At 36.6% G+C, this 72089-nt stretch overlaps 1 protein-coding gene across 1 annotated transcript; it reads left to right on the forward strand.

Annotated features, from left to right (window-relative positions):
* The first annotated feature begins 12457 nt into the window (after positions 1–12457).
* Positions 12458–49677, forward strand: LOC149933581 (pancreatic triacylglycerol lipase-like). Its single transcript, XM_090156369.1, has 9 exons — positions 12458–12511; positions 32806–32949; positions 34888–34996; positions 35965–36081; positions 37082–37186; positions 37563–37841; positions 39927–40044; positions 41041–41223; positions 49525–49677. Exons 1-9 carry the CDS (start codon positions 12506–12508, stop codon positions 49640–49642), a joined length of 1179 nt encoding a protein of 392 aa, XP_090012495.1. The 5' UTR covers positions 12458–12505; the 3' UTR covers positions 49643–49677.
* The last annotated feature ends 22412 nt before the right edge of the window (positions 49678–72089 follow it).

Genomic DNA, 72089 nt, shown 5'->3' on the forward strand with positions numbered 1-72089 from the left:
GAAATGTTTTTTCTAGCACCTACCGGGGAAAATTGTTATTTTAAAAAAATCCGGAATTATATCAGATTTTTTCTGAAATTAAGGATTGAAAGCGATCAATCACTAATAATAATACCCTAAAAATTTCGCAACTCTCTCTCTTGCAGTTTCTGGAAAAAAATGCTCAGTCAGAGCAGTTCCAAACGACTTGTATAATATTATGAAATATAAAAGATAATAAAATCATATCGATCCATGGTCGGCCAGTATAACGGGAGCGTAGATGATCTTGTCGAAAGCGGGGAGCTTGACAAAGAGCATGGATGGGCAAAGCGGCGACAGATGCACGAGGCTGAGTGATACAGTCGGCATGAGTAGTTGAAATTTCGTCAGCTTGACAAAGTGAGATACAGTAGCTAGGGCCAGGGTCAGATTCTGTTGAGAAAATAAAAGTTTACGTAGAGCAGGGTTGTAGACACCAGCGAAAATTTATACTGGAGTACGGAGTCGGTGAGATCACCAAAACCGCAGTTGCGAGATTGAGAACGAAGACCAGTTAGGAAATCGTCAAAAGGTTGGTTCTGATTCGTGTGAAAAAAACATAGCGAGAAGAGTCAGGATTATTATATGGCTCTTAGTAAGCGTCGAAGGCAGCATAAATCTGGGGGAGTGTGGGTAGTTGCTGACCATCAAGTAAAGGTATTGCCAAGTCCTCATAAATCTTGCGACCAGATGGGCCAAGAGTATGAAGAAAAGTAGCGACTTGCGTATCTTGAGGCTCAGCGGCCCATTTAGAAGCAGTAGCAAAAATCTGAAAGGTATCACGATATTAAGTCCATGAGGCAGCAGGATTCGCAGTGCCCGGCTCGAAATGATCAGGTCCGCGAAAGGGGGAAGTCATGGTGAAGATGGAGATGGTACGAGGTGGTTTCGGATCGGCAGTTAAAAACAGCATTGCGAAGAGAGCGTGAGATAAACTTCTGACACTATGTTGCGAGGGTTAAATAAAGAGAGTGGTTATGATGAAATCGTCGAGTTTATTCTATTCTACCGAGTTTATACATTCACTTATATATCATCCAAAGGGACCGTAACGTTAGATAATCATGAGATAAGATTAGATAAGATAATTTATCTACATATTTACATTTACTAAATTGACGCCATCTACTACAATCTATGCCGGTAGATTTCTTCGCTTTTAATTTCTTAAAACTTTAGCCGCATCGTAGCTGGTTCCCAATTTCGAATTGGTATAGTCTAGATTCGAATCTTCATTATGCGTTTTTCCATTGTGGTCATGTCCAATTAAACTCAAAAGCTGTCCAACTTTCAATGCAAATTTCTGGTTTGATGTAATGAACAGGCTATTTTCATCAGAAATAACGAGATTTGTCTTTTCTCTTGGATTGAGCCTGTTATTAACGTAACCTCAGAAATTTTCTGGTTTTTCTTTTAAGTCGGATACAATTGAAGTTCCCCAACATGACCTATACCTTTTAATTAATTTCGGCGCTTCTTTCGTATTAGACTTATAATTTTGTAGGTCAGTATAAATTTTTTGTGATAATAATATTTCCTCAATAGGCAAATTCTCGATTCTTTCGAAAACCAATAAGTTTAATTACCAGAAAAAGGGCTTTATTGATTAATATCATCTTATATGACAGATTGCAGAAATATTACCGCTTCGTTAACATCGGTACTTCCAAATAAAGGTGTCCAATCTTTTGTTCTCAGACAACGATAAAGTTGTTCGTAGTCTCCTTTACGGAAATTAAGCTATATAATATAATATATAATGTTTAATATAAAAAAAGAATCATGGAATTCAGTCCTAAATGAAAGTGATTGCAATATTGCTTCTAGGAATTTCTTAGAAATATTACAAAAAATATTCAACTATCTAGTCACGATAAATTAATAAATTTTTCACAAAAAGGAACGAAAGATAAAGCCGTGGATATCTACTGCTTTATTAGTATCACGGCTTGCAAAACAGATAAAAAATTAACGTTTTAATCTAAATTTAAAATCTTTTTATATTGAATATAGAAAGAAATTAACTAATTTGGTTAGAACTGTCAAGTATAAATTTTTAGAGAAAAAATTCAAAATGGTAACGCTGATGCTAAAAAAATATGGAATACAATTAATGAAGCTACAAATAATGTTAAAAAATATATACCAATAGAGAAGATAGAAAAAACGGAGAATACTTATTTGCAAAAGATAGTCCTAACGAAATTGCTAATGTCTTCAATGAATATTTTAATACTATTGGACCTAAATTAGCTAAAGATATTAGCGATAGATCTAATTAAAATGAAATTTGTATTACATATTTAAATTCACCCATTCAAATTAAGAATTTATTTTTAAACCAGAAAATATTATATTTAACCTAAAACATTTGAGTTCTAGTGGTTTTGATTAATATAAAAATGATAAAAATAATTAACCAAAATATCTCTACAACACTTTCCCACATTATTAACGGGCACGTTTCCTACAATCTTTAAAAAGACTGTAATAATACCAATTTATAAAGCTGACGATAGAACAAACATTGAAAATTATAGACCGATATCATTGTTGAGTAATATCTCAAAGATATTTGAAAAAAAAAACTTCTTTTCTAAAAATCAATCTGGTTTTTAGGGAAAAAGTTAGTGATTCCCGGTCACTAAAAAATTATACAATTCAATTGACAAAAATAAAAATGCTATTGGTGTTTTTTTAGCTTTAAAAAAAGCGTTTGTTACTGTTTCTCATCCCATTCTACTCAAGAAACTAGAACATGCCGGTATTAGGGGCATTGCTCTAAATTGGTTTAAAAGCTACTTACGTGACCGTGAAGTGGTAGTAAAAATTCCGATAATTATAGTGAACCATGTTTTTAAAAATACGGAATACCACAAGGAACGGTTATTGGACCAATTCTATTTCTATTTTTCATTAATGAACTGTGTAATATAGAAATTGACGAGAATCTAATATCTTTCGCTGATGAAACCACTATTATATTCGAAGGTTAAAGTACAACTGGCTTTAAATAAAATTAATGATCTCTTAAATTCACATTTTTTAACTCTAAATATTAAAAAAACAAAATATATCTGCTTTTCAAGTAGAACGCCTACTGATCTGTTAAATAAAATAATAATCAATAGAAATAGATGTACATAATGTACTAGTTATTGTTTGGAAGTTGTTTGTAATATAAAATATTTGGGTATCATCATCGATGATAAGATTAAATGGGAAAATCACACTAATTCTATAATTAAACGATTAAGGTGTTTTATGTATAAATTTTGCATACTCCGTGGATTTCTATCTTTTCGTTCGCTTAGAGTCGGTTATTTTTCTCTTATACAATCAATCTTAACGTATGGCATTTTGGGTTGGGGTGGAACGTTTGATACAATTTTACAACCTTTAGAAATTATGCAAAGAAAAATATTAAGAATTTGCTTAAGAGCAGACCGGTTAAAATATTTTATATAAACGATTTAAAGTCGTCTCTCATAAACAATTATACGCGAAAGAAACTCTGCTGTATACTTTTAAAATTAGAGAAACATTAGTTCCACCCAATATATATAAGACGCGTTATATTAGTAGTGGAAATGTAGAAATTGAAAAAATGTCTAAAGAAATTGGCCAAAAACACGCAACATACCTAGGCCCTAAATTATACAATAAGTTAAATCGAACTATAAAAGAATGTGAAACTTTATCTTTATTTAAAACTAAAATTATAGCTTGGTTAATTGGCACTGATATATATAAATTGTATGATATGCTATATACGTAAAAATTATATATGTTTTGTTTTGTAACCCTCGCCACGCTCAAGCAATCTTTGCTTCTGTGGCATCTTTGGGTGATGTATTAATTACTAAAAAATTTCTTGTATTTAAAATAAGGCATCAATTAATTAATTATATTAATAATAATATAATATATTATAGTTTAATATAATATAATATAATAATATAATAGAATATAAACACGAACTCCAGAGAGGTCCCTCGCGACTGCGCAAGATTAGAAAGAGGAAAAGAAACGTTTTCAAGAGAGGAGCAAAATTTGATCCCGAATGCGCCACCGTTGGGTCGGAATAGGTCAATTGGTGACTGAGATATTAGGTTATGAAAAATCACAATTTGGTAGTAAGTAGGCTGATCCTTTTCATAATTAATTTAAATAGAAACCTTTATAAATTGTAATGTTTGTATAGTTGCTAAAAACGAACGTTTCTTAAACTTTCATTATATTGGTAATTAATTTTGAGAGAAAACAAAATTTTCGAAAGTGTTACAAAATTTGGAAAGTAAATTCAACGAAGTCCACAAAAATGTCTAATTTATGGCAACTGAAATCCCCGAAGCTTTTTTTTGCATTTGCACTTCGTTTAAAGGACCCCGCACAGCGCCTATGGAAAAATGTCCTTCTGCCAATTTTGCTGAAATTTGGGTATATTGTACTTCTGACCATGGTGAACAAAAGTCTTGCTCGGCACAACTTCCAAAAATCAAAATCTTGGCCGCTAGGGCCCGGCAACGATCGGCGATTGGCAGTTGTAACATGTTTAAAATCATATTTCTTCTCTGACGTATTCCCACTATACCCAGCTTTTTATAAGTTTTTGACAGGTTAATAAACGTCACCGTTTACATCGGTTTCCCACTACATCCAACTTTTGTATTTTTTTAATCAGTCTGATATAGAACAGCACTAACATCGTAATCCCACTACACCCAATTTTAGTATTTTTTTAATCAGGCTGATATAGATCAGCACTGACATCGTATTACAACTATACCCAACATTTTGATCAGTTCAGCAATACAGGTTGCGGATCCTTTTAAGTGGCGATTCCCTTTCATTGGAAAATATGCATAAATAGTAAAATGCCATTGTTCGCGGCAGCCTCTATCATTTTTCTTTTTTAGAGTACTATTTAAACGAATTTGAAAGGAATCTGTTCCATTGCGCCGAATCCCATTCGACCGAAAAACCCGCACTTCTCCAGGTTTAGGATTCGGTTTTATCCGTTTCAGCATCTGTCAGAAGAGCATGCAGTGTTTGCTAAAATAACCTTACCTAACCTAACCTCACCTCACCTCACCTATCCTAACCTAACAGACTTAAAAATATATTAAAACGCTTCCATAAAAAAACAAAAGGAGTAGAAAGAAAAACAATTTTTTTTGCGGTCGCTCAATTGTGAATATTGCGTCGGTCGATTAGAAAAATACAAAACCCGCCTTTGGGCTAATTTCATCAAAAACATTGGCGGAATTCGGTCGAATGGGATTCGGCGCAATGGGAAGATACCTTTGAGAGTACCACAGAAAAAATTTCATTTAGAAACTAAGCCCTCTCACAGATTTCGCTGCTTAGAGTGTGAGACGCTCGCGTGTGACCCTTTATAAGGACCGGGATTGATGCGCGATGTTTCCGAATGATTTGTAATATTTGTGCTTCTGTCTGGTTTGTTTTCATGAAGACGATCTGACTTTTTCTGTTCGCAGTTATAGCATGGAAATAAAAGTAAAAGTGGGATTATAGAGTTACAAAAATACCACTACGTCGCATTAGATAATTTTTGGTTCGTATATAGCGATTAATTGAACTAGATTAAATCTTCAAAAACTAGAGGTGATACACGTAAACTACCAGTAGATTATATTTTGACCCCATTAAAGGGAATATTACGTACCAGGCTATCTTAACGGATAACCCTAAGAATTTCTTACAAAATCCAAGAGGTTTGTGTGCTTACAGCGCCATACAAATCTAACGTCAAAGCGCGGCGGTGACGAAAATTGGAACCCTAATGGAGCGACAAAAAAAGATATTCAATCACTACGATCAAGTTTCCGGGTGCCTTTAACCTAATTTGTTTACAAGAGAACTCGTAGTGTTTTATTACGAAGGATTTGAGCGTCGTTATTGCGCGAATCAGAGAAGTAAGGGCCTTGGACGTCTAAAATATATCCGTCAGGAGCAACGATTAACACTGGTTTTAATAAATGGCGAACCTTGTGAACGGAGTAGGACAGCCGTAAAACCCTGAAATTTCTGAATTTTTTATGTGGCTGTATGTTCCATCAATGTACGCAATGGCTCGTGGAATTTCCAGTTGTGCAATTCATTTGCAAATGGGGTTATATGCCTCTGTAAATCAGATTATCTGTTAAAAATCTTTGTAATAAGGATTTATGGACATTGGAAACGGCGAGATTCGCATTTTGTCGACTTCAATATTGGAAAACAAACTTCAAAAATTCGTCGGACAGTCCTTGTCGCATCTTGCAGAGAAATGACAGAAGATGTTTTCTTTTGTAACGTGTCGCTGCTTATCACCTTCTAGTACGGGATCGCACATTTCAAACTGATCTTTGGTTAAAGAAAAAATTGAAAGAAATTCCTCATCGGAAAAAGAATGTTCATCGTCGTAAGGCGACTCAGCACGACCAAGGGCGGCGCCACGTAATTTATTTTGAACACATAGGGTCGGTTAACAATGCGCAAACCATGACACAAATCTTGTAAAATATTTCCATTGTCATCGAGATGAATTTAATTGACAACATTTAGTGTTTTCGGGAATATATATATTTCTTGCAATATAAACTTGAATTCTGCTATCAACGGACAGTCTGTGTATATTATGTCGTGCATTACATATAAAACAGGTAACGAGTGAAGTTAGAGTTAAAACATTAAGTCTCAAACACGATGGATCTTCCTCAATTAATCTTATTTCATTTCGTATCGACATATTACAATTAAGGCAAAGACACGTTCGCTCGTTAACTTCAGCCACTGGTAAGCCTGCTATTTAACGCCTTGTAGTTGCGATTTCACGTTTGTAAGCGTTATCCTCCCCATCAGAGTGGTTAGCACTTTCGCCTCGCAGCAAGAGGAGCCGGGTTCGATCCCAGCTTGTGGCACTGGGTGAAAACTCGGAACAACTCCTTCTGCGTTGAGTTTGCAAGTTCTCTCCCCACTGGTTTAAGGGGTTTTCCCCCGAGTTCTTCGGTTTCCCCTTCCTTAAAAACTTGTTGAGGTTAACGGTAATAGTTAGTGTAGGGAGCTGTTGGCTCGATCGCGTGGCATGAAAGGCTTGCCACCACCCTCCTACGCATTGTAACCCGGCCACCTGAATTAAAGGCTTCAAAAGTCGCTTGACGACTTAGGCCTAAGGTGGTGCCTTGGGTATTGGCCTAGCTGATTGTTGATTGTTGATTGTCTGTAAGTTAATCACTCCTTGACAAATATTACAAGCACGTCGGTTTCTATTGGCATAGTTTCAGGTAAACAGATTCACCAACAAGTAATCAAGTCCGTAATCAAATCAAGAATCAAGTCCGTAATCACGTGCACAATCAAGTCTAGTCCGTATTGGTGGTCGAAAACCGAAAAATCAGTAAAGTAAGTCCGTAAAGAAGTTTGTAAGTTCCTAAATCAGAATATTAAGGTCGTAAATCAGGCAATTTTATTCGTTACAGATCAATGATGTTGTGAAAATGAATTTTTGAGTAAATTCAACGTGATTGGAAGAGCGTCGGAACGTGGCAATTATTACGTGTAAAACTGGTTAAAAAAACCAAATATTTTTTGGAAAGTTCACTATAGGCCTACTGGCTTTAGTCTAATAAAGCATTGAAAGTGTACAAATATATATTTTTTAAATATTTTTTATATTTATTTATAGAGCGTAATGCGTGTGCCGATTTACAATTATTAGTATTTAGTAATATCGTTCCCTAGGGTTTACAAACACACCTCGGCTCTATGTAAACGAACGCAAGCGAGACGGTTGGTAACTTAGGTTAGCAAGCCGCACAGTTTTATTTGCACTTTAAAAAAAACGATAAAAAGCAAGTTATATGGTAGACACTAATTTCACATCGTATTCCCACTACACCGAACTTTTATAACTTTTCTGCAATTTAAAATTCGGTTTTGCGGATTGTTGTAACGGGTTCCGCAGCCTGTATTGCAGTGATTTGTGATAATTTGGGTATAGTGGGAATACGAAGTAGGCACCAAAGGTACCCGGAGACGAGGAGGAAAAATAATCGCACAGATAAATTCAAAAAAAGTCAATCGTAGGTTTCGGATCCCATTAAAAGGGTCGACCTGTTTGTGGGTTACGAATAGCAGGCAGACTTGAACCAGATTTATTCTAGTCCCATGAGGCAAATGTGAACCATAACCACTCACCTCTAGTACCAAAACCGACAGAATGGTAAATTATCGTTAGGCTACTATAAGTTTCAGCGAGAAAAACAGATCGTATACAAAAAAACAGACGTGAGCGCCAATCTGAATAATTACTCGGAATACATCGCGCATAAATACCCGTCCTTATGAAACGTCATACGCTCGCGTCTCTCGGTTTGCCGTTCATTTCATATCCGAATTATTTGCCATATCTCGTTTTAGTTTCATATTTAAAAAGGCACGTAGATATACTTCGTGTACCCAAAGAAATACGACGTCATCATTTCCTCACCACCTAGTTGAATGCATTTATAACATCATGTATATGGCAGCTAGTGCTTTCGCGAAAATCACTATGCATTGCAGTGCGTGCTCCAGGCGAGGTTAAGGCGGACGTGAACAATGGTACTTTTATATGAATAAATATTTTAACCAATGGAAGGGAAACCACAACTTAAAAACAAAAAGAAACTTCCAAAGTTGAGTATAGAGGGAACAAGGACGATTAATGAAAGGATGTGAATTCCTGTATGCCGGCCTTAAATCTTTTTCATTCTAGGCGCGTAAAAAGCGCGAGAGAGAAGGAAGGAGAAAAAACAGGGGGTTTTGGCCGACCACGGTAAATCTCGTTTCACCGCGAAACGAGATGTCCCGTGGTACACCAAAAAACACCCTCGTGGTTTGTCCTTCCACCCATGGACTAATTAATTTATACACAGGGACGGCTCGCAAATATGCCTCTCCGTTAGAAACTCGCAGCCGAGTCATGTTAAATGTTGACCCTCTCCCCCCCCCTCGACCAAAGCAAGCCAAGTGAAAACGTCACAGAGCGGAAATAGATTGCTGCTGCTGCCTTCTATCTGCATCTCAATGTTTTTTAACGGCTTCGTTTATTTGTAACTTGTAATATTTTGAAAGACTAATAATTTCAGTTGCACGTTTTTTTTAAAAGTTAATTATGAGAAAAAGTTGTGCGTTTATCCTACTTGCAAAAGTGATTCGCGATATTAGTGTAAAGACCATATGAAAGACGTATTCTTTATACCTTTCCCTAAGCCTAAAAAAAGTTTCGTCAAGTGTGAAAAATGGATTACCTGGTTAAATAGGAATGATTATACTTTAAGTAGAGTAAATGACAACACTTTCTTATGTTCGAAAAATTTTGTGGGTGGTAAAGGGCCATCTGATCAATTTCCAGATCCAATACAATGCTAATTAAGGTTTCTGATAGTAAAACCACAGTCCATGGTAAAATAAGGCAATGAATCTAAGCCTTGATGAAAATAAATAATTTACCATTATCAGAATCACTTTCCTCATATTTACTCATTTTTTCTGTGGGGAAACCGAGAATACAGTTTCAGTCTTTTAGAAGTGCAGGCCGAAAAATTCAAGGCAAAAAATTAAATTAAACTTTTTTAAAATGCATTTATATCTCGAGTTTCACGACAAAGCTTACGCGTGAAACACACGTGTTATTTTTGAAGCAGACGACCGAGCTTCTCACTCACCGGAAATTCGTTCCCTTTTGACTCGGTTGCCGTTAGTTCGCACAAACGCCACTCGAGGGTACATTTAGCAATCGCTAGCCACTAAATTTCCTATGCGAACCGTCCCTGTGTTAACATTAATTAGTCCATGTTCCACCTCTTTGGTGGTTTTTACGCGCCTAGGCGACAAGCCTTTCGCCTCCTTTCACTAATCCTTTTTTATCAGAGCGACAAAATCTTACAACAGTTGGGTGTAATGAGAATACGATGTAAGGGTATTACAGGTGGAGTGGCTCCCCCTATCTCCCGCACCGGCCCTTTGCTTCCCTTATCTCCTCCTTTGAGTTCCTCGCGCCCGTCCCGACATTTAAACTTTTTTAACGGGTTAGTGTGAAATTCGTAGAAGGGGAGTTAGTGTGAAAGAAAGGGACTTCGTAGAAGGGGAGGTTTTGTTGGGATTTTTAAGTAGTTCAGGACTTTTTGCTACACGTGTTACATTTTTGCTACGCGTGTTGCGTTTTGCTACAGCTTTTACCTTTCTTAGGTACAAATCAGATCTAATTTATTAAAACTAAGACCCCGGGTGAAGCCGGGTATTAAAGCTAGTAACCAATGAAAAATAGTCCAAAAAACGTTCATTTTTAGCAGTTATACAAACATTTACAATTATATAAGTTTATCCCTAAATTAATTGGGAAAAGGGTTAGGTCACCTACTACCATTTTGCTTTTTTCATGACCTATTATCTCAATGACCAATTGAGCTATTCCGACCAAACTAATTTCATTTAGGGTTTTCGAGTATGCTCTACAACTTGTTCATTGAATGTTTTCATCTAGCGCCTAGCGTTAAAAAATGATTTACAAAATCGTGAAAAAAGTCCCGATCTTCCCCGATAGTGTACGCCATTAAAAATTTTCATTTCTTGGTATTATAGTTCTTGAGCCAAATGCCTGGGTTGGTCAAATTTAAACACCTTTGATAACCTGCCTTTTGGTTTCAAGTATCAATCGTTTTTCTCAATTACCCACATTTAAGTACGGTGTATTAACATTATTTATAATTTTTCAACGTTACAGGTAAGATCACTTAATGTTCTTCGTTATCATTAGTATTTTTAATTACTACCCTTATTCCTTCTACCATTATCCTGCATTGAAAATATTAATGAACTTTTGGTCCCGGTGGATATTTTAACTGTCAACTATGTTCATAGACATTTATTAAGGTTGACCATTGATTGATCAGCTAATTGATCGAGCCAATTTCTCTAAAATCAGTTATTGTTAATTTAATTTTCTGGACGGACGGGTTGAACTGAACGGCGCGAAGGGTCAGTAAACAGAGCGACTAGAATCCAATTGATACAATGCGACCCGCATAAACGTCTGGCAAAAAAGGGTTATAACAGCTGTTCCTTCTTACGCGGATTAATCCTACGCGGTTTGACGTAAACAATAAAACGCGAAACAATAGAATAGAAGTATTGAAAAAACGTTAATCGTTTAAAAATTTATTTCGATTTGCGAGGCGAAAAACCATACACGTGTTTCAACACGATCGACTACCTAACCCACATTTATCAGGAACACGGCCTTCGTGTTGCAAAAACAAATCAGGTGATCGAGTGAAATAGGCGCAATGCTACTAGCTAGTATAGTTGTACTCCTTTTAATAAAAATTGTTATGACCTCGGAAACGAATTCCGAAGAAATTAAGAAAATGGTTTTACGGTCTCCAGAAAATCAGGTAAGTTCTTTGACTGCATACTTAGTGTTAATTAAGGACCTCATAAAGTCAGAATATTTGATGCGTAGATTTAAAGGTTTCGTTTATCTGGGACATACGCGTAGTGCAAGGGTATATCGACCGCAGAGCTGAACCTTAATGATCTGACGTTCTGATTGTGTGATTTTCTTGTCAATTTTATAAATTAGACATCGTTTTTAAACAGCCGTCTTTAGAATGTTGTTGAATAAGCCCCGGTATAGACGCGAAACTTGTCGTCGTCAGTTAAAAGCTGGTTTTTAGCAAATTTTATTGCGTAAAAGTTGTTTTGATTATTTTCATTGTTTTGATATGCAAGCAGTCGGAAAATATTAACTGAACAGTAAAAGTGTCAATTTAAAATTTAAAAATTAGTGTAAAACAACCCTTCACCGCAATAGGCGAAAGAATTTAGCACGTGTTTTCATTTTCACCATCTTATAATTCTTTTTTTTTTATAAATTATGAAAGCTCAATATGTCTCTACTTCAATTCTTCAAAAAGAATAATAGCAATTTTATTTAAAAAAAAATCCGATTCCATGTAAAAAAAATATGAAATATATCAAATTTAATTATATTAAAAATTGGGCAGATCCAAAGACTACGAAGCGTATTATTTGATCCAATATCCATGTAAAAAATTCAACTGTATTCTGATTTGATAACATTTATTTTATCCAAACTGGAACGGCCTTGACTTCCGGGAGACCCAAAGTTGAACCTTGGACCGAGTAAACTTTAACTTAGGTAAATCTTAAATATTTTCGTCAGTGTTACGATGGTCTCGGATGCTTCGATCACGAAGAGGAATTTTACGACATTGTTCATCGACCAGTCAGTCTGTTGCCGGTTGACCGGGAGATCATCAACACGACGTTCCTGCTCTTCACCCGCTCCAACCGTGAGCAACCGAAATACTTAAAAGCCGACGACCCAGACACCATAGCGAACTCTTTCTTCGACCCGAGACTAAACACTAAATGGATTATCCACGGTTTTCTAACAGATACACTTGACGAATGGATGACGGTATTTGTTTTCTTTTCTATTTATAGGCAGCACGAATCCTAAATAATAGAAATCTTTGGTTGTTTGAGCTCAAAAACTTAATATAATATTCTTGTTTTTAATATTCAACTTTTAATTGAAAACTTACTGAAACTTAAATATTTTAATGAAAATTATTAGATAGAATTTAGCATATTTAGAAAATGGAGGAGCAACGCAAACCATGGCCGAAAACGAGTGGCTTCAACGGTGCTCAATAAATTTCTAATAAGAGTCTAAAAAATGAAATTGAAGAGCTGTTTTCGTTGGCCTACTTAATTCAAAACTCTATCGTAGTTTCTCGCAAACAAAACGGGCAAATTTAAGCTTTTTGAAATGTTTAAATGTATTTAGTTGATAATTAACACAAAATAGTTAATTTTATAAATATATTATTTTTTCAAACCAAAAAAAGTCGTGCATATCATAAAATTACGGAAGTACTTGCGTTTTCTCTTTAGGCCGAAGCTATTCCGGCCGAAAATTCCGGCCGCATTAGCCCCAGACTATTCAACTAAAATGCGGCTAAAACGGCCGAAACTTTCGGCCGGAATAGCTGACGGATTGTTGGAGGCTATTCCGGCCGAAATTTTCCCAACCGAAAGTTTCGGCCGGAATAGTCGTCCATCAGCAACCAGCAAATTCGGCCGACATTTTCCCGTAGTAAAAGTTTCGGCCGATTTATCCAGCCCAGTGAGGGCCGTCTAATCTGGCCGAAACTTTCCTTTTATAAAAAAAATACTAAACCTTAACTTTAATGGTAAATCGTGTGTTATTGAGAAAAAGAAGCAAACTTATCGAACCATTAATACTAACCATTTAACTGACTTTTTGCAAATTATTATTTTTCGTTTTCACCTTGGAGAATGGAGACACGAGGCGATAAATTCCCAACGAACTTAATCTCGAATAATATTACTCTTCCGGTAATCCGGGACTGACGAATAAAAGTTTTCGTTTGGATTACACTACACTCGTTTTGGAATCGTTATGTTTCTGATAATGAGTTTGCAAGTTCTCTCCCCACTGGTTTAAGGGGTTTCCCTCGAGTTCTTCGGTTTCCCCTTCCTTAAAAACTTGTCTAGGTTAACGGTAATAGTTAGTGTAGGGAGCTGTTGGCTCGATCTCGTGGCATGCAGAGCTTACCACCACCCTCCTACGCATTGTAACCCGGCCACCTGAATTAAGGGCTTCAAAAGTTGCATGATGACTTAGGCCGAAGGTGGTGCCTTGGGTATTAGCCTAGCTGATTATTATTATTATTCTTACTGAATATGAAATAAATTAATTGTTTTCTAGTTGAATAAACATAAATATAGTGAGGGCTAAAAGTCGCACTGAACATTGTTTTTAAAGGGAGTACGTAGTTCCATGTTTATGGTGGAACAACGAATTTTGCATGTCTACCACCAGGTTTAACAATGCTAGGAGTGCTTGGCGCTAGTTACCCAAAAACGAGTTTAAGCAGACGATTTTTGTATTTACTAGGTACTCCCTTTAATGATAGTCTGTCGTAGAGCGATTGCGTAATCGGAAGTTTTGGATCAGGTACGTTTTTGCGTACTATCCGTTAGCAAAATAGCTGCCGGTTTCAGATCGTTATCAATACGAGCAAAAACACGTTTATTAGTACAGGAAAGTTAGCTCAAAATTTAGGTGAACCCGCAACAAATTAAAACAAATCTGAAAGTTTCCTACTTTATAGATTTTGGGGCGCTCTTTCACGTGGTGTTGTCTCCGGTGTTCTCCCATTGGTGGAATTTCCGCCATCTTGGAAAATGGTGGCCAAAATGCAGTGAAAATTTAATATCTTCCGTATGGCTTATCCAATTTACATGAATATGTCGCATCTTTTATGTTCTTAGGTATTTAGTCATATTATGCACCGGAAGTGCGTAATTTGAGCCGGAAGCTAACACCAATTTCACAAATTTGGTAATTATCGACGTTATAAGCATAATATAACGTTATAAGCATGTTTTGGTAGAATTTTTATTCTTGAAACACTGACATAGTTTCCTCCATTTTATATAATGGCGGGAAAAATAAATGTTACATCAACTTTGGTTTTATTAATTTAAGAAATAATTTTGGAACAATTTACTTTCATATTGTCTAGTAAAAATTCTGGAAAACGTTATAAAATAAAACCTACATATCAAGCACAAACTATTTTTTAATAGATATTATGAAAAATATCTATTCATCGGCATCCTCGTCTAAAAGTTCCGTATCGAAATCTCTACGTTCATTGGTACAAGATATTCCCTTGCATCGCCTACAAATTGAGGAACAGATTAGACCAATCTTTCGGCATTCACATTTCAAATAGCAGACGTCTTTGCATTTACAAGATATCATCTGAAGAATCTTGGCCGGTGCTGGTTCAAGAGTGTTTATGATGGGACGAAGTTCACTACCCACCTGTTTCCAACCCCAATCTGTTGCGTTGAGGCCGTTACCTAGCCAAGTTTGAACTTATTGAAATACACGCACGGTATGAGTGTTGTTTCGCAGCTGCGCTATTTGGTGGTAGTGATGCTAGCTCAAAATTTGAAATAATAGAAGACCCAGCGGTTGCTTTTGTAAAGGCGTGGAACCGTTGTCCGTCCAATGTATCCGTTTCATTTGCTCCATAAAGTCTCAACAAAAACATTTCACCGACTCTATAGATACTTCGTCATGGGTTGAGCTAGGCAAGCAAAATATTTTTACGGCTTGTCGAAGTTCTTCGTTCTTCTTTAAAATATTAAACGCCTTTTTCTTTCCTTGTCGATAAAGTGCTGATGTTGTGTCGCAGCCAGTCATAGCGTGAAGGAACGGTAAAATCTTAGTCATATCAACTAATGTCTCTCGAACGTCTTTTATTTTAATAATTTTATCGGATTTATTTTCGTGTTTAAATATTACTTTTAAACCTGGGACGCGAAAGCGCAATTAGCAAAACCAGTAAGTCAGTGTCTTCTCCGACCAGCGCTATATTTTAGTGAATTTCTTCAAGCGCTAATTCAACTGTAGTGTTAACAATAAGGGTATCGGCATCTATTTCGCTTGCTTTATTGTGAATCCGTGTTCCTGGAACTTGATTAACCCGTTCTCAATAAAAGACTGCTTGTTTCGAGGATTTTTCACGGATGTTTCTTGAGATGTCGACACTTGAATATATATATATATATTTTCATGTCAGTAGCCATAATTTTAGAATATCTCCTACGTTGCTCCTCACCTTTTGTCGTTAGTGTTTCGTTGTATCCACCAAAAACTATTGTGGCATTAGCACCATAATGTGTTTTAACAAATTCTAAATACAGGGAAAGAACTTCACCGTAAGTGAATGGATGAGGCCACAATACTCGTTGAAGTAGAAACCCACCATCTACGACTAAATGATTGAAATCTAAGTTCGATTGGTTTGATGAACTATTTTCTTCTAGTATGTTGGCTAGAGTAGCTTTGTTGGTTTTCCTAAACGAAATTTCGTCAAAGAGTGCCGGGGCGATTGGTGACAGCTCAAATTGAAGATATGTCTCTAAATTTGCTCCACGTTGTAAGGCACTGGCAATTCTACCAACAAGTTGCTGTGGGTTTACAATTACCTCGTCTTCTTCAAATCGAACGGAATTTTTCATCGCTGCTAATGGTTTTACTTGGTCTTTTTTCTTAGCTTCACTTCAAAAAACGTCCTTCCTACCATGCGCTTTATGGATTCACTATCTACTTCTAAGGCTGAATCACTATTTATTGTAGTATCTGCGATTAAACCACGAAGCAAGAGACACCAGGGAAGACTCTATCTTAAATGGCGAGTGGTCTCTTAACCATCCATAAAGTTTTGAAGAGTCTTTGACGTCACGTGCTTGTCTAGAGTCTCTAACTTCGACGTGTTGTTCAGATGTAGCTGCAGTGACGTCACAATAATCTTCTAGGGCCTTACTTATAAGGGCACATACTGGAGTTGTTAACACCAATCTAGCAATTGTACTTTCAGTTAAACCCCGTCCTTATGTTAGCCCACCCAGCACCTTCATAGATCGCGTCAGAACTTGTTCGATAGTCATGTCAGACCAGATTCCGGACCAATATTTATTTGAGCGTCTAACGGTAAAATACCCATTTTTAGTGAAATTGTTAAACTCTTCCAACGACATTGAGTTTTCGAGCTCAGAAATTTGCTGTAGGTATAGGTGAGCTGATTTGGCGTAAGCTAAATGTTCCGAAGCGTGTAAATTAGGCAACATTTTTTGAACACAGTATAAGTGTCCAATGTCCACTCCGCTCGGCTCTAACAAACAATACCCATAATTTAGCTGTTCAACTTGTCTTGCTTATGTTTTCTTTCAGAGTCTCAAAAATTGAAGATATTTTTCGTACTTCATAACACTCCTGCATCTCCTCAGTAGTTATTACATTAAACATTTACTCCGTGTGTTTACGCTTGATATTTTCCTTTAGACTTTCATCTATTGTGGGCATAGTATCGAGTATAAGCTTTCCAATCTATGGTGCTATCCAATCGTAATTTCACTGCTCTTAACCATTCATCACTTCGAATTGCTGTACAATTTTCTAGAGTTGCATTTATTTGAAAGGTTTCAACCAAATGTACTTTTCCTTTATTTCCCAATGGTTTTCGAACTGATCTAGATACATCTTCACCACATAACAAGCAATATTGTTTAAAGTCAAAAGTTGACGTCTTCGATCTTAAATGGGTTTCCTCATTTTCAGTAGACGTACTGGCCTCTTCTAATTTTTTTATTTTATCGTCACGAGTATATTCCCTTCTGCAGTTGTCATGTAACCGAACCTCGGACAGATTTTGGAGTTTTTCATGCAGCCCAGTGGCGCCGATCCCATGGGGGTGGCGGGGCCGAAGCCCCCATTGGGAAAAATCAATGGGGGCTTTGCCCCCATGGGTAAAACTGCCGATGTTAAAGGCCGTTTACTTTAAAATATCCGTAGCAAGAAAGTGTTGCCAGCAGCCTCATTCCAAGTTTATTAGTGAGCTTTGGCCCCCATTGGGAAAAAAAGCGATTGGCGCCACTGATGCAGCCCGTCTTTCCTTCTTAAACTTGCACTAACGAGGGTTGGTAATCCGCTCGTAACTAAAGTAGTTTTTCTACTATTTAATAACTCGTCACAGATTATACATTTATTATCAATTTTTAATGAAGAAAAATACGAAATAATTTAGAGTTTTAACATCTTTCTTCTGCTAAAACTCAATCGCGACTGACCCCATGCTTAGGTAAAAATAAATTCAAATACTTTTGTTTTCTTTATGGTACGAGGTCCAATTTCAGTGTTTCGATGCCCTCTCACCTCCAAGGTCGTTTCGGCGAGCACCCGTACGAAGATCGAAAAAAAGCCGTAGGTCGTAACAGCTCGGAGATAGGTCATCGTGTCCATATTTGTCAAAAGGGTTTTTTTTTAACAGCTGCGAAATTCAAGTATTTATCCCTTGTGTAGGGTCACACGAAGTAATTAAACAACCGGAAATTAAATTATGCCAAACTATTAAAAAGATAGTGTTCAATCAAATACCAAAATAATTAAAGCAATTAACAGCGGTCCTAATCGAAAATAGGATCTGATTAGAAAGTACGATCAGTTGAAGCGTAATCGCGAGTAAAGCGCGTCGGACTACACGTGACGTGTGACCAATGCACAAAATTATACCCTAGCATTATATGTAAATAATTCCATACTGCCGGGATTGTGCCTAAAAAGAATAAGTGCAATTTGATAGTTTACGTAACTTCTAAAAAGTAATAAATCACAATTCTTTCCAAGCGGCCTAACATATCAAGAATAATTACGCACTTCCGGTGCATAATATGACTAAATACCTTTAACATTTTAAGTATTTTTTCATGTAAATCGGATAAGCCATACGAGAGATATTGAATGTTTACTGAATTTTGGCCGCCATTTTCTAAGATGGCGGAAATAACACCAATGGGAGAACACCGGAGACCACACCACGTGAAAGAGCGCCCCAAAATCTATAAAGTAGGAAACTTTCAGCTTTGTGTTAATTTGTTGCGGGTCAAAACCTATTTTTCCTGTCCTAAATGTTTCAAATTCGAAAATAACTACCTTCTGAAATTAAACGAATGTTTAGTTATTTTTTATATTACGATTCAATTCGCGACCGAAAACTACGGGTACGACCTCTTTAACGGCAGAAGAAAACAGTAAGAGGTACTTGCTTTATTATTACAATTCAAAACAGAACAGCATTGAGTGCCACCTTTACACATTTTTGATTCTAGCAGACGCTACACACTCAAGAAGTGGCGTGAAAACTTCAGCGAATAATGCCTCATTACAGTTTTAAAAGTGTTTAAATTTTCATTGAGCCTTGGCTGCATTAATTTCGTTACTTGGCAGTTTCCAAACACCAGGAGCAATTCGCAGAAGCTTGTTAGTCCTTACAATGTTTGTCACATAATGATTTACCTTGCATTGGCGAAACCGACTATCATTTAATAATTTTGCACTGAATGAATGGGAAGTGTCATACTTATTTTACTATGTTACTTATGCTATATCTCGCTCGCACTCACTAGCTTGAGATCTGGTGATGCTTGGAGATTTTTTAGCGCCTAAATCGTTGATCCTAACATTTCACTCTTTTTGGATCGCTTAAGTTGGCGCTCCCTCATTTTCGATTTGTGATATTTTAAATGCTTAAAAACGCGAAAACTTAAAGGAGCGCCCATAAAATTCATCAATGTACGTGTTCCATAAAAGCAATACGAATAGTCCGGGCCATGCAGACGAGTCGCCAGGGGAGGGGGGAGGTTGAAAATTGAAAATTTATGAAAAAAAAAAACACACTTAAAAGGCTAGAAGTAGGGGTGCTAATCAACCACATTTCTAATCCGCTCCAAGGGATAGAGATATTTTAGTGACCACGTGACTAACGTCACTAATGCTTTTTAGCAAATAGAAACCCCCACAACATGGCGACCGTTTCCACTGGTAAAGCTAGGGAGAGCAGACGACCTGATACATCTCTATAGAAAGGGGGGTGGGAATCAACAACATTTCTAATCCACTTCTAGGGATCGAAGGGGGAGGGGGTGGCAAATAGGAAAATCTATAACAATGAATTAAGAGTTTCGAGGGAGTCGTGTAATTGAAAAGAACCAGCGACTATTGCTGCAAAAATGCTTATCGCCGCCCCTGTTTAAACCAGACAGTCTCGGAAACCATGTTTAAAGCCAGTGAGGTTCTAAACTTAATGTACTAAATATAGACCTCAGTATCTTTCCTGAATTTTTTAGAAATGTAAAACGTCTTTCTGTAAGACCGACGATAAATATCCAAAACCCTAGCACGTAGGCATTGCATGACGGTGTAGTTTTTCCTACACTCTAATTTACTAAAAAACACACACTGAAGGGTTGAAATGTCAGCATAGGCATCAGTGGCGTAGCTAAGACCCGCGAGGCCCCCCGCAAAACAATATTCGGATTTTATCCGGTATCTAATATATACTTTGATATGAAATTAGGGGGCCCCTAAAGCTCCGGGCCCCCCCCGCACTGCGGGGGCCTTATCTACGCCACTGATAGGCATACTGTGCATTCTCTAGTACTAGGCCTTTATGTGGGTAAATTATGACCACTCGAAAAACCAAAACATGACCCTAAGTTGTAACTTTTTCCGTGTGGAATTTGTATATTTCATTTCAGTAAGTAAATTATAAAATAAGACTAATAATATCATTCAATTTAATGAAATATAAATTATATAAAACATTATGCATTGCTATAATACATTCTAAATAAATTAGACCAAACAATTAAACCTTTCCGTTAATATTCGAAATAATACATTAATTATCTTCCGTCGCGTACCCTACTTCGTCGTAAAATGTATTTTTAAACCCTACAGAATGTTGACAGATTAAAACTTGAAACTGGTAAACCTAGGCTTAGTAGTAGTTCTACTACAAAGTAGTCTACAAAAGAATCTGTGCAAAGCCGCAAGCGGGAAATGTTGCTCCTGGGCCAAAACAACAAAATTGTGCCTTCGACGGAATCTATTCACTAATCACTACTCACTAGGTATTTTCGAAATTCTATGAAAAGTGTGATGTTAGATACAGTAGAACGGACGACGGGCAGCATTTAGTTATATGCAAAAAAAAACAAAATATAATTGTTATCAAGAATAAACAATCAAGCAATATATTTATAATATTAATATAAATATTGAAATATAAATTGAAAACCTTAATTTTTTTATTTTATTTTCACTCAATATATACACGATGACGAAGTATTAAATATGTACTGAAATCTTAAGGGCTTTTTTCCAATGATATACATGGTGACACGTCACGCTTGTAAATTAATTTCCAAGGGGTAATTCTATAGAAAGTAGTTATGAAAAATGCCCTATGAAAATACAACCCACCGGGTAAGGTTCCATAGATAGGAAGTCAGAAAAACTTCATCTACAATTGAATCTTTCCGTATAGAGGCGAAACTTCTTAACTCCAAACATATAGCAGACATTCGCTCTCCGTGGGGCTTTTCTTTTGCTTTGTCTTGTTCAAGCGGTTACAGAGGCCACTAGAAAACATTTAATTTATTTCATATTCAGTAAGAATTTATCTCATTAATTGAAACATAACGATTCCAAAACGAGTGTAGTTTAATCCAAACAAAAACCTTTATTCGTCTGTCCCGGATTACCGGAAGAGTAATATTATTTGAGATAAATTCGTTGGGAATTTATCGCCTCGTGTCTCTACTCTCCAAGGTGAAAACGAAAAATAATAATTTGCAAAAAGTCAGTTAAATGGTTAGTATTAATGGTTCGATAAGTTTACTTCTTTTTCTCAATAATACACGATTTACCATTAAAATTAAGGTTTAGTAATTTTTTTATAAGAGGAAAGTTTCGGCCGGATTAGACTTTTACTACGGGAAAATGTCAGCCGAATTAGCTGGTTGCTGACGGACGACTATTCCGGCCAAACCTTTCGGTTTGGAAAATTAAGGACGGAATAGCCTCCAACAATTCGTCAGCTATTCCGGCCGAAAGTTTCGGCCGTTTTAGCCACATTTTAGTTGAAAGCTAGTCCGGCCGAAAGTTTCGGCCGGAATAGCCACTCCGTTCTCTTTATGGGTAAATTTTGGCTTTATTAAGCCTGTATAGGTTCAACTCGCCAATTTTAAATGTTGAGCCAACCAAAGGTTTCTAGGTGGTAAAATCCTCAGTGACTTCTCTCGGTACAATATTTGGGAGAGGCATTGCCCCCCCCCCCCCATTTCCTACGGCTAAAATATTTCGAAATTAGCGAATTAGTAAATTAGTCCATATTAAAGAGATTAACTCCGTTATTTCAAACAATAAGGGGAAGGTGTTCTAGTTTGTAGATAAAATAGCTACGTCTACTCTCCTGTGCGCTATCAATACTCGTTTTCTAGCACGGGCTGAACCACTCTAGTAACTAAAATAAAAAAGCAGGATATCTGTTTACCCAAAATGATTTGATCGAATACCAAATCGAATATTCGAATCATCGTAATGAATAGTCATTGAAAATGTTAACGATTATTTCTTTTTTCTGATCAAAATAGTCCAATATTTGAAAGAGTGCCAGAAAATATTTGACATTTTGACAAAAAACCCTTATGATTTTTCTTGATTGTTCTTCAAAAGAGAGCGCGATGGATACCGAAACGTGGTAAGCTGCTGTTCAGTCAGCAATTAGTTCTCTCATTGGCTAGATTTCTAAGCATTGGCGTTAGTTGCAAAGTAAAACTGTAAAGTCAATAACGTCGCATTATTTTGATATTCCAAATACTATTTGGTATTTGACAAAACTACATTTAGTCTTTTCGACATTTTAAATATTCAATTTGGTATTTGCCGTGGTAGAAAACACTTATTTGATATGGTATTCAATGTTCAAAAATGGTATTTATGAACACCAATTATTGAAAAATGTTTAAAATTGTTTCATTGTAATATTAAATCAAACATTGTTTCTGCTCTCTAATTTATCATTTTTAATCGCAATCTGAAATGGGGATTTGTGAGTCCTTTTCTAACATGGTAGCTACCACCATCTGTAAATAGTAAATAATATATTTATTTCGCAGTGTCTACTTACTCCCAACTTTCGTTGGGAAATAACAACGACCGCGTGGGCCAGACTATTCACCCCCGAAAGTCAGAGCTACGCAATTTCGATGGTAAATAGTTTGTGTTTTCTATTTACCCCCAACTTTTAATGCTAAGGGGTAAATATCTTAAGCCACCCGGACAATGCTATTTTATCACAACCAGAACGAAGCCCCGAAAGTCGGGGGTAACATCGAACGTTTCCGGCTATCCCCCCCCAATTAATGATATCTCGATTTCGGTGGTAAAAAAGCGTTCACCGCGCGTATCATGCTATTTACCCCCGAATGTTGGGGCTTCCATTTTCAGTGTTAATTTGGGCCAATAATCAGGGGAATTCTATAAAGGTCGAATGTTTTCATTAGGCCCATAATTGTTATTAGAATTGAAAATAATTATGGTTATTACATTCAAGAGAAGAAACTTCATAATCTGTAATTATATGATTGTCTTTCTGGGGTTTCACCCATAGAAATCTCATAGGTAACTAGAATGCTGCCGCCTACGGCCGAGCTTGACGCCAGTTCGCCTTGAACCTTCAGCCAATGAGAGGCCGTAGAGTGGTTCCGCCAAGGAGGATAATAATCATCCTTGGATCCGCTACTATAGCGGGAGATAGGTGACGTCATTCTCTCTGGTGACATTAAATTCTTGGCAGAACCACTCTTTGAGCTCTGATTGGCTGAGATCTGGCTATCGTCTGCCACGGCGTTTGGCCCATTTGACAGTTACACGGCAGCATTCTAGTTACCTATGAGATTTCTATGGTTTCACCTTTTTTAAAGAGATAAATAGGGGTAGTCAATAAATTCCAAAACTAACTTTTTTTATTATTTCGCTAAATAGTAGTAATCTCAACTTCCTTGATTATTCTGTCTTGTTTTGTCTGTCTGTTGAATACAATTTTTAAAGAGACAATTACGGTTTGTCTATAAAGGCCGAAATGTTTAGGCTATATTTTTTCTAGGGATGTTTGTGCGTTTCTATTTTGAGTGGGTGCTTTGGCGATACTATTTAAACGTGTGATTATAGGAGTAAATAAAAACAATTTTGGAAATTTACTCAAATAAAAATCCAATTGCTTTACGTAGTTGTTGATAAAAAAAAATGAATGGAAGATATGTTAATTTGTCCAAATAGTCGTCCGGTTCCTCTGTGTAGGGGTTATCAGAATTAAATAAACCGAAGTTATGGAAATCTACGCGAAAACCCTTTTATCATTCTACGTAAAGCTGATCTAAAGCTAATAAACCGAAGTTATGGAAGATCTGACGAAAAGGGAGGAATATAAAGGGTGTTTCAAAAGGTGCAAAGATTTGAAGGATTTTTAGGGGGTGAGTTGAGAAAAATGCCTGTTTGTTCCCATTTTTCTACGATTAGTTAAAAGTGCGCCCGAGCAGAGCTGGGCAAAACCGACATTTAGTTCACTTCTCTCGAACTTTTTTTAGTTCGTTCGCCCAAAATTCACTGCATGAATTATTCGAACCCAAACGTACTCCTTATCTCTCTCAGCATTAATTCGGCGACACTAAAGTTTGAAAAAATCTCTCTCGCAAAGAAGTTTTTTTCAATCGAGCCTTGGTACAAAGGTTCTTAGGAGAGAGCGAAATTGGGGTGAACGTTTTATTTGTAGTTTCTCTGCGAAAAGTTCGACTAATGAACGAATCTTTCGTGAATTTTGAAATAGAGTGACAATTGGGGAAACGTATTATTTTCGCAAGCTCTCCGAGAAGTTCGATAAATGAATGAAACTTCTGTGATTTTTAAAATAGAGCAACAATTGGCGGAACGTGTTATTTTCGCTCGATCCTCGAGAAGCTAGATAAATAAATGAATCTTACACGAATTTGGGAAAAAGCTTCATTTGTGGCCAGTTTCACCAATGGAGTTTAGTAAAGGAATCTGGTCATAATAATTTTATTGACAAGTATATAAAAATTGATAAGGCGAAAGGATTCTTTAGCGAAGACGTATCGCTAGGTTTTTGGTATGGGAAATTTAATTTTTACAATGGTTTTCCCTAAAATCCGGAATTTGCTCATCGGGTATGATTTTCGTCAACCCTTGTCAATACCTTTCACTCTTCGAAACTTTAATCTGACCTCGCAACAATCAAAATTTAAGGTAAAGTACTGTATATGTTGGTTCGTTTGTTTGTATGTTTATATTTTGGTTTGCTACTCTTTATGCACGCCCAAGATAATTGTCCGATTCGCCCGAAATTCGGTCTGCGGCGTGGTGGCGCCTGCCGTCAGGTTTTAAAGGTGCCTTGAGTTTGCTTAGCTTCGTAGTTTTTGCCCGCGGGCCCAATAACCCGTGACCTTAAGACCGGGTAGCCTTTGAACGCCTTATAGGTTGTAGTCGCATAGTCCTACGTGTGTTTTTATGTCATTTAGCGCTCAGAAGTAAAATATAAGTGTGACATGATCTTCGGACTTTGCCTGTAGTCTAATGAACACAAATATACTCATCTAGCTGAAAGCACGGCCGGACGCCGGGCGTTTCGGCTAGTTTAAAATAAAATGATGAAAAATTGGCCCCTGACGGAAACATTAATCCCACTGTGAAATGAATTTACATATTTAAATATTTTGAAAACCTAGAGGGAGTCTGCCTATAAAGCTAATAACCTTAGGATTATCGGGATACGCACACTTCTCAGGTATACGTATATTATACACTTCCACTGTAGCTTTATTATTATTGGGTTTCAAATTTTTTATCAAATGTAAATATACACTCAATTCATACGCCTTTAAACATAATATTAATTAAGTGATAGTTCTTCGCATTCCAAACATGTAATTATATTTTTGGTATAGAAACCGCATTGTAACTATTGTCAATATTGTCAGCAACTACAATGCCCATGAGAAGTAGGAATTTATAGGTGACCGTCGCTATCACTAGGGTGTAGAAAATCGGGATTTGGGTTTGATGATTTTCTATTTGGGTTTGCTGGTTCTCTGGGGAGTAATTTTTACTTCGCCGACTGAATAAAACGATATAAGAGCCAGTGCCGTGTCCAATTGGGCCTACCATTGACTGTACTTTTACCACCGTCTCCACCGACTCTTAACATTCACATACTTCGCCACCCCCTCCCCCTCGACGAATTTCTGGCTTCGTTATTGGTAATAGGTTGGTTTTAGGTTTTTAGATAAAATGGGGGTTGCGTAACATTAGGGGACTTAACAGCCTTTGTTTTAATTTAAAAACCGGGATAGTGCTCTCAAAAAAATACCTTGTTATTGAAGTTTATAAACGCGCATATAGTTTTTTACTAATTTAAAACATATCTAAGCGGACATCAGGATTTGATTTTAAATGATTTCTTTATTTTTTACTGTTTTGACGGCTTCGATTTTAGTTAGTTTTTATTATACAAAAATACAATACAAATAAAATTAGGTGGTGACATCAATGAAACTCGACGCGAGTGTCTTGAACACCTGAGAAAGTGGGGAGTAGGGGTACATTTTAGAAATTTTGGAATTGAATTAATACACATTATTTCTAAAATGAATTAGTAAATCGTAATTAATTTCAAATTGAATTAGTAAATCGTAATTAATTTCAAATTGAATTAGTAAATCGTAATTAACTTCAAATTGAATTAATTAGTAAATCGAAATTAATTTCAAATTGAATTAGGAAATCGTAATTTTGGAATTCAATTAGCAATGCCATTTTGCCAATAAGAGGTCTTGAGTTTTTTAGTTCCACATCGAGATATATATATCGAAGTGGGACACCGAATGTCGTTAAGTGTTGTTGTAGTTTGTTTGTTTGTTGTGGAAAGTGACGACACGGTAGATGGAGCTGCGAAAAATAATTTATATAAATTATATTTTTGGCGGCACCGGGACTCGAACTCAGATAGCTGCTGGCCGCGTAATCTCTAAAACGGACGCCTTTACCAACCGCGATACGCCGTTCTCTGCGATTTTTCGCTTGGACTTTTAGTCGTTTTTAGCGACGCGGGGGGATTTGGCAATTTTAGTTGTCGCAATTGTCGTTCCTTTTTCCGCGTTATTTTACGTATATTTCCGGCGTTTTAAGGTCCAGTGAACCTCAAACTTCACATCCCCCCCAACCCAGTGGATTTTCACGAACGCTGACACGGGCGTGGCGGGAAGTTTGAATTACAGTGTGGGGCTACACAACTTTTACCAATGGCCAGTTTCAGGTCTGTCAGGTAAACAGCGGGCACAATTTCGACCCCCCTTTCATAACAATACGTTAAAGTCAACTCTTTAACTTAGGATGGTACTTTTTATATCAAACGATAGAACGTGCAGTGCCGGCAATTTCCGCCCCGTTCGACCAACCCCCTTAAAGGGAGAGTGATCGAAAAAAACAAGTTAATAAATTAATGGGTATTTTTTTATGAATTTGCGAATTTACATGACTTTTGGTGCCTAAACTACCGAAATGTTTGATATAAATTTCCTAAAATAAACCCATTTGAATCCCAGTTAAAGAATTTCTTTAAATCATATTTCCACTAATTTCAATAATTTAAAAGAATTATGTTCGTCGTGTTTTGCTTACCTATTTCTCCTTTGATACTTTCCGTCTATCTAACGATAGGAAATCACATGACCTCAACAGCTTTTGTATTGGTTAATTTGGTTTGCCCACCCGGGTATCCTGAGGGTGGGCGGTGGCCACTCTTTAACATAGGATGGTAAATTATATATCAAACAATAGGAAATCACACGGCCTCAACAGCTTTTGTATTGGTTTGCCCACCCACGTATCCTGAGGGTGGGTGACGCCCAAGCTTTAATCCTTCAACTTAGGATGGAATTTTATATATCTAACTATAGGAAATCACATGGCCTCAACAGCTTTTGTATTGGTTTGCCCACCCACGTATCCAGAGGGTGGGCGGTGCGCACTCTTTAACATAAGATTGGTAAATTATATATCAAACAATAGGAAATCACATGGGCTCAACAGCTTTTATATTAGTTTTCCCACCAGGGTCTCCTGATGGTGGGCGGCATCCACTCTTTAGCTTAGGATGGCAATTTATATATCAAACGATAAGAAATCACGTAGCCTCAACACCCTTTGTATTAGTTTGCCTACCTGTGTCTACTAAGGGTGTATGGGTTTGCTCACTCGAATACACTGATGTGGAACTAATATTACGGCCTGGGCCGACTTGTTAAAAGGTTCTACCAAGATAAATAGCCTAAATCACGTAGCACTTTGCAATAGGCCTTCTTATAATATAACACGAACAAATACATGTATAAAAGCGTTTTATCTTAGAGCGCGCGCGCTGGCACCGTTCTAGTTACGGCACTGAACAGTACGATGAATCTAACGTAATCACGCGACCTCTCTTTTTTATATGAAGATTTTTTCTACCTCTGATATAAATTATATTTTAGCGACCATTACCTTAGTTCATTACGCGATAATAATTTTATTTAACAAATTGAAACTAGCTCAAATTTTGGTTGTCTGACGAGAAATGAGAGCTAACGATTATGCGGAAAAGCGGATTGCGAACAACTCGTGAACGAGCGGCTCTCGAAAATTCTAGGTGACCAGTGCAGTCGCTCTCTTCGTACGAAAATTCTAGATACATTTATTTCCCGAAGTATTATTCCAAAACTCCTTCTAGAGATGCTCGATTAACGAACTAAAATTCCAAAGCTCGTTCAATAGTGTCGCACCCAACGACGGACACCAAGTCAACCTTCAGCGGGCAGCAATCGCGTACGTCACCGCCCGAAGGGATAAAGGGTTATTCCCGCAAGAAGAGCGCGTCCCCTCGACCGGGTATACACTCTTTTGAGAAACGTTTACTGGGCGCCGCCATTATCCTACAGGCAACCAACGAGCAAGCGCTCTACCGCAGAAATTTCATACCCCCAAAACAGGTTTTTTCATCACCCTCCCCGTAGACTGTAGTGTAATGGCGGTCGATTTCGGAGGCGCGCAATAGAGTGTTTAAAAGGTCCACACAGTGGCCGAAGAGGAGAGTCTTCTTTCGAACGGGATTTATTAAGGCTGAAAAGCCAAGCCTGTCGAGAGCGCTTGAGATAGGAAGCAATAGGCTGTGAAAGCTTGCCTTATTTATAGTGCCTCCCAAAAGAAGAAACTTCCTTAAAAATTTTCTGGATTGTATATTATAAGTTTGTTTCTTAATTTAATCAATTTAAATCTCTTACAGTCGACTCGCGTTTTCTCCGACTGACAATAGAGACGTTCGCTGTTGTTTTGAAATCCCCGTTGTAGTTGCGCTCTCACTCGCGAACGGCTGCCGTAAAGGTTGTTCAAAACAAACAATTTCGGAAAATGCCCACCACTGTAAGTCTAAAGAATAGCATTTTATTTAAAGAAATTTAAACTAGCTCAAAATTTCGTTGTCTGGCGAGAAATGAGAGCTAACGATTCTGCAGACAAGCGGATTCCGAACAACTCCTGAAAATGTGGCTCTCGAAATTTTTAGAGGGTAGTCGCTCTATTCTTACGAAAAATCTAGGTTAAAACCGAATGAGATCCCACGGCCAAAAGATTGGTTCGCTTATCGAACTATTTTTTCCAAAATTCGTTCTAGAGACGTTCGCTTACCGAAATATTACTCAAAACTCATTTTAGAGACAAGTTCACTTATCGAATTACTCTTACAAAATTCGTTCTAGTCCACGTTCGCTTAACGAACTATTACTCAAAACTCATTTTAGAGACAAGTTCACTTATCGAATTACTCTTACAAAATTCGTTCTAGCCCACGTTCGCTTAACGAACTATTACTCAAAACTCATTTTAGAGACAAGTTCACTTATCGAATTACTCTTACAAAATTCGTTCTAGCCCACGTTCGCTTAACGAACTATTACTCAAAACTCATTCTAGAGACAAGTTCACTTATCGAATTACTCTTACAAAATTCGTTCTAGCCCACGTTCGCTTAACGAACTATTACTCAAAACTCATTCTAGAGACAAGTTCACTTATCGAATTACTCTTACAAAATTCGTTCTAGCCCACGTTCGCTTAACGAACTATTACTCAAAACTCATTTTAGAGACAAGTTCACTTATCGAATTACTCTTACAAAATTCGTTCTAGCCCACGTTCGCTTAACGAACTATTACCCAAAACTCATTTTAGAGACAAGTTCACTTATCGAATTACTCTTACAAAATTCGTTCTGGCCCACGTTCGCTTAACGAACTATTACTCAAAACTCATTTTAGAGACAAGTTCACTTATCGAATTACTCTTACAAAATTCGTTCTAGCCCACGTTCGCTTAACCAACTATTACTCAAAACTCATTCTAGAGACAAGTTTGCTTCCCGAACTATAATTCCGAAACTCCTTATAGAGAGGTTCGCTTAACGAACTTTTATTCCAAAGCTCGTTCTATAGAAACGTTCGCTCTTGTTCGGAAATCCCCTTCGTAAATCAGTTCTCGCTCGCGAACGACTGCCGTGAAACGTTATAATGCGCTTCAGATTCGGTGAGCGAAATATTTTCAAAACGAACCATTTTGGAAAATGCCCACCTCTGCGCCCGAGAGGTCCAAGAACCACCATGCGTAGTCCACTCGAAATGGGCAATACCCTGGATTAAACGCTTTCACTCTCTGCCTGTGAAAAGGGTACTGAAGATTTCGGTGCATGACCCACCAAACGGACGAATGACGGGCTCCCATTTCGTGTCCTACAGCACGTGTGCTTGTTTACGGGCTGTCGTTGAAAGCCTCTAGCACCTCTTCTTCGAACTGAACATTGCGGGCAGCCCGTGGTTGACCTACTTCGTCCCTGTTCTGTAAAACGAACAATACGTTTGTAACGAATCAGTCGCGGATAAGTTCAAGTAAAAAATTAAGTAACGCACCCAGATTTTTCGAATTTCCCTGCTGCTTGGTTTTGTGCTTGTTGCAGTCTACTTCCAGGGGTTAGTAGGCCACACTTTGAAGCTCTCTGGCGCTCTTTTAACTCAACGTACGAAAATGAGAAAAACAGGCATACTTCTCAATCCACCCCTTACAACTCCTTAAAGGTTTTGCATAAACTTTGAAACAACCTGTATGTCTTTTTCGATCGAGTTGCATCATGCCTTTTTGATTTTGAATCTATGTTAACAACAGATAAGGTAAGGAAGGTGAATGATGCGACAGCGATAGAGAATTACATGACCACGATATTCCATTTTGGCGATGTCATTTTCATTTTTTCGCTGTATTGTACACAACTGTTCAACCTTGAAGGGTGAATGATACGCCAATCCGAAGAAAAAGTCATTACAAGTTGCCTAGACTTTTTGCGATTAAGGGCGCAAATTCTGAGCAGCTAAGGCAACTCCAGTTTCATGATTTACCAATGGTAATGTCATTTCACTATTATTGGCGTTTAATTCGTATTTGAACTGTTAACGAAATCTTTTTTTGTGCTTTTTAAATGAATTTTTTATTGACTGTGAAAAAGCGTTGTAATGTATATTTTTATTAGGTGAAAATAGTTCTTTTTGAGGCATTAATTTTGCTGAAATAGATTACACAATGAATGACACGGTAAATGCTGGGTTCTTGTTAAAGCGCTCCTATTGGTAAATACTCCGTTGTTTTAGTCTACTTATCGAGTTTATGCGCATCATGATGAAAATATTATACGCGTTGTAATGTATTTTTCTTCCTGGTAAAATTACTAATAGGTTGTTAAAGCTTCATGTCTTAATTAGGTTAAACGACCGGGTGATTGAGATATTGTTGTTAATATCTCAATGATGGAAAAAAAGAAATTTTATTTAAGTTTATGTATAATGTGTTTATGTACAATCCCGATCAAAGGTTTCTGGCCGTTTCCTCTTGGCAGCCATTTTGTTTCTATTTTAGGTAGAGAGCCGAATTATGGCTTCTATGAAAGAATACCCTCACCAAAATAGCATGTATTAAAAATAAATACACTGCGCGAGCAAAGCCGGAAATAGAAAAACCCATTCAAAATGACTTAATAAACTTGGATATAAGAAATTTTACACAAATCCTTGACCTCATTTACTTTCTTTAATTAGATCTAGTTTTCCCTTAAATATGCGAATTCACAAAATTTTAGTCTAATTTACCACTCAGTATTAAATAGTTTATTTTTTTAAATTTTATTCAGATATTTTGTTTTCCCATGTAAGAAAAGTTATTTTTTTGTCAAACACATTTTTGTTTGCCATGGAAAAACTGTGAAGCGTAATACAAACTGACACCCGGTGAATCACATCTTTTAACTCTTTTAATAAGAAGTGCAACTTTTATCATTCACAATTCTATGAGCTATCGACGCCACTATTTGGGGTTAAGCAAAATATATCATGGTCTCGAGCGATATTATTTTAAACCTACTTCACGTTTGCTTTGTTTCACTTAAAAATTAAAAAAGGGTTAATTTTAATGTTTGCCGTCATCACTATTTCTTCAATAACTTTACAACCACAAACCTGATTTGAGAAATGAAAACAATTTTATTTCCGAATATTATGACTCTTCGAACGCATAGAAACGACAAATGTATTCATGACGTCATTTTAAAGGGGTCTGGCTATTTCAGGCTTTGCTCGCGGATATTCTTTCATAGAAGCCCTCATTCGGCTCTCTACCTAAAATAGAAATCAAATGACTGCCAAGAAAAAACGGACAGAAACGCTTGATCGGGACTGTACAATGTGGTAAATGTTTTTCAAATTTAAATTAAATATGTAAAATATACTTTATACATCGGGAGATTGTGTGTTCTCAAAGTTCGTTACTTTTTTTATATTGCCGTACGTTTATAGATTTATTAGTTTAACCGAAAGATGGCAGAAAATACCCTTTTGTGGGAGTGATATAGGTTTTTCCGCCTACTGAATTATAATTGTGATGGGCTGACCACTGGCTATTGAATTAAATATGGAAATCACTCCCTAATTGGCGAAATCGTACGTTAATCATTATGTTATCTACGTAATGTAATATCTCTAATCGTTTATTGATTACATAATCGTTTTTTTGGAAAAATATAAAGTGGTTAGCCTCACGGCAAATTCCTATCTGTGAAAATTCGTCTGGTATAATTGATCAGTCTTCTCTATTCAGAACTGACGTCTGCATTTCTCTACGTTTAGAACATGAAAGATGCCTTTTTGAAAGATGATTCTTTGAACGTCATAATTGTAGACTGGAGTGGAGGCAACCGGCCACCGTACACTCAATCGGTGGCCAACACGAGACTGGTAGGAGCCGAAATTGCATACTTAATGGAAGTTTTGGTAATATTTCTACTTAGAAGTCTATCATAAGAAACATTTCGCGTTTTTGGTGCCATTACATACACTTTGCTATTAAAACGGGTTATAGAAGGATGCAGATTTTTGTTCCGACTATTCTACATATGATTCTACACAACACAAGGTGGTTTTTCCGCTGTAATTTAAAAATGGCGCAACGCACGCTTATTGGCATGAAAAAAAACCCCCAAAAGCCACCGGGCATGCGTGGCGCGTTGTCATAAATGGAAGTGAGAAAGCCCAATAGTGTTGTGTAGTGCCATCTCCCGCATGCTTGTAATAAAAACCATCCTTATCAGTTTTGATTAAAAATTATATATGTAATCGGCTCTATTTTAAATGGAATTCTACGGATCAGATATGGAATACATGTTCTGGAAAAAAATCACTGGGGGCCTTATTCTTTCTTATTCACGTTACGGGATTTCTCGTTAGGCTAACGCGAGCTCCGTAATGAAACTCTCATGATTCTTTTTTTGGAATCGACAAGAAGTGATTCTTTCTGGGTACTCGTTATTGATTCGTTATAAAACTGAAGTAGCGTTTACTCTCGCTACGAAATTTTCATGTTACATACCATACTTTACATCCATTGTAGCCAACCAATAAAAAACCATTAACCAAGCAGAAAATCTCGCGCAATACCCACGTGGTAATAAACAAAGACATTTTATATATCTGTTGGGCCCAAAGCATTTGTCCAAAATAGAATAAAAAAAGCTTTAATATTTTAAACATGAACAAAAAACTAAAAATTTTGCGCAAAATATCCGATTCTCAGCAAGAGGCTCTTGTTCAATACACGGCGTTACGGATAAGAGTACTGACACTTTTATATTGTATTCTATGGGTCCCTACGATTGTAAAAATGTCAAATGATTCATGGTCGTGAAAATCCCCGTTTCAGAGTTCCGAGCTAAAAAACATCGAAATCAACCCAAATTTGAAATCTAGATCTTCCTTGACGTCAATTGTTTCCATAAATTTTTCGGTTGTTTTTAGTCATAAAGTGATAGACAGATTGTCGAGTATCAAAAGATCATTAAGAGATCGTTCAGAAGTATGCACTTCGTAGAGACCCATAAAATACATACTCTGTTTCTTATGATTTGGCATGGCCCTCTCCAATTATCATTTCTAGCAGGGATTAATTCTTCTGGTTCTACGGCTTGATTTTTTAATTTTTCCTCTTCGAATAACGGAATGTAGTGTGCAACACGGAAGTTTAACTAAACCTACCTTACTCGGGTGGTAGTTCAGTTCTATTTGACCTAACAATCACTTTAACCTTGGTTTTAGGAGCCCATTCAATCTCTATACGTAACTCCTGGCTTTCCAATGAAGTTTCTGATATAAGTCTTCAGGATATCCTGTCCCGCTTGTAAAATTGGTGTTAACAGCCAATGCTGGAGATAATATTGCCTTTATGTGAAAAGTTAAAGTGGAAAGACAATGGAAAAGGAAAAAACGCTCCCACACATTTTTTGCGGGATTCCCTGACTTAAACTTATAGTCTCCATAAATAACATTAAGTGAGCGTTGGGTTCTTATCTAGTTTTTTTTGGAAATTTTATACCAAGTAGCCAACTAGTTGATCCACCTCTATGATATTGCTTTTCCAAAAATTCCCTAGCCAGATCTGTTCTCCATATATGTGCATCATTTGCGGAGCCAGAAAACGTTGCATTAATATTCAGTATCACAAACCTGCCATGGAAATATTAATATTTTGAGTCCAAAACTTTATTTCTATAACTAATTATGACATTTACAAACTGAATGTAGTAGTAAGTTTTTAAATTTCTGACACTTTGGAAATTGGAGAACTAGTATTCCGATTATGATGGTATTTTAAATAAACTGATTTTTGTTTAATAACCTGAAGAATTCTGGTGCTTTTATTAAAATTATTTCTAACAGATTCAGTTTGGATTGGAACTCAAAAATCAACATATTTTGGGACACAGTTTAGGAGCCCATGTCGCTGGATACGCCGGACATAGAATGAAAAATATTGCAAGAATAACAGGTCAGACAATACTGAGCTTATAACCCACCCCGAATTTGTTTTTAATAACCTAATATTTACGTGGTTACTATCTACATATAAGAATATAATAAAAAAGCGATCAATGAAAGAAGGAAACACTCAATGCGATCGTAACCAGAGCAGTAACTTACGCAGCAGAGTAAGCTAGTATCTGCTCGAGCAACGTTTGAAGTCGGGCGTAACGAGATCTGGATACTTGGAAAAGAATGACTACCAAGACGCAAATTTCATTAGAGAGGCGCTGTAACTTTAAGTACGGAACGTTACTTCCAACCAATGCTGAACGATAAACTCGCAATTCTCCTTTTCTGAATTTTATTATTTGTTGGTTTATTTTTACGTCTTGGTTTATCAATATTAGTCTACGACGTTTCTATTAATCTTGTTTGGATTCCACCTGATCGTTCAAACTTTGGAGCTGTTCTCAAAAATTGAGTTACTTAAAAAACAAAGTTATAATTTTTTTTTTTCAAAATAAAGGTTACTAGAAATCATAGTAGTATAAAGCAACTTCTACAATTAGACTAAGTTGCAAAAGCAGATAAATCTAGATTAAAATTATAAAACGACGATATTTTAGGTTCCATTTGTGCAACCCCTTCTCCTTCCCGTTACAATTATTAAGCGTAAGCAAACCTCATCCATCTAATCAAAGGCCCTTGCGGTGGTAATATCAATTATGGCAATTACGGCCCGAGAAAAAAGGCATTTGAAATTTTAAGAGAAAGAAATGAAATTGTTACATCAATAGATAGGAAATATAAATTCGTTTTCTATTCACTACTTAATTGGTGTTCAGGATATTAAGTGTGATATATCTGGAACAGCTAAGGCAAGAAATGTTACAACTAGTGATATTCCGCTATATTGACAAGCAAAGGAAAATGGTTAAACACATTCTTGTAAATATCCAGGCCTCACCGAATGTTTTCTCAATAAACTCCTAGCTATGGATCCAGCAGAATTGCTCTTTGGAGGATTAAAACCCATAGCCAGGATTGATCCGACGGACGCTCAGTTGGTTGAAGTTATTCACACTAGTGCCAAATCGATTTTTCTTTTTGGTAATGTATCTGTTTATTTTCCAATATTAAAACAATTGGCGGCTCTAGTGTTGTACCTGGTGGAATAGTTGCTAAGGGGCATGTGAACATGATTTAAAGCTTTTTTTAAGTCCAATTTAATTGTATTTAAAACGTTCGCCATTTTATTGTTTAATTATATTTCGTTAATTATAATAAACATTCGAATGAATCAAAAGAGGTCGAAATATAAAAAAGTACACATGAACATTATTAATAAAGGTTTTCATGTCTGGTGTTTTTTAAAGAGACATGGGTAATTTTCTTTGCTGGGTAAACTGGGTAATCGCTGGAGCTTCTCGTCAAGTCATCAATTTAAAATTATTTACCAAGCGGGAACGGTACTTTACGGAATGGTTTTGGTGTAATTGGGAAAGGTATCCAGGGAATTTTCTTTGGAGTAGAGCTGGGGGTTTGGATAATAAATAGCAGTTTTGTTTTTATCCATAACCAAAAATTATCCGAATAAAAACTTATTTTTATAATTTAAATCTTTTCATAACCGCGAATAATATCCATAAATAAGCAGTTTAGCGAAAATTTAATAAATAATCAAAATTTTGGCGGTTTATAGGCGTTTAAATAAAGCATCCTCCCAGGTAATCGCCAAGAAGTAATATTTCCGAGAGCCAGGACCCGCAAGTTATTGTTTATATAGTGCTTGTGGAAATAATGGAAATTTTTCACCTGTTAACAGAACGTCGTATTTTTGCGAAGCCTTAATACAACGAAAAAGCTACCTGGCTAAAAGGGAACGCCGTAAAGGTGAAAAATTTCCTAAATTTTAACGAGCACTATATAAACAGTGACTTGCAGGTCCTGGCTCTCGGAGACATTACTTCTTGGCGATTTCCTGGGAGGATGTTTTATTGACGGGTATTTATCTGCTCCACCAAGCTCTACTTTGAAGCCGCCATTTGTTTGAAATATAGCAAAAAGTGGTAGTTTCTGAACATTTTAAACGATAATATCTTCGTTTCAGGTTTTGGAATGATTAACGCAGTTGGACACGTTGATTTCTATCCCAACGGCGGGGCCAATCAGCCTGGTTGTGGCGTTATCGAGTATCCAAATGGAGACTCTGAAGGTTAGAACTCGTAAAAACGTTAAAATGTTATTTGTTGATCGCCAATATCTGAACCCCATAATAAAGCAAGTTCACAGCTCAGTGCTAATAAAACTTCTAACTATTTAGAAACTCTTATGTTGTCTTGTAGAAACATATGTTAGAGAGTAAAATTTCAGGAAAAACCTGAAAAGTACAAGTCATGAAATTATCGAAATTGAACTTTTCTCGAATGGGGTTAATCTGTATGAAAGCGTGTTAAGAAAAATCAAACTTGAAGTATACAAAGGTGGGGCTTAGAATCTGCGTAGTCGTATATTCTTAGGAAACGAAAAACATTTTTGATGATGTTTTACGCAAAAGTTATGAAACAGCTAACGTATAAACGATTAAACAGGTCTATCCGGAATTTTTTCTTGCAATCACCACCGAGCCATTGAGATCATAATACAGTCCGTAATCGTCAGCGAACAGTGCTCCATGGTTGGTTTCGCCTGTGAATCCTTCGAGACATTCTCAACAGGAGCATGCTATGATTGCGGTGAATACAACGAGAAATGCGCAACAATAAGACTCGAATCAGTCGACTACCTATCAAGAGTTCAGAGGGACTCAAATGGTTCCGTTTTGCCCGTCAAACTATACCTTAAAACCTCCAGTAAAGCGCCCTATTGTCGTAAGTTTTTTTCTTTGTAGTCTATGAGCCAGGCGCCAAAAATAGGGTTTTCGGTCTCACCGGGAGGTAATTAATAGGATAGAACATAAGACAAATAAATTTCAATTCAATCTCAAGCTTCATTTTGAATTGGCACCGAGCTCATCGCACTACGGCGCGAGCGAAAATCTCAGCAGAAAACCAGTCGGATATCGATGAAAATCATCAGGCTCAGAGGGGTTTTATTACTACATTCCAAGTGCATACGTACATGATATCGCGGCTAGATTATTCAAATTAATACCAAATAAATAATTATTTGAAAAATACTTTTTTTATAAATGGAAATCTTCTAAATGATGTATCTTACACTAATGAATTGTAAATTTACGTTACACTAACACTTTTCCAAACAATGATCGATAAATATATCAATTGTAATTCGAATTAGTGATATATCGGCCACTATCATCGTCATTTCATACCATATTTGAGCTTTCCTGTAGTTTAATGGCAATTTTAAATTGCATTTAAAAGCAATGCCTTTAGGAATGTGGGCTCAAATACATCATTAGTTGCTCAGATCTTAATTGGCACGCTGAGGTGCTGTTGTCCAAATAGACCGTGTAAATGGATTGCCGGTATTGGAGGCCCTGTATCAATGCATTATTTTAAGCAGTCTTAAAGTAATGGATTGGTATAGGGTCTCGGCTAGAAACGTCTCCAATTAAAAGAATAAAATTGTTTATACGATGATAATTTATCTACTTCGATTTTATATAATTATTTCATCTACAAGTTAAGTTTTGATATTTCTAACCAAGCTAGGTTTGTTTAATTTTCCCGTTAACACGTCTCATATTAAGGTCTGCTTAAACTTAAGAGATGGATCTACTCATTGATAAACTTTCCGTTTTGGTTTTAAATTTCGAATTTAATTGAAATTAGGTGTTGTAAATTCCGACTTCGCTGTTCGCACAACTATTTTTCTTGCAGTTGGTTGTTCTTTATCAGTTAAATCATTGTTGTAGTTTAAATAGGCTTCAGTGGCAGAACAAATGTAAATAATATTGCCTTTAAAAGCCGTGGGGACGAAGTTAAGCCCTTCTGAGTTAAATCCTTATTTTACCTCCATGATAGGATACGTACTCAAATTTGAATCGAGGTTCGAAGCTTATAAATTATTATCCGAAGTAAAAGAAATAAAGGTGGTGAATTTCGGGATATGACACGTTTGGATCAGGTTCGGCTCACTTTAGAAGTCTTTAGAAATGGTATCCGACAGTAATGTGTCGTTTGGGATGTCCACAAAGATAATGTGGTGCGATGGAATTGTGTAGGCGAGCGTCTGTTAATCTCCGATCTGCACACCAAACACGACGATTTTTTTTTATTGGTATGAGCGTGTATCTTGACACCCGTAAATAAAACGTGATAACAAAAATGGAAAATAATAACCCTTTATTACAAAATACCTCTGAAAAACTAAAAATTGTATTTAGAATCAATTTTAATATAATTAATTAAATTTTCTCACTTTTTCTTGAAAAAATAATGAGCTTAAAAAGACTGCGCTTCAGAAGAAGGCCTTCCGGGGTAGAAACGATCTCTCACCGCCCAGTTGGAAATAAAAGCTTTTTAACTAAAACAGATTTTAGAGTAAATAAATTTCATACGGTATTAATTGAAAAAGTTTACGCACGAAACAAGAATGTATTTATTTATACGTAGCAATAGTGAGACGATTCGCGGGCGCATTCCACCGTCAAGAGAGGGGAACTTAAACACGTCACCCACGAATGTTTCAATCGTAACGTTCAGGTGACCAATGAGATAAAAGATATATACATACTTTTTTGTTTAATCAACACGAAATGCAATAAAATATGTCAGAAATTCCAAATGAAGACCGATTTCACCTTTTTGGGGCAATAATTACGGTAATTCTCTTATTATTCCAGTGTATAACAGAAATCTGAAAACAAAGAACTAATTTATGTTACGTTTATTGATTAAGTATTACATTTTGGTCAAAAGCTCAATGAGAAAATATATGCATTGTCTGGCGCGTAATAAATATGTTTTAATTATTCCTTTTGCCGGTAGTTTTCCATTATCAAGTAACTCTCAAAATAAACAAGGATGGAGCGTCTCGCACTGTTCAAATGTACCTTAAAATGAAAGGAAATCTAAACAGCACTGAAGAAATTCAGCTAGGAAACGGGTACGTCCCAATAGCAGATTGTGTTAATAGAACCCGAGTCATAATATAATTGCATCATCTGTTTAAATTCCACAAAATGTGCGTAATGGTTATAATCTCCTATTTCACACGTACAAATGTTTTACGGTCGTAAAGAAAAATCCATTATAACGCGCGCAAGTGGAAACTAAGCGTAATACGTTTTAAAGAAAACGCAATTTTCTGTGAGAGGTACTAGGTGTCGTATTTACCTATGTGCTAATTGTGAACATTACCGCAAATGTTAGTTTATTAAAATTAATCCTAGTAGGTGGGGTGGTAAAGTAGTTAGCCCTTTCGGATCGACGAAAGAGTAGCCGGGTTCAATCCCAATTTGTGCCACTGAATAAAAATTCCACGGGTTAAAGGGGTTTCCCCCGTGTTCTTCAGTTTCCCCTTCTCCAAAAACCTATTGTGGTTAACGGTAATAGTAAATGTCGAGAGCTGTTGGCCCCGGGGGCATGTAAGGTTTGGCATTACCCTCCAAAGCAGGATAACCCGGTCACCTGAATTAATAGCGTTAACAGTAGCTAGATGACTGGGGACTAAGGAGATGCCTTGAATATTAGATAAGCTGGTCATTATTCTACTTAATTTATCTAGCCCCAAAAACCTTTGAAATAAAAATTTTACTGTTTATTGACAAATTCGAAGTAACTTTTTTGCTGTCAGAACAGATTGCAAATACCAAAATCTACACAAAACCAGACAATTAATAAAGAACAAGCCCAATCAATTCTTTTTAACTAATATCCTAAAGTAAGGCTAGCGAGACGTGCAGGGTTTGCCACCACCCTCCTACGTATTAAATGAAGGTCCTCTTTGATAATTTCGTTACAAGTAGCCTTATTACTCCGGCCTTGTGTAATTACCTAGCTGAAAGTTAAGAGCTATATTCGGTGTAGTTCTCAGTACTGAAGCCCTTGACCAAATTTTTTATCTATGGGCATAATAATATTTTGAATTTTCTTATTAAAGGAAAATCCAGTTGGTTCCTGGGGAAACGTCGAAGTTCTTGGTAACAACTGGAGAAAATGTGGGAAGTATCAGGACCCTCTCCTTTAAATGGAATAACACGCGCCATCTTTTCACGAATAACAAGAATGATACTCTAAGATTAAAATGGATTAGAGTCATTCCTATGGTCACCGACGACAGAATGTAAGTATGTATACATGTACGCTGTAATTTCATTATTAAACGCTAAAAACGGGATACTGTGAAAGAAAAACCTACTACCACGCTAGTTTAAGTTATGAACTTTCCTGCTATACAAAAGTACTGTTAAGGAGGTTAGGTTAAACGTGGAAGAATCGTTTTAAGCAACAAAGGAATTTTGATATAAGAGGTAATATGTTTGTTACAATATCGGGTGTGATCGTGACTGTTTTCAGGGTTATTTGTGTGAGGTGTGACTTAAAAAATCAAATTCGGCTGATTTACCTGAATCTATAAACTTTAAATGTGCGTTTAGAGTTGAAAAATGCTTAGAAAATATTTTCTTAAATTTTTTTCAATCTAAATATACCCATCACAAAGGCAATTATTAATTTTGCGTACAAAATTATCTTAACTAAAGAATTATTGAGCGTAGCGAGCATAGCTCTCTTAGCAGCGAGTTTTACGGAAAAGTTTTGTCAAGACGTGGAGGGGAATGGTAGAGGGGCGTAAGAGGCGGTGTCAATTCCCAATGCTGGTATTGCTGAAAAGAAAATTATCCTTATTGAGCGTAGCTCTCACTGTGGAAACTTGCCAGGAAAGTTGGCTGTCCATCTCGCATTGGGGGAAAGGAAAAGGGGAACTTCGGAAAGCGACTCGAGAGAAAAGATTGCTGTCCGTCGAAAGTCAAAGGAGTTGGGGGAAAGGGGGAGCTTCGGAAAGCGACTCGAAAGAAAAGATTGCTGTGCGTCGGAAGTGTTATACTTACGTTAATCTAATTACTCTTGAGCCTGAGTTTAACAGTGACTAAATGAATAAAATGAGAGCCAACCTGTATTACATAAACTTATGATTTAATTAGGCTATTAACAAGAGATTAACATTTACTAGAGCATTGTTACAGCTTATTTATATAGCGAGGTAATTTAAGAGATATTCGCGCGCAGGTGGGGTCACGGGTGTAAATACACGGGCGTTTAGAAATAGCGGCGATGGTGTCATCTAGAGACCATAATCAGAACATAACAATTCCTCCCTGTTAAAATTGAAAGTTACGCATCTAAGAAATTACAAATTGCTTATACCAAAACGAACTAAATTTTTTAGTTTTAATTGTTTATATAACAAAACCATATGTAATAAAAAAAAACAAACGAACAATAATACGATAAAATTCTTCGTTATTTAGAGATTAAGCTTGACAGGGCGTTTAATCATTCGACTGGATCGACGTACCAGTGATGTTGTACCTGGGTTGACCAGTCTAACGGTACTCGGACTTTCATGTTGATGAGTTGAAAGAGTCAAAAGTGTTCATACATGTCTTCGTATTGGTGTCTTCTCAACGCCAGAAGTTATCATTTGATCGGGTGACGTTGGTCAACTTTTGCACCAGGGTTTACTACCATTAGGGGTCGTGAGAGTCTAGTAGGACTTTTCTGTATTAATACAGGTAAATTGGTTGAGACTGGGTTCTGTACTGCGGTTTCTATTTGAGGTAAAACACGTTCAATAACCTGATCTGAATGTCCTTTCCAAACTGCACCTTCGTCAGTATGAATGCGATAAGACAATGGTCCAGTTCGTTTGACTACTTTCCCGGGTGTCCAGGTTGGTTTGGCTTGTCTGTAGTTTCAAGCATAGACTGTACCTCCTGCATTGAAATTTTGATTACGAGATGAATGTAAATCTCTTCGTAGGACTTGATAAGCCTGTTGCGCTCGGACTTTGGCGATTACGTCCGGTTTCAAGAGACTAAGTCTGGTTCGAAGGTTTCTCTTTAAGAAGAGATTAGCCGGAGTTTCTCCTGTTGCTGCGTGAGGGGTGTTCCGATAAATCATCAGAAAATCATCCAAATGTCGTTGAATTGAAGTCGAAGCGTATGAATGTTTTAGACCTCGTTTTAAGGCCTATTTTCATGCTCGCTGGTAGCGGATAAAAATCGTCAAAATTCGCATACGCCACTCGCAAGCGTGAAAATTAATCTAAAATATATGTTTGAAACAGATCGACGCGGAAAGTGAAAAAGTGTGTAGCGGAAGCGGATTTTGTCGATTTTTACCCGCTACCAGCGAGCATGAAAATGGGGCTTAAGGGTTTGTACAAAACGTTCAGCTTGCCCATTCGTTGAAGGATGAAATGAAGCTGAAAATACGTGTTTGATTCAATTACCTTTGGTAAACTCAGCAAATTCGGAACTTTTAAAGTTAGATCCATTGTCACTGACAATACACTCAGCTTATCCAAATCTTGAGAATATATTAGACATAAAATCGATGGTTCGTTCAGAGGTGGAGGACTTGGTTATATAAACCTCTGGCCATTTCGAATAGGCAACAACAGCTACAAAAAACATGTGATTGTGAAATGGACCAGCATAATCCACATGAACTCTTTGCAGTGCTCTGTCAGCGTATATCCAAAGATACAAGGTACTTTTTGTTGGACTTTTGCGACGTATTTGACATTCCGTACATGATTTTCCAATAGACAAAATTACGAGCAATACAAGCAATGGCTTTAATATTTACGATACCAGGATGGTTACGGTGAAGTTCTTCTAATACCTTTGGTTGGCACTTGGTTGGTATCACTACTCTCATTCCCCGTAATTTACAACCTTGAGATACCGTAAGGTCTTCCCGCTTGGAGAAATAAAACTTAAGATCGGCCTCCTCCTTCCTTAAATTAGGCCATCCATTCAAAGTATAATGCAATACACGTGAAAAAAGCGGACCATTGCGGGTTTCTTGGGCAATATTGTAACTTGTCATAGGCATATTGCTTAACTGATGAAACAGAGCTCTGCACCGTCTTCTGTTTCTGGAAACTTAGTTGATAGAGGTCAGCGAGACAAAGCGTCTGCATTTGCGTGTCAAGGGGCAGGCTTGTATTTGATCGTGTAATTATGCGCAGAGAGAATAACGGCCCACCGTTTTAGACGAGACGGGGCTAACGTCGGAATACCGGAATGATGTCCGAAAATTCGAGTTAATGGCTGTTGATCAGTATATAGAGTGAAATGTCTTCTGTAGAGATAAGAATGAAACTTCTTAATCCCGAAAATCAATGACAGCGCCTTTTTTTCCACTTGTGCATATTTTTGCTCCGTTTTCGTTAGCGTTCTCGACGCGAAAGCAATCGGCCGTTCGTCACCATTGGTCATTGTATGGGCCAAAACGCAGCCAATTCCATATGGTGAAGCATCGCATGACCGAACCAGGGGTAGATCAGAATAATAATTTACCAGCACATGATTTCAAGTCAGTTCGTTCTTCATGTTCAAAAAGGCTTCATCGCATTCTTCGGTCCAATTCCATTCTTCCGTTTTGGTCAACAGTTTGTGTAAAGGTCGCAGCTTCATACTGATATTTTGAATAAATTTCCCATAATAATTTACCAACCCAAGAAATGAGCGTAATTGCGTAACGTCAGTCGGTACAGGCGCATTTTTAATGGCATCAATCTTCTTGGTTGTGGGGTGTAGTCTTTCAGAGACTATAATATGTTATAAACATTCCAGAATTTGGACAAAGAATCGGCACTTTTCTTTACCTGCCTTCAAACCATAGTCTTCTTTTCGTTGAAGTACTTTATCCTAATATTCCAAATGATCGTCGTCGGCTTTACCAGTAACCAGGATATCATCTTGGAAATTACAGGTACCATCTAATCCAGTTAAAACTTGTTCAAGTACTTTCTGGAATATGGCCGGTGAAGAGGCCACTCCATACGCTACCCTGTTGACTTTGTACAGTCCTTTGCTGAATTTATAGTTAACAGTTTACTGGTTTCGTCATCTACAGCAATTTGCATAAAAGCTTTACTGAGATCTATTTTAGAGTAGCGTTGACCTTTCGCTAATTTCTCGAACATTTCTTGTGCAATAACTGGTGGCTTTACCGGGGAGTCGGGGTCCGGCTCTTGTAACCCATAAGGGCAGTGGCGCACTGGGAGATGTTAGCTCTGATCTAATGGTCCTATCTCCACCTCCGACTTCGGTCAGGTTTGGGCTGGTTACTGAACTTCGGTTCAGGCTAACGGAGAAGGTCCAGGCTTGCTGGCGGATTGGGTAGCCTTTTGTGGGGTGGAGGGCCTCCATATGCGGGCACGACGGTCCTGTTTCCCGGCCTTTTGGGGCCCACCGGGATCTCCGGAGCCAGCTGTGCCGGGTTACTTGGGCTGCTGTGTGTTCGTCGTTCCCCTTTAGGAGCTCTCTCCAAAGGGTTTCGCTCCTTACCTACGTAGGTAGGGTGTCGGCTGGAGTTGCTAGAGCATCCATTCTAAATCCCACTGCTGTGTGCGAAGTGGGGACTGGTCCACCCATTGCTGCACCTTTTGCTGGGTTGAGTGGCTTGCGTCAAAGGTGAGACCATCAGTAGTAGGGTTCTGCTACCCATGCTGGATTTTTCACCTGTCCGGGCTAGGTGGACGCTGGCGTAGGGCACTATGATTATAGGCCTCTGGTGGTATGGTCTTTGTTACTAGGTACACCGGGCTATAAATTCTGACACACTGGCATAGTAAACTTTTCGACTTGCAAAGATCGATTTCTTTCACTTTATAATCACAATGGAACAATCTGGCTTGACAATCAATAAGATTTACGGGAGTGATAGCGCTTTCTTTTGCAAGACGTTCCAATTCTTGGCCAACCAGAGGGCGAAGAGCGTAGGCAACGGTACGAGCTTTATCAAATTGAGGAAGTTCGCCATCGCGAAGGTTAAGATGCGCTTCGAAATTCTTCATTTTTCCAAATGATGAATTAAAAACTTTCTTGTGTTTTACCAATATTTCTTTGAGCTTATCAGGCTGTTCATTAATATTATGTTGGTTTGATTCTGAATATGGAAATGGGCGCAAGTTTTTCCAATCCAAAACAATTTTTCTTAACCAGTTTCTACCAAACATTGGAACTCCCGTCTCCTTTTAAGACATAAAGCCAATTATTAATTTCTTGAGATCCATACCGAATGGTAACCGGAATAACTTCTATTGGTTGAACTATTTATTTCGTAAAAGTTTTAAGCTTTTCTCAGTTGGAGTTAACGAAATGTGGCTGAAAGTTTCGTAGTACAGTTTTTTCGGTATTACAGATACGGATGCTCCATCTGAAGAGTCTTCTCTTCGACTTGTAGTTCCATAAAAATTGGTGTATTTTATGTCATGACCGTGATAATTTACCGTATTCATAGTAAATATGTTCACTCTGAAGTTGGCATGATCTTCATTTTCTGAACCAGAAAAACCTGGAGTTGTGTGCTTTTCTTCGAGCTAAGAGAATGAACATTTTTCTTGTTTTTTTTTCTGGCTTTGATTTGGAATTGGTACGGTTAGAATTATGTTTACACATTCTTTTAATCTCTATTTGTATGACACTTGCCATTGTTTCAATGTTAAAGGGGCTCCAAAGTTCGGTGGCAAAATGTGTGTAATGTCAGTAAAGTGCGATATTTATGGTTGAATCTACCCGCCTCTGACAAGGCCGAGTGAGGGGTTTGGGTGAATGAAAAGCATGCTCAATTTTCTTTTTTTTGCCACCAAACTTTGGAGCCCCTTTAAAACTTTTAGTCATTGTGTCTATCAAAATATTGTAAAAAAATCCATTCACTCGAGGAAAGGATGCTAAACCAGTAATTACAGATTTCTACACCTTTTTTCTACTTTCATTGCTTCCATTCTCGTCTCTTTTCCAATACAATATTAATTGTTGTTGAAACGTTGTGCATTATCGGGGGAATGTCACAAGTTCTATTTGACGTCTTTTAGTTTTTCCCAAATGGAATCGAAAATTGCAACCGGCTATAGATCCTCAACTGTTGGTGGTAGAGCAATGACAGTGACACTTTCTAAATATCAATCAACCACCCTGAATCCGAAAATGCTGGTTTCAGGGGCGTAACTCCATTATTTGAAAAGTTGTCAAAAACGACATCTCGCGTTTCTATTATCGCTTTGCAAAATACGACAACTCCACGTGAAAGGACATAAAAAGTAATAAAAATTGCTTATGATTTCACTTTTCTATCGTTTACACGTTTCGAGAAAATTTAAGATAAATGCAAAAACTCCCTTTGTCGAAGACTTTTGTAACAGATTGTACGTCTTTGGGCCTAATAAACTGACGAAAGTCGGTACTTGCTTGGCCGCTCGTACGTCGTTTGCGAGAAAATAAAGGTCGACCCACTCCATGTACGTAGGCCAGTCGCACGAGGAAGCATCGAAGGGTTCGATGGAAACAAAGGGCGTCGAAACGACGGGTGGAGTCGCCATTGAGCAAAGCGTCACTGAGGGATCGTGAAAAAAAATTCGTCGCCAAGTTTTTGATATATCTACGTTAATCTAATTAATTTTGAGCATGAGTTTAACAGTGGTTAAATGAATAAAATGAGAGTCAAACCGTATTACATAAACTAATGATTTCATTAGGCTATTAACTAAAGAGATTAACATTTACTTGAGCATTGTTACAGCTTATTTATACAGCGAGGTATTTCATGGGATATTCGCGCGCACGTGGGGTCACGGGTGTAAATACACGGGCAATTAGAAATAGCGGCGATGGTGCCATCTAGAGACCATAATCAGAACATAACAGGAAGTCAAAGGAGTTGGGGAAAAGGGGAAGCTTCGGAAAGCGACACGAGACGAAAGATTGAGGTCCGTCGGAACACGGTTTTAAAATTGCGCGCCTTTTAAAAATTTACAATAAGAGTGGATTATCTGCCAAAAAAAAACCGAACTTGAAAGGTTTAAGATCCTTTGCTGTATTACTACATAGGCTAAGTTTCAAATAAGATAAGCAATAGCGGTGTACAGATATTTTTTATTTTTATTTTATTTTGTTTTATCTTAACCAAATAAACAGAAATCTATGGTAAACTAAATTATTTCTCCCGCTTTTCTTTCTCTACTTCGGTTTAATTAATCTAAGCCTAATTAACCACTGGATTTGCAGCTCGCTCCGCTCAAGTCTTTGTTGAAAATGGCGTTTTCGGTTTTTGCGACGACCTAGTTTAATTATATTTAAAGGATAATGAAAAATGTTGTGATGCTTTTTTGCGATTCTTCCACTTCGTTGTCCGTCAGTATGCTTTTGCAAATAAGCGTCAATCAGGACGGTATTTCTTTGGTTCCTTTTTGTTTACGATTGAAACGAACTCGGCTGTTGTTTTTTCGTCCCCCTTTTCGTGACACGGTTTAACCATGTAACAAATTCCCTTGTAATAAATTAATTCCCCTATTTTTAGGCTTATCTTAGAATTATGCTCGGAAATAATATTTTCAAAAGTATGTTTTCAATCGGAAATTGGTTTATAGAATACAATAGCTGGTTTTCCCCCTAAGCGCTGGTTCCCTCAAAAATAACGAAAATCGGTGTTGTGAAATACGCGACGCGCATTTTCAAAAATAGTTCTGGGGCGTGATTCTACTCTTATCGTTAGGAGTTAACGAAAGAAAATTTTCGTTGGCTCCATTGAAATTATATTAGCTAACGAAAAATTATTTTCGTTAAGTAGCTAACGATAAGAGTAGAATCACGCCCCTGGCTTGGCCCTGTGTCTTTGACGTCCGATGGTTTTCCCAGGTGGAGAACTTTCGAGACGCCTCCTTCGAGTCTATAAAAAGGGGTAGCTCCCCTTTGTTAACGACAGAACAGTGCCTGGACCAGAACGCTACTCTTTTTAAAAATCAAGCGCATAGTCGTGCACCCTTGTGGTGAAGTTTCTCGCGAGCCCAAGAGACACAGTCATGGGTTCCTAAAAATGGCGCGCAACTACGTTAATTGACCAGCAACTGTGCTAGAGCCGCCGCTTGCCATTATCGCCCAGCCTGGAGCCGTAAAAGCCCTAAGCCAGCGATGGAGCCCTGTTTTCAATGTAGTACCGTAAAACAATTATTTTTTAAAATGATGAACCAGCCAAAAAGTTTATACAGTACTATCCGCCGCGTAGCTTAATGACTTTGTTAGGTTTTAGTTATAAGTTAGTTTAGGTTAATCATGAATTTCTTTTAATGTTACATTATCGCGCAATAAATAATTGACCACTGCCAGTTCCGTCTGTTTGTTACTTTTATTTAATGCTGACACTTTTATTTCATTCTATTCCAAATTCATCCCCTAGACAACTAATTGACTTTAAAATACCTCCCCTAATTTTTAAACTCAAATTCTTTAACTTTATTTCAATATATATTTATGTATATTATTTTTAAAAAGTGTCGCAACCAGTTTGCAGAGTTTCTCAACATGTCATTCGCCCAAGGTATAAATTAATCCTTTCATGTTTTATTTACTTAAAGCGCCCAAGAAATTGCAACAAAATATTTTTGCCAAAATGTGGAACAGCCCATCACAACAGGAACTGGAGTAACTTTGAAAAGCTGGGGCCATTGTAATTCCGAAAGATTCTTTAATTAAATTAATATACATTACATAAAATTAAATAATATAAATATATTAAAAATTTTAATAAAATTTTAAATTGTTGTTGAAAAATGTTTAGTGGGTGTGATACACTTTTAAAATTTGTTAGTCTCGGTCATTTTTAAAGGAACGTGAACGTTCAAAATTGTGAAAACATTTAACAGTTCAGTTACTTAAGGACTTAACTTCAAATCATTTACAATCAGTCTAAATCTTTGCAAACACTTGTATTTGTTTTAAATAGATAGGATAGTTAATAACGGGTGTTACGGATAAGTATGTCATCAATTTTAGGGCAAGTTCTTCGCGTCCTCATGAAGCAAAAATGCCCGTTGAACATTGGTCCTAAAATGCTTTGCTTCATATATTTAGGCCCTCCAAAACTGCGCCCCAAAACTATGAAATAGCCAGAAAAGTGAAGTTAAGTATTCTACCTTGTAGTCTAGGCGCTAGATATGATTCCGTCGGCACTTCGATGTCCCTCAGTTATGTAAAAAAAAAAATGGTCACATGATCCAATTCAACGGGGCGCATTCGAAAAAAAAGTTGCTCCTTTGGTGAAATCGCTCGTTCTTTCCTTCCTTCCTTCTCTTGCGCAGACGCGAGTGATGTCACTGGCTGTCGCTTTCAATTTAGAGGGACCTTTTCGTTTACCAGTATTTGTCTGTCACCTCCGTAGTCTCGTAGCAGTCGTAAATATTAGACCACTAGCTGAGAATCCCGGCCTCCGGCCGTCCTTTCAGCTAGTTGAGTAAATTGGGGTTTAGAAAACGGAAACAAAATGCACTTTACTTTAAATATGCAAATTAAATTATTTTTAAATAGTAAATAGGCATTTTTTTAAATTGCAAACGTTTAATAGTGCAATATTAACATATTACTATTTAAAAATAATTTAATATATATATATATATATACACAAACATCAGATTTTATTTATATAGAAGATAGAAGATAGCTTATTTGGGAAAATTTTCAAAATTTAATTTTTTATTAGAATAGATTAAACATAGCATACATAAAATATTTAGCTTTGTCTTAAAAATTCGGAGACCTATTTTATGTGTTTGGACCATTTAAATTAAAAATTAAACATTTTATGTTGGCAACACCATGTGTACGTTAGATACCGTGCCTTACAAATTCTACGATAGTAAAGTAAAATAAGCACGTCTAATCAGCACTAGGTTTTAGCAACGCTTTGCAATAGTTATATTATTAGTTTCAAAATAACTTGACTTCTTAAGCAATATTGACTTGATATACATAATTAAGTGTAATTATTTTTAAAACAATATTAATTATTAAATATTAAATATATAAATAAAATACTAACAATTATTCCTTTTTCGAAAAAAGTTCTTGGGGCTAACAATAGAGGCAGATGTATATCTATTAAAATAAGTGACAAAGAACTTTTACATTTCTTAAATTCCGCTGTCAAGTGACCAGTGCTGAAAATATCAAAAACACCATTGTAAAGGAATCCCACCTGCCAACAGGTTTTAGCCTCAGTGTGGCTGACTCGCACGTGCCCAGTCAAAGATTCAAATTCTAGTAAAAAAAGGAACAGGGACGACTTGTTGTCTGACGTTTCTTTCGGGGAATAAGTCGATGTTTTCCCCTTTTCTCTCCTTCGCGAGTTTTAATATTTTCTCGTTTGAAAAGGGGCTTTATGCGCCAACCTAATTGTAAGCGTAGCTTTTTTCTAGGAACCTTGGATCGAATTCGGGTACCAATGTGCGCCATCTTGGAAAATGGCCGCCATATTTAAATACGTTATATCTCCAAATCCTATTGTCCGATTGCAACAAGTGTGGTGTCGTTTTCATTGCTAGGGCCATATCTCGCTAATGTCTTATAACTGAATTATCTGTCATAGGTCAAAGGTTATGAGACAATTACTACGACACCACTTTCAAAATGTACGCGTAATGGAGATTTGGGCCCATGTGACCTCAAATAGGTAATATCTGAAAAATGTAGTAACAAAGCTCTATGCCCAATCTGCACTCTGCATTTTCAATCACGAATATCGATTAACAACATAATTAGTTATTTAACATTTAGTAGAACCCCTGAGCATGAAAAAACGAATTTCAGTGCTGTTGTATCGAATTATTTGTAAGGTTTCAAACAAGGCTAATTGAAGAACGAGAAAAGTATGTATTAATTTAACTGTTAATACGATATTTTTTGTCGTCGCGTATTCATAATAACCAAAAATACTTAAATTCTAAAATTATATTCTAACGTGTAACCCAATGAGGTAGAATAAATAGAGATCCAAACAAATCTGGGATTCGCAAGACACGTTTTATTCGAGTAGGAGAATTAGGCTTAAGTTTCAACTCTATCAAATCTTGTTAGCGCCATCTGGTTTTAGCCGTAGGAAAGATAACTGTCGTCTGCTTTATTGATCTTGGCGGAAATTTTGAACGCAAAACTTGTTTTGATAGTTCTAAGATATGTACACTTTTAAAATTTGGATTAATATTTTTGGTTTTAAAAGTAAAATAACTATTGCAATCAGTAGAAAATGTTCTGCCAAAAGTTGTTTAAATAATGGGATACATAAAAAGGATTCTTGGCATAAGTAAGAAACTTAAAAATTGATAAGATCATAGATGTTTGTTATTAAATGTTCTGTTTTGAAGATTTCCTATTAATCTGTCGGATTTGTTAAAAGAATGGCTTGAAGCTATTGGTAATTTCAACTGGACTCCTGATGCAAATGACGTGATTTGTGGTGACCATTTTTTGTATTGGATTATCGTAAAAACATGAAATTAAGATTACTATCTACAACCGCGGTTCCAACTTTGCTTTTACCAGAGCAACACATTAAAAGAGGAATTGTATTTTACAAATTGAATAAAATGAAAATAAGCTATTTAAATTTGTATTCAACAAATAATTTAAGGAAACCTACAGTCGCATTGACTTGAAACCACGGGAAAATGAACAATCTACCTCTTTCCTTGGGCCCGAAAAACATAGGCAAACAATTCAGACTTACAGAGAAAACCAACAACAGATCGAATTTATGGAAATTGAAACTGATGGAGTACAATACACAGCTGGTGCGTTAGAAGATACAGTTATATATGTATAGAGCTTGCAAATTATGAAATTGAAAATGTAAGTTGTATAATATGGAAAAAAAATTAGCATCGTATTAAAATATTTTAAAATTAGGAAAGACAAAATGAGGTGACTGAAGAGATAGAGATTTATGAAGATAAATATGCTAGAAAGCAAATTCCTTTAACCGAATTAGATCATGTAATTTTAATGAACAGTCATTTTTTTTAAGAATGCATTTTAATTTAGAATTATTTTTACAATTACAGTTTGTCCTATGAAAAAGAAGTTAAACTATTTGAAACTTTGGCAAGAAGGTTATAATCATGGAGCCAAGATATTACCATGTTATTTAGAAATACTAATTCTCAGAAGTATTTTAGGACAAACAAATTTTCAAGCTTAAAAGACAGCTTCAAAATGAAACAAAAGAAAGAAAAGAGCTTCATAAGAAACTGCGAAACATCAAAAAGATAGTTTTTCGGCGTGATAAAATATTAAGAAGCTTCAAAGACCTAATATCAAGCTTTCGTACAGGAAAGCTAATGATAGAGGAAAACCTTGTCAAATTTGAAGAAATATTTACACCAACAGCGAAAGAAATTTTCAAAGAAATGAAAGTGGCTGGTTTGTCAAACAAGGCAAACAAAACATATAGCAACACTTTAAAAGAATTCGCGGTGACTCTACATTTTTATAGTCCAAAAGCATACGGAAGCATACGGATATTTACGTCGCTTCTCTTGCTTACCACACCCACATACCATCAGATACTGGGCTTCTAAAATAAATGGAGAACCTTGTTTCACTAAAGAATTACTTTAAAAAAAATGGGGTGCTGATGAATACCAGCCCCCTTTCACCAATCGTCACGAAAATGCTGCCATTCAAACGCACCCAAACCGGTTTCACGAGGCAGAGCTTCAAATTTCTGAAAAAGAAGTGGAAAAGTCAAATTACCCAATTTATTGTTCTTTAATGTTTGATGAAATGAACATACGTAAAGAGGTTTGATGGAATGGAAAATATTTTGACGGATATGTTGGTTACGGAACCAGTATTGAGAACAACGGTGATAACAGCCAAATAGCTACCTCTGCTTTAGTGGTGGTTGCTATTAATGGAAGCTGGAAGTTACCAATAGGGTATTTTTTGTACATGTAACACCTGCCTGGTTGCTGGAAAACCTTGTCAAAGAAGCTTTCCACCATTTGCAGTCAACGGGTGTCAAATGTGTAGCCTTAATTTGCGATGTATTATCTTCCAACATTTCAATGCCACAGAGGCTTGGAGTGGTAATGAAAGCCAATGAAATAAAATCAATTTTCCAAAATCCTGGTGAAAACAAATTACTTTTTAGTAAATCGTTCGCAAAATGTAAATAGTAGTATGTATAGCAAACCCAGTTGAAAGTTTAGCATTTGTGTTGGATGTTTGCCACATGATGAAACTTATTCGAAACTTATGGGAGCATTTTAATATGCTCATAAATCAGCTAAATGGTGAAGTAAAGATTAATGACTTTATAAGGGAAAATGACCCAAAAATTGTAAAAACCAAATATTTAGGACATATTTTGGTCTTTTTGGTTTTACTGTGGCTTGTCCAAGAAAAAAAAGGTCTAACTCTAGCCAATAAGCTAAGTCAATTTCAGATCAGATTACACACTCAGAAAATGAAAATTAAACTTGCCGTGCAAACCATAAGTGCATCTGTAGCCTCTGCATTGATGCTTCTTAAAAGCTTGAAGGTTAAAGAGTTTCTAAAGTGCGATGGAACCGTTAATTTCAAAAAGAATGCTATTAACAGTTGCTTACTTGAATTTTCCTTTCTAGGGCATTTAATATCCTCAATTCTAGAAATCCGCATGGTAAAACTTTAAGTCACCTATTCATAACAACAAGGCAACAAAACGTGCTAGTTTACTGCAAGCCAAATAAATAGAAAAACAGGCCCTCTAGGTTTTGCAGTCGCTATAACTAGTGTTTTGTATCTGGCTGATACATACATAAAACCGGATGGACCACTCAAGTAAGATATTTTAATTTGATTAAAAAAAACAGTTATTCTTTAAACTTTTAACAACAGGTACCTGGCAACATATAAGGTTTCACAGGATCACCTGGAACTCTTTTTTCGTACGTTACGTTTAAAATATGGATGGAAAAATAATCCAACTGTTCAACAGTTCAAATCTGCTTATAAGAGTACATTCATGACAAAGCTCGAAGCTTCAGGATCTGCTAAAGTTCTTGCTTGTGATGAAACAGCAGCTCCAACCCTTAGCGAGATGTCAAATAATTTTGCCAATGTTATAAATTCTGACATACCAACATTTTCTACAGAAGATTTGGATGATGAGTCAGAGCTTGACTTTTATTTTGATGGATCAATTCTCTTACGAGATAATATCATCCACTATGTAGGGGATATGTTGTGAGAAAGCTACGCAGACTCCTTAAGTGCGATCAATGCAAGGCTGTTCTAGAAGAAAATCCAAGTGATAGGAATAATAGTTTTCACCATTATAGTTTGACTCTCAGAGGTTTAATTATTCTTCGTGGTCATGGAGGTTTAATTTACACATCAAACAGTGTAATAAAAGTTCTCCAAATCACTGAGAAATGTATCAGAAGCCAAAATCTGGAAAAGCAAGGCACTTGATCAAGAAAGATTACTCTAAAAATAGAATCTTTGGTTAGAAGATGTATTGCACATGAAGATTTATTTCCAAACTTGAAAGACCATATGTTTGATCAGGAGCGGAGAGCCTGGATGGAACCACCATCTTAACATTTTGGTTTCCAGGATTATTCAAGTCTATGCAGATATACGAATGAGGAAAATATCCAAAAATATAAATGAAAAGATGAAAAGTGAAAACGTTAGAAAAAAAATCACCAAACTGATTTTGTTCCAAGGCCAATAATGACTTCCAAATGTCAGTATTTGTTATTTATATCGTAAAAATATATAATTATTATATATTTATATTTACTCGAAGTTAATGTTTAACTAAATATAATATTCCAAGTTTTTCAAACATTTTCATGTTTTTCCCTCAAAATAATACTATAAGCAGACAGTTTTGCACAATATATTAAGGTTTAGATGCCGCCAACACGATTTGATTAAGTTCATTTATTAGGCCTAACTCTCCAACTTGACAAATACTGTCCCGCGCAACGGTAGGTCCTGGAAGGCGGATTTTTATCTCTATGGACCTCATTGGTGTAACCTTTTCAGCTTAAACGTTTTTTACAAACTTTCTAGTCATGGTTTTTCGAAAATGCTCTTTTCGGTTATTTTTTCGAGTATGTTAATTTTTAATTAGTAAAATAATCGAAATGAATGGATCTATAAAAGTAGTTTTTTCCCCGCATAAGAAGAAGCAGAATAATTTGTGCTGTATTTGTAAAATGAGCAAAAAATGGGAAGTTACTTGTGGTACCGACTCTGGTCGAAAAAAAAAATGGAACAGCTCCCGAAAGTTAAAAGATGACGTTTACAATGAAACAGAAATTTCAGATACTAAAAAATATCATATGTCATGCTATAGACGGTATACCTTAGTGGCCACCAGAGTTTCTGAAGATCTAGGTGCAGATGCGCTAAGTACGTTAGAAAAAAAGAAAGACAACACTAAAACTTCGATAGCGACTAGAAGTAAAAGTATGGATAATTCCAAGGACATAGTGCGTTTAATATGCAACAAGAAATATGCGAAAAAAGATCGTATACTATACAGAATTTCTGAAAAGGCACGGGCAGAATCACTACTTAATGCCGCAAGACATTTTAAAGATGTTATATACGACAAAATAAGTACATTGGAAGATGCTTATAACGTCTTTGCAGCCGACATTATGGTTACATAAAAAAAATACGAAATAGATGTGGAGAAGGCAGTAGCTGATACTAGTGAAATCGATCAGAGCGACGAAGAAAAATTTGATGACTTTCTTAAAACGGTTCACTTGAAAAAGGTTGGTTACGCGGATTTCCTAGTAACGCGACTGTCAGCAAGTGAAGAACTGGGCTGAAATAAAAAAAATAATGCAAATAATACGATTTTAACCTTGAGGGGAAATTCTGTGATAAATCTGACCTTCTAGAATCAACTGAAGAATATTTGTCGAGCCGCCCAAAGCAAAAGTCATGCTTCTTCAAAGCACTATTTCCGTCTTATAACAACTCGCGTTCAATCCAAAGAAAATGCGATATAATAATCCAATGCTTCTTCAACGTAATACACGATGGGCAGAAAAAAATTCCTTTGCACGTTAGTAACACTCAGACTTTCGACGAGATCTGTAGATCAAAGCAACTGATTTTGTCTTTCAATCAACTCGGTCTGTGCATATGCTTAGACATGATCAAGCACTGGTCTCTAGATCAATTCCACATTCAGAAGGACATCGTGTTCCTATTTCACCCGCTTTTCTACCTGGTTATTCTATAAGATAAGCAAAGGATAATTTTGACCACGAAGAAGCAACGCTTTCGGGAATTGGAGGTTCTCACGACACCGTCTTAGTTCTCTTTCAAGATAGAGAACAAGGTCCAAACAATAAGCCTCGATTTTCCCAAACCATTGATCCTAAAAGAAGGTCACTTTCAACATCAATACCGGGCCAAGATATTGTGCCATGCAATAAGTCCGCCGAAAGAGGAAACGTTCCAGAACACGAAGTTGACGTGATAGATCAGCAATTGGAGATCGATAAGCACGATGATTTGATATGGTTCCTTTGTCGGTATCTATATCGAATAGAAGGAAACCATTTTATGCCTTCTTAAAGCGGGTTCAACAGTCTCGTTATGCCAAGAAGTTGTCGAAAAACTATTACCGGTTTTACTCCAATTATACCACACCCAGCTACAGACTTGAATACGATAAACACCGCTATGATAAATTTCCAAGATGCCATGAGTCAACTTGATCAAGACCAAGGATCATTATGGAGTGACGAAGGAGTCTACAGACTAGCTAAAGAACTTAAGCTTTTATTTCCGGAGCGTTTTTCTAATGTATTTCTTGGTCTTGGTGGGTGTCATATGGAGAAGGTAGTTATTGCTCGCATTGGGAACTACTTGAAAGGGAGCGGAATAGAAGAAGTGTTTGTGGAAACTAAAACCATGGGACCTCGAGTTATTGAAAGTGCTCTAGCAGCTGACCATTACTCGAGGGGACTTGTGTTTTGAGGTAATGAACTCGTTACTCTGGGAAGAATTCTTAAAAGACGTTGACGACGCTACCTTGAAAAATTATCTTAAATAAAATATATCAAATTAATTAATTTTGCGAGGAAGAGGACGACGAACGAGTGAGAGATCTTTGCCAAGATTTGACCATGCAACTCCACTCGTTAAAGGATGCCTTTTCAAAGTTTGTCGAGAGTAGAGAAAAATGCAACAGGCGTTTCAAACATTGGAGCTATTTCGACTTGCGTATTTTCCTGATTCTTCGTAATTGGCTACGAGCTGACCGAGAAAGCAACTGGAACCTCTACGTGTCCACAGTACGTGCCGCTTTGCCTGTATTCTTCGCTTTTGATCGGGTGAATTTTTGTCGATGGGGGATAATATATTACCAAGACTGCCTTAGCCTTTCAGTCAAATTTCCTAAAATTTATGAAGAACTTTCTAACGGTTTATACTTTTCAGTACACCAACAGAAACTTCAGCGCCGTCGCGATTGATCAAGCTTTGGAGCAGCATAACAATACACCAGCAAAGAGTTCGGGTGGAATTATTGGCAACACAAGAAGGAAAGAAGCCGTTAGGAAGCACGATACCATAAAACACGAGAAGATCGACCTAGCAGAGTTCCATCGAGATTTCTGTGGTATAGATTATGAAGATAATTATTCTCTACACCGCTAATACTCTAAGACCTTAACTAACCAAGATCAGACTAGTATTAAATAAATGATTGAATTTTTCAAAGACCACACAAATACTTTTCATTTAGAGAAAAACGAAGCCGTGGATAACCTCATCACTGGAAAAGAATTATATGAAAAAGAGGTGTTGTTCAAAGTACGCTGTTTGGATATCGGGGATGAAGCTTATGGAAAGTTTGTACAGGAACGATTTAAAGGAAAGATTTAAGCTCTCTTTGAACCGATTTATAAGATTCAACAAAAAACTAAAAATCCAAAAATTCACCCAAAAGTCAGGTTGAAAAGGAAAGCAATAACGCGCTCAGGTATATTGATATTGCTAGAAAAGCTGTTTTCCTTCGAGCTACCTTTTACTTCAATGTATTTAACAAATGATGGCCTCCTTCGCAAACCTGACAAATCAGAGCTCATGCGCGACCTTGAAAACACTTCAAAAATAGAAACCTTAGCCCAAATTCCACAATCAGGACTCCGAACAGCTGTATTAACCGATTTTATGTCGTAAGCAAGAAACGTTCAGGTAAAACTCAACAATCTCAAGTCTTTTGGGGGTTTTAGCACAGCACCTTAATTGTAAGTTCCAATCAGTCCCACATCGATGTCAAAGAATAGACATTGTGTTTGATGTTTACAAAGAGAACAGCGTAAAATACCTCGAGCGCCTCAGACGATCTAAGGCTGCCCCGATCAAAATTTATATCTATTCCTATAACTATGGATTCTTTTTGGGCGTCGACGGAGGACAAGAGATCTATTCAAAACATTTTATCGAAACATGTACTCGATAGCAATGTTAGAACCATGTCTGTTTTTCTTGGTGGATTCTCTGAAGACGATGGAAATAAATGTCTGAAAATCTCCAGTGTAGGCGATTACGAAATTAAGGACCTATACTCTTACAAAGAAAAGGCTGATGACCGACAGATGTTGCATGTACGTCATTCTGTGGCTAAAACTAACAGCGAAAGAGTTATTATTGGTTCTTCTGATACCGATGTCTATATAAATTCCCTTTATCACCTTCAAGCGTCTTTCGTTCAACTCGGCATGAAATAACTCTGGATTATTTGTGGTTTGAAAACTACGCTCCGTGCTGTACCGTTACACGAGTATTTGAACAGTATGAATGAAAACGTCATAAAAATATTGCCAGTTATACATGCATTAGCTGGTTGCGACACAACCAGCGAGATTGGTACTAAAAGTTCAGCGTTAAAAGTAGCCTTATCGATGTAGGCCCCGACAACTTGCATTCGGAAAAACGGAACTCAAAGATTCCATGATAAAAAAAACCGACACATTTCTTACGCTAAGATCCAATGACGTCACATTCGACAGCTTCCGCTATCAACAGTATCATCAAATGAAGTCCAAATTGGACTTTGAGAAACTAGCACCAACCTCTTCAAGTATAAGACTCCCTATCAAACGGGCATATCTACAGTGCAATAAATGGGTCACCGTGCTGCAAAACCTTCCTGTCTTAGATCCATTTCATTATAGGTACAGCAATTCAGACGAAGGTCTTGTACCTACTGTAACGACTGATGTAGAGCCAAATGATTTAATTTTTCGATGTTCATGTCAGAAATGTGCAAGAAACACTGTTTGCATTTGTAGAAAAGCTAATCTAACTCGCTTTACGTTCTATAAGTGCAATGTCTATAAAAGCTGTTAAAATTCAGCAATCATAACTGAAAATGGCGTTAACAATTGAAATTTTCATTTTCAATGAGTAATAACCTTTAAAAAATAAATTTAGTATCTTACTTTTGTGTCAATCAACTTAATTTATATTGCTTAAAAAAGTCGGAATAGCAACACTGAAATTCAGGTTTTATTTTGTTATCGCTCAGGGGTTCTACTAAATGTTAAATAACTAATTAAGTTAATAATCGATATTTGCGATTGAAAATGCAGAGTGCAGATTGGGCATAGAGCTTTGTTACTACATTTTTCAGATATTAACTATTTGAGGTCACATGGGCGCAAATCTCCATTACGCGTACTTTTTGAAAGTGGTGTAGTAGTTATTGTCTAATACCCCTTGACAGATATTTCAGTTATAAGACATTAGATAGAAAGATATGGCCCTAGCAATGAAAACGTCACCACATTGGACAAAAGGATTAGGAGATATAACATATTTAAATATGGCGGCCATTTTCCAAGATGGCGCACATTGGTACGCGAATCGGGTCATGTGACCAATTTTTTTTACTTACCCTAAGGGTCCACTTAACAACAAAAACAAAGAAACTGAGGGGCCATCGAAGTGCCGACGGAATCATAGCTAGCGCCTAGACTATTGAAGTCAATGAATGAAGGTAGGAAGACTCGTGTTTGAAACGTACGTTTTTCATATAAATTTAATATTCCCGACATTACAATCCCTACCTCTATAGTGTCTCAACATCCTCGTGAGACCAAGTTCCACAGATAAAAAATGATTATATAGAGCTGCACAAAAAGTAATATTTGGGATTTGGCAGCATGAGGTATATAATACGTCACCCATTCTTTTTCCAAATAAAAAAAAAATATTAACGGTATGGCGGCCATAGCCAAAGGTACGTCATGCTGCTTAGTCCCTAGAAATCAATTCGCTTAAAAACATTATTGAGTCAGAATAGTAGTAAATCGATCCTTAGTGGAATTATTGATATAGGCAACCGACCAATCGACTTCCATAACACGATCTGAGTAATATCAGGAGGGTCCTCTTTATCAACCATCCCACTAAAATCGTTATCACTTAGGATGTAATCCGTCATCTTTACGTCAGGTTTTAATTGAGCTACATGATGTGTTCTATACAAAAAAATTTCTAAAGTATCTTACTTGTAGGTAAGCTGAGCAAATGTACATAGCGAGTTGCTGCAACCTTAAATACCAATCTTGATGATTGTCGGTCAAGGGGAGCACATTCGCATTTTTGCCCGGCGTTCCTTTTAAGAAAACTCGCAACTCTCTTTCTCGCGCGAGTGACATAGCTGGTTGACGGTTTTCCCGTAGACACGGAGAGTAGGTTGTCTTATAAGTACTATGTAGGGTGTCTTATAAGTACTATGTAGGGTGTCTTATAAGTACCATGTAGTTTGTGGTCATTCGTTTAAAAAAAAAAAAATTGCATAATCTTGTCGAAAAATATAAATACGTTGGAATTATTGTTGTTGGACGTGGTCAGAAGTAAGAATTAAATTTATTAATAAAACTTTTATTTAAATCAAAAAAGGAACATTTTGATATTATAAAGGCACATTTTGAAATGAATTAAAAAAGGAACATTTTGGAATTTATTAAAAAAGTAACATTTTGAAATTCATAAAAAAGGAACATTTTGTTTTGTTTAATTCTTTCTTTCAACTGAACAAAAAATTCAGCTTATTTTTCAAACTTACTACTTATTTTTTAGTTTTCTTACCTTTTTTCCTGTCTTGGGCCTCAGTAATAGTTTTTAATTTAAATGTTTAATTTTAATTAGGGTCCTCATTTTCAAATAAAAAACCATTTATCTTGGATATTTGGAAAATAATGGCATAAGTTCATTGGTTAGGTTATTTATAACTCCCTTTCTTTATATACTTAATTTGTTCCTTTTGCTCCTCTTTTGTGAAATTCATTAAAATTTAAGTGCGTCATTTTTAAAATCATAACTTGGTACGGTTTTGCCTCCGTAACTAAAATGTTCTACGCAAGATGGAATATTATAGTTATGAAGAAACTGACCATTACTGTCACATTTTAAATTAATATTTGGGTACTTATTGTAAAATTCCATTAGCTTCAGAATCCGGTGATATGGCACTCTCAACTAAAATCTGTTTTGAAATATCTTTGTCGCATTAATCATCCGAGCTATTTTCTGTAGGTGTGGTTGATTGACTAGGAACGTTAATGGGTGACAATACTGACAAAGAATACTTTGGAAATTCTTCGCTTATTGAGAATTCGGTTAATTCCATATCACTTACAACCAAGGTATTCTCATTCGAAGTTCGTCTATCACAGTTTTCTATTGCGGAGCTTCCGTCATTAGGCGTTTCTGTGGTTTACAATGATTCATCCTGAACTTACAATTTTAAGTTTTTCTGTAAAGGTTTTGTGAGCGTCTTGCTAAAGCTAATGTTGATTGGCAGGGAAAATCTTTAAACGACAAGTTTACGGAAGGAACAGCATTTGATTTCAAACTTCTTTTTGGTATTGTACTAATAATTTCACATTAAAAATCTCTTTCAAAATCGTCAGATGCAAAATGATTTGAACAAATGCGATCATATTTTGGATTTATCTTCACTGCAGTTGAATTACATTTTGATAACCATACTAATCTCAAATTTTTATCTGATGGAAAATGGTGATAACATACAGATTAATTTCTAGTGGAGTGAAATTTGTTTTCACATCCATAGACACAACATCTGGCACCAGGCATTATCTAAAAATTTAAATCTTTTTTTTCTTTGCAACTTTACTTTAAAACTATCATTTTACAGTTTCATTATAAATTTATATTATTAGGCCTAGAATCTATGCTAAGGCTGATGGAATCGAACTTATTAAATAAGCTTATAAAAAAAATGGATTAATGTCAGATATTACTGTCCAAGTTTTAATAATTTAGATGATATAATACTTACAGAAATTTATATGAAGTGCCAAAAACAAGTGTAAAATTGAAGGGAAATCGACCGCACGTATTTATCTTCTATTCCGCATTTTTCTAGTTTCCTTTATTAGGAATTCGACTGCTTTTCTCTAGCCTCTCTCTCTCTCTCTCCGCGAGTCCGCGCTCAACTAATCTCCCCGCGGCATGTTTCTGGTTTCCAGTCAACCAGCGACGTCACTGAATGTGGGACGGCAGTTGCCAAGCCCCCCAACGTACCCGCTGAAGCGCTTCTCTACAGAACCCTTCGAAAGAGCTTACCTTATTATACGCAGAATTTTACCAACCTTGATTGTCGGTAATGTAAAAATAAATCTGAATTCCGATAGTTTTATTAAAACGTTCGGTAAAATTTCCTTAAGGGGCTTATAAAGAACCCATTCGATGTTAAATTTGAAAAGTTATGGTTCCTCCACTACGTCAGGGGCGTAGCTTCAAATTTTGGGCCCGCCAGCAACTAGACTCCATGGGCCCTTTTTTGGAATTTACCGTTTAGAAAAAAAAAAATTATGTAAACGTTAATGATTTTTTTAAAAACAGAAGTACATTAAAACGATTTTCTTCTAGCCTTTTTTGAAGCAAAGTCGTATATTAAATTATTTATATTCATATCGGAGGCACGTTCTGCTTCAATGTTGAGTAAAGCCAGTGCTGAAAGCCGTTCTTGAGACATTTTGTTTCGTAGATAGTTTTTAATTATCTTTAATTTTGAGAATGATCTTTCGGCGAAGGCCGATGTTACTGGTATCGTTAGAAACAAAATCAAAAGGGAACAGACTTCACTAAAAGTGCTACTCATTTTGGAGTATGTTATCATTGCTAAATTAGCTAGCTCTCTAATCGTGGAAATAGTTGCAATTTAGTCTCTAAGTGTATTGACGAATAATACCAGTTGCATCGGCAACGCGTCAGATAGGTCTTCTTCGTATTGCTCTTGAAGTACTTCCGATTTTTATAGTAGATCTTCGTTTGATTGTAAAACCAACATTTTGGGTTGTAGGAATGTAAACCTTTCGGCAATTGTTCTAGCGCCTTCGAAACGAGATTTAATTTGATTAATTATTAAATCCGTAACTTTATTGAAGACCGAAACTTTAAAAAGATGTTCACTGTTGGAAAACCGGAAATCTTCGACTAACTCGTCAAAATGTCTTTTGGTTTTTTTTTGCGTTTCTCTTTGAACGTTGGCACTATATTCCATTTTTTGGCGATATCTGTAGCCTCAGATTTAACTTGGTCGTAATTGTTTCTCAAACTTTCCAAATTTTTTCTACAATCTGATAAATACAAATTCGAATGTTTCCATTGTCTTTTTTATTCTTAAAGCTTCGTCTCTTTCATCCTTTTTCTTGCTTTCCAAAATAATTTTCGTAAGCGCTTTAAGAATGTCAACGAAACGTTCCCGAATAGCCAAGAGTGAAAGGAGACGACCAGACCAGCGCGTCGGGTTCAATCTTTTAGTCGTAATCGTGGACTCTCCTGTAAAGGATGCAAATAATTCCCAACGGTTAAGGCTTAGTCCGAAAAATGTGTAAGTCTCCTGCAAAATAGCGAAAAAGTTCGATATTTCTCTTATTTCGCTTGAACCAGATACGGTGTCGTTGATAACTAAGTTTAAGTTGTGCGCCGCACAGTGGACATAACAGGCATTCGGCTGAATTGCTCTTATGCGGCTTTGTACCCAAGAAAAGACCCCACTCATTGTGCTTGCTCCGTCATAACCTTGACCCCGACATTTTCTTCAATCTATTCCATTTTTTTTCCATTTCGTTCAAAATGTTTGAGATTACACCACCTGCTGTTCTGTCTTTAAGGTCATAAAATCCAAGAAAAGTTTCTTTAATTCGAATATTTAATTGTTTATTGGAATCGTTGCCAATGTTTACGTAACGAAAACAAATATTTAGTTGATCAACCTTGGTAATATCTTGGGTACTGTCAACAATTATTGAAAAAAGGGAGCATTTTTTATCTCTTCCACCAAAATGTTTCGTAGGTTTTGCCCTAAACATTGAATAATTTCATTTTGTATCTGAGGGCTGAGATAATTAATCTTGCCTTTAGGAATATCTAAAACTTGCTTCATAACTGGGTCATATTCTGCAAGAAGTTGTACGTGAGACATGAAGTTACCATTGTACGTATCTTCAGCTATTTCTCTATGACCCCTGAACGCGATTCCACTTTTAGCGAGCTTCAAGCTTATTTTAAACAAACGTTCCAAAACCTGACGCCAAAAGACAGTTTTACTACGCAAAGCCTTTTCAAGTTGCGCGTCGATTTCTAAAGTTATGTTTCTATACCAGTGCTCTTTTAAAAAGCAAGAGTCAATGTGACTAGAAGAATTTTCATGTCTTTTAATGGCTTTTGGAAGACCTTGCCAATCACGCAAACCGTTACACGACGAAATATCCTTATTTTTAGCGAAAAGCCAGCAAGGCTCACAATATGCAGCATCGAGTTTTGGAGAGTAACATAACCAAGAGGTTTCAAATTGTAGACCGGATTTAGTTGTCTTTCGGTAATATGATGATGAAAATGACCTACCTTTACTATCTCTAGGAAATGGGCCTTTTGGTCTGCAGGGTCCGTGATCAATGATAACCCTTTTAAGTCGTGTACCAATTATGATGCCGATGTAATGTCCCAAATCCGTTGGATATTTTTCTTTGGAAAAAAATTAATATCATTTGATTGATTTCCTGCAGTATTACTTGTTTCGGCTAAGTCTGAAAACTCGGGCGATTCCAGCCTTTGTGCTACGTCCAAGAGTTCAATTGATTTGCCAAATTCAGTGGTGTCTGCGCCTTTTTTTAAATCTGTTTCGTGTCCTGATGTTTCGTCATGGGTAATTTACATAAATTAAGATCGGTAGCTGTACCATTGTCTTAATAATCAGGCTTGGAATTGGCTGACCTTGTGAAAAAGTCCGTTAACTTGGGAATTTTATTCAATTCTTTTGGCAATTTTTCATCTCTCTCTTGGCGAAGTTTTCACTTTTCTGCCCCACTTTTATGTTTATTCTGTGATGTCGAGCTATCAGTACCTTCAAATTCTCTGTGAAAATTTTTATCCTCCATATTTACTGTTAATAAAACTTAATATGACTTTTTATAGATTCTTTTTTGTCAAAGATTAAAAGAATATTGAAATTTGCAACGAGCGCAAACAGACGATGTTGAGTAAGGTCACTGCCTGACTGCCACGGTGGAATTCAATGCTCGAACTCGATACGTAGTTACTCTACAAAGAAGATAAATCAGCAACGACTAAAAACGCGAAGACGTTCTTCCGGCTCCGGCGTAATAAAATTTGTTTGAACTTTAGGATAGAAGTCATAGCCGAGACAAAGATGCTTAATACATAACTAAATTATTACTTCTGGATATTTTTAAGAAGCAAGAGCTACTCAGTGAATTCAGTGACTGACAATTAGTATTTTTCATAAGTATGGTCCAAATTTTGAATGGGCCCCCTAGGACCGTGGGCCCGTCCGCATTGCGGGCTCTGCTCCCCCGTAGCTACGCCACTGCACTACGTGTTTAACTATGGGCATCGAAGCTGAATTTCGCAACGGGAAAACCTCCACCCACATGATAGTCAAGTAGTCTCAAATTACTATGATATATTTAAAACCTCCCGTTCGAACGGATAAACGAACCCTTGAGATCTATCCAAATGACTTCCCATGAACGTTATATTTCGCTAGGCTTCATTTAACCTGCCTTTTTCTCTGGACATTTCTGTAACCGCTGACAGACGTCACACGACTTACAATAGCGCATGACATCTAAAGTCATGACTTTCCAAGTGAACTGGCGTTTAATGTGCTTCAGAGGTTTCTCTACACCGAGGTGATCAGATGAAAGAATATCGTAGCACTGTTGCCAAACTCTAGCCCGAAGAGAAGCGGGGACTTAAATTCGGTAGGAGTCTCCGAAGATATCAAAGTCTTTGCTAACGTCACGAAAAAAACCACGTCCTGGATATCCCAGGAGGGGTGGTACTATCTTACCACTTACGAAAGAAGTTTTCGGTTGGGGCAGCTTTGAATTTTAAAAAGTGCAATAAGGCCTTTCACCTAGGATCATTTTCATGCACATCTATGATAACTGCGTTATTAAATCTAATCAACCGTTAGAATCGGGACTTTCAGCAGCGCCGATGGCCGCCACTGCCCCATCGGGGAGTTGATCTTCAGGAATCCATGATAAGGCGTCCGCGACGGTGTTGCTCTTACAAAGGAATGTAATGAATGTTAAAATCAATTTTTTCTTCTTTGACGAACTAACATTGGATCCTCGTTAGCGTCACCTTAGTTGAATATTCACCGGAAGTGTAATCCAACACAAAAATCGACATTGTATTGACCCTTCAGAGGTTAAAACTGATCTTACTAGTTGAAACTGTTGTCTTAATCGTTATCTCATCGCAAATTTTGTATCGGACTGGATCTTATTTTTTTTGGTCGCAGGAAAACATTAAAAGTTGGTAAAAACATCCCTGGAATATTTTATTTTCAAGACGGTCATTTTTATAATTTTTAGTAGGGCCATTTAAAAATTACCCATACTTACAAGCATTTCTTTGAGGGTAATAAAAGCCTTTTCTTGGAAGGTGGCTGGAGCCCCGCAGAGTCCGAACATTAATTCTTTTGGTCTAAGTAACCCACTTTGGGTGGTAAAAGCGGCTTCATCTCTGTCCGAATCACAAAGCAGAACCTGTCACTACTCATATTACCTTGAGTTTGCGAATGGACTCTAAAATATCTAAAATTAGCGTCATATTTTAGTTAACGCGTAACAGTTTTTATAATTTATTTTAATTATAATAAACAATATTCGAACGATCGTGTTTGAACCGGATTTACGTTTTTAGGACGGTGCTCTAAATTGCGGAGGTATTTCGTAAAGTGCCGTGTTCAGTAGTTTATACGCCCCAGGGCAAACTCTTCCGAAGAGAAGTATATTTTGGCTTTCCAACTTGTTACTAACCGCAACGCTATATAACTATTAAATATTTACCGGCTTCCAGGTTTTCTCCGAGTTCCACGAAGAGAACTGTTGTAGAAATTTATCTTTTATATTTTTGGCTACGATAAGCTTGGGAGAGGATTTAGGGTTAATTTATTTTGGGGACAGAACCAACTGAAAAATTATATCCTTAATTATGTGCAACTTTTTTTAATTGGCGCTACAAAATTATTTTCTTACCTTTTTTTGTAGGTTTTAAAGCAGATACGCTGTCTTGGGTTGAGAAATGCTTCATTTAATTTCATACTTGAGTTAAGTGCTCGAGCGAAGAGGCACAGTTATTATGATTCTTAACTATAAAAACAGTTTTTAAGGAAACTTTAGTATGAGGTAGGGGTTATCTCTACCATCGCCAATTAATTTCTTAAATACCCGCTGTTATGCATGATATTGGTCGACTTTTGGCAGATTCGGGTTTTATTTTACACTCTCACTTTGCCCATTGTGTCAATATAAACTTTACCCGAACTCTCTGTGCTTCTGTAAAAAGATTATTTTTATTTGGGGAAACGAAAAAACGGACGCGTTCATGATTTCATCCTGCTCCAAAATCTCCCCCCTTTCTACGAATTTACGTGAACATTTAACATATTCATTACATTTTTTTCTGTTATATTACTCACAAATCATTGAATGTGACAAAAACTACACAATGACATTTAAACGCTAAATTAACTTTATTACCACTTTTAAGATTTAGAATCTTAAAAATCTTAAATTTAATCTTTCGTTACTTGGCTTATTCGTCCTCAACGATTTTTCGTCATACCTTATTCGCGTAACACACGTTAAGGTGAGGTAGGGAACTGATTAAGGGACTGCAAAAATGGGACTATGTAACCACAGTATAAATTTGAAGATATAATTTTTCTTTTTATCGAAACTGTTTTAAATATATGAAGAATTAAAGGATAGCTTTACGAGCAAAGAAAACACACGACTTTGTGAGAGGCCAAAGACAGACGAATCATTTACCGCGTTTTCATTATTGAAACAATTGTATTTTATTGGTAAGATTTAAAATTCTATGAACTTCAGTACGTTTTCAAAATTTTTAAGGAAATTGTAAAACTTTTACAATTTAGGAAATTTCCCTTTATAAAGTGTTTTTTGAAATATAACCAAGGTAAGTTAATTTAGAGAGGCTCAATTTAAACTGGATTAGGTCTTCAAATTTAATTATTTTTCTTTTGAGACGTAGATATTTAATGTTATTATAGACGTTTTGTATTTTAATGTAAAAGTGAAACAATTCAGTGAAAAATAATCTAAAGTGCCATCTTTTAAAATTTATAGCTGAGCCCTCCCGAAGGTGGACTCCCAGCTAGTTGCTTAGGTTGGAACGCAAACACTACTTCTTTAAAAGAACAATTAGGTTTTTATTATGAATATTATCGACATTATCCTAAAACACTCAAATAAATAAAAGCATAACCCTCAAGTTCAGACATCAAATGTAATAATAGCAAGGTACCCCTTAAAATTAAAGAATGGGTCAGGTTCACAACAGAAATCTGTACAATAGAGACTTGGCACTCCGTAGCTTTGGCCATGGCCGCCGTTGTTGTCATTTTTTTCTCCCCACGATAAAAAATTAAAAAGAAAACTGTGACGTAGCACTGCCAAGTCCCAATTGGCTACTCCGCATAAGCAGAGGGAGAGAGGGAGGGGAACCAAATAGCTGACCTTCAGTTCCTGGATGTTGAAAGAGAGTGGGAGTGGAGAAATGAATAACAACGTACGGTAGGAGGCCAGCGAAGCAGTATATGACCCGTGAACCACACGTTGAAAAAGCATAATTATTCGCATTACTTTACTTATTATGAACAAATGTGGCTAATATTTTGTGAAAAATTTTGAAAATATTCGAAAAAATCTCTTCGTTGTGAACATTTTTCCGGGATAATTATTAGGGTCAAATCTATAAGATTCAGATTGCAAAAATTTATAGTCAATGCCTTTTTGACTGGGTATTGGTCGTATTTTATCTTGCACAGAGTAAACACTGGGTAATTTAAGTACATCAAAGGATGCGGAGCCTTCATACGGAACAGGTGAACTAGAAAAGACACTTAGAGCTAACCCTTACATTTTATTTCTTGCCTTTGCTTCCTTAATTTGTTGAAATCATCTTGACCTTTCAAATTAATTTCTCTTAAAATAGAGCTTCTTTGTTTATTTGGCTCTGGACTGAGTTCAAAACTGGTTGCATGTAACTTCTTTTCTTAAAGCTTAATTTTCTTACTAAAGCTGCATCTTTACTGCCTGCAATATTTTGTACTTTAAGCGTGGAGTAAGAACTCTATTTATACATATTGAGACACATGAATGCGTTTTGCGCTTGGCTCTTGGAGTTATTTCATCTTTATTCTTTCAGCGTTTACGAATGTAATTGTGAATGTAAAATAATAATGTGGAGGGCTATTACGATGATTCACAATAGCGTTTATTATTTAACAAATTACCTTTGAAGATATCGACTGTTACTTTACTGTTCAATTCCACCTTTTATTTCCTCTTGATGAACTTTGGATGGGGGGTATAAACCCAACCACACATTCAGGAGACTGGAATCTTTTATAAGGAATACATTTTATTTCCTGGTTTTTTATTATTTTTATTTGAAAGTTTTGGAAATTATCCTAGGAGATAAAATGTTTTTCAATCAAGTTCTAAAGAGAGCCTAGAGGTCCTAAAATGTAACATTCAACTACGAGCCCTGGGCAAAAAAAACGTGATATCTCTGATAATTTTGATAGTGCTTCATTTACAATTGGTATTTCTATTTCTTCGTTGCTATTTAAATCAAAATAGCTAGATAGATACGTTTTGAAGATTGGTGGGTCATTATATTTGAAAATTAGTAAAAGACCACTTACTCTCGTTACTTCGAGCTGTTTATCGCAATATTTGATCTTTGGAATGGAAGTACGGATATCATCTGGACTTAAATATAGGAGGGAAAGTAATACATGGCCGTATGATTGCAGCGTTACTTCATCTGACGTGTTACACTAAAAATTAAAAACTGCAAATACCTCTTATTAAACGATTAATGTACTTTCCCAAATAATATAATAACGAACCTTCTTTAGAAATGGCATAAGCCCAGAATTTAGTATAATAAATTATAGTTCGTAAATACATCACGCTTTCAGTTTGAATTAATTTTAAAGATGTATTTGGTGGTTCTTTAGTGGTTATAATCGAGGTTTAACAGACGAAAACCTTTCTGCCTTTTTCATTGCTAATATAAGCTGGTTTTGTGCTAACCCTGGATAAAATAAATTGGAAATCGTGCCTTCAGCTAGCCACTTCTTTTGCTTTTCAATTTTTTTGCTTAAATTTTCATCGTGACCCTCATGCACATTTATTATATGCTGAAGCATGGATTACCATTTGGAAACCATTATTTTTGGATTTGCCTCACTTGAAGAAACTAGCCAATAAATGTGTTTGCTGATGCCAGTCGCCCAATCTCCCAGAATTATATATTTTATTTATAAACGTCCTAAAGAGACCGTTTCCCTTTAATAGTCTAATTAACAAAACTGACTTATGAAAAAATATCCGCCAATAATAGTGTCAAAAGGAAGTTCCGAAATTACTCCAATTTTTTTTAAAATGGATAAATAGTAAACGTTTTTTGTTATAAAACTGACGCTTACGACCATTTAGTGAAATTTGTATACCACACCCCTTCAGATATAACTAAACTATAAATTATCGATTTATTTGTGAAAGTGTGGTCA

The sequence above is a fragment of the Leiobunum rupestre genome, chromosome 8 (assembly GCF_980474605.1).
Source record: "Leiobunum rupestre chromosome 8, qqLeiRupe1.1.hap1, whole genome shotgun sequence".
Classification (NCBI taxonomy): Eukaryota; Metazoa; Arthropoda; class Arachnida; order Opiliones; family Sclerosomatidae; genus Leiobunum; species Leiobunum rupestre.

Coding starts and splice junctions, on each gene's coding strand:
- LOC149933581 (XM_090156369.1), top strand. Junction 37,187..37,562: donor TCCAAATGGAGACTCTGAAG/GTTAGAACTCGT, acceptor ACGATTAAACAG/GTCTATCCGGAATTTTTTCT. Junction 40,045..41,040: donor GAAATTCAGCTAGGAAACGG/GTACGTCCCAAT, acceptor TTCTTATTAAAG/GAAAATCCAGTTGGTTCCTG.